Source organism: Carassius auratus, unplaced genomic scaffold, assembly GCF_003368295.1.
Source record: "Carassius auratus strain Wakin unplaced genomic scaffold, ASM336829v1 scaf_tig00217401, whole genome shotgun sequence".
In the NCBI taxonomy this organism is placed as follows: Eukaryota; Metazoa; Chordata; class Actinopteri; order Cypriniformes; family Cyprinidae; genus Carassius; species Carassius auratus.
The window spans coordinates 3,775-75,863 of NW_020529050.1; the positions used below are offsets into that span (position 1 = coordinate 3,775).

At 37.5% G+C, this 72,089-nt stretch overlaps 2 protein-coding genes, 1 long non-coding RNA gene and 1 pseudogene across 6 annotated transcripts; all 4 read right to left on the reverse strand.

Moving 5' to 3' along the window:
• Nucleotides 1-9,202: 9,202 nt before the first annotated feature.
• On the reverse strand, nt 9,203-26,093 carry LOC113100916 (parapinopsin-like; the record flags this gene model as incomplete). Its single annotated transcript, XM_026265406.1, has 3 exons — nt 25,517-26,093; nt 22,283-22,611; nt 9,203-9,436 (listed from the first exon to the last, which is right to left on the reverse strand). Coding segments are annotated over exons 1-3 (927 nt in total), but the record flags the coding sequence as incomplete, so codon positions are not given.
• A 14,007-nt stretch (nt 26,094-40,100) lies between these two features.
• Nucleotides 40,101-41,734, reverse strand: LOC113100918 (uncharacterized). Of its 3 annotated transcripts, none has more exons than XR_003289842.1 (3): nt 41,671-41,734; nt 40,470-40,558; nt 40,101-40,315 (listed from the first exon to the last, which is right to left on the reverse strand). It is a non-coding gene; the product is annotated as an uncharacterized LOC113100918 (long non-coding RNA). The 3 variants fall into 3 exon arrangements; XR_003289843.1 differs by lacking the exon at nt 41,671-41,734 and adding an exon at nt 40,782-40,816; XR_003289841.1 differs by lacking the exon at nt 41,671-41,734 and having other exon boundaries at nt 40,470-40,745.
• Nucleotides 41,735-42,350: 616 nt separating this feature from the next.
• Nucleotides 42,351-52,770, reverse strand: LOC113100917 (activated CDC42 kinase 1-like). Of its 2 annotated transcripts, none has more exons than XM_026265408.1 (16): nt 52,285-52,770; nt 51,926-52,103; nt 50,521-50,591; nt 49,882-50,088; nt 49,639-49,791; nt 48,638-48,915; nt 48,435-48,561; nt 48,205-48,351; nt 47,976-48,070; nt 47,306-47,500; nt 46,296-46,387; nt 46,127-46,171; nt 44,676-46,042; nt 44,502-44,597; nt 44,287-44,414; nt 42,351-44,073 (listed from the first exon to the last, which is right to left on the reverse strand). In XM_026265408.1, the coding sequence occupies exons 1-16, from the start codon at nt 52,330-52,332 to the stop codon at nt 44,028-44,030; spliced, it is 3,273 nt and encodes a 1,090-aa protein (XP_026121193.1). In that variant the 5' UTR covers nt 52,333-52,770; the 3' UTR covers nt 42,351-44,027. The 2 variants fall into 2 exon arrangements, with proteins under 2 accessions (XP_026121193.1, XP_026121192.1); XM_026265407.1 differs by having other exon boundaries at nt 49,882-50,109.
• Nucleotides 52,771-57,963: 5,193 nt separating this feature from the next.
• Nucleotides 57,964-69,692, reverse strand: LOC113100920 (transferrin receptor protein 1-like; annotated as a pseudogene).
• Between the last annotated feature and the right edge of the window lie 2,397 nt (nt 69,693-72,089).

Sequence of the window (72,089 nt, forward strand, 5' to 3'; positions counted from 1 at the left end):
AGGTTCAGTAAATAATGACAGAATTTTCATTTTATGGTTGAACTATTCTTTTAAGAAACTTTAATTACTTCAAGTCACACAGGCATACTTGTAGCAATAGCCAACAATACATTGCATGGGTCAAAATTATTCATTTTTTCTACCATGTCAAAAATCATAATAGCATATTAAGTAAATATCATGTTTCATGAAGATATTTTGTAAAATTCCTAATGTAAATATATCAAAACTTTATTTTTGATTATAGTAATATGCATGTCTAAGGACTTCATTTGTACAGCTTTAAAGGCAATTTTTTCAATATTTTGATTTTCTTTTTTCTTACCCTCAAATTCCAGATATTCAAATAGTTGTATCTCAAGCCAAATACCCATACAGTACATCAATGGAAAACTTATTCATACAGTTTTTTATTCGTTTTAAAAAATTTATGCTTGTGACTGATTTTGTGGTCAAGGGTAAGATTTAGTTTCAATTTGTGGCATCTTGACATTTTAAAGTTAAGTCAGTAAATCTGCGTAAAAAATAGATGAATTTAATTAAGAAATGTTGCCTTCAGTTTTTGCCTTCAGTTAATTATTTTTTCATTATGAAAGGAAACATATGAGCCGAAGGGAGGTTGAAGCTTATCAGCAGAGTACAATTCAAAACCGATTCAAAACCAGTGATAGAGAAATGCAAATCCTTGTTCAGGTCCTCTCCCCAATGAAAAACTGAAGCTGAGAACCTGATTTGAATATTACATCTCAATGAAAATTTCAAATGGTAGTTTAAATAATATGTTCTGTGGATGTCAGCCTTGTAATTTTTCATTGCATAACCCATTAAAAGGTTATAATTTAATATATAATGGCCTGAATTAATGAGTTGAGTGACCTTGATAGAATCTTACGAACCTAGTTAAGTTATTTATAAGATTTTTCCTTCTCATTTGTTTCAGCCCCGGTTTTGTTCCCCAAGTTCAACACAGTCCTTATATTTCACATTCAAAAGTGGCTTTATACATACTTGTCAACGTTGTGGAAGATTTTTATTAGTAAGATTTTAATCAATCCAGAATAATCAATGTGAATCTAGCCATTTTTGTTGCTAGTTGTTTTTCCATTATAATCCTATAGGTAATGGAGAGAAAGGAATATGGTTACGTGCAGGAATGTACAGGGCTAATGAATAACATATGGTTAGACATACATTAAGGACCTCCCCTCCCTAGGGACTTAGGTAAAGTGTAATCTAAAGGAAAAGTTTTACCATGTGGAACCGCCCTGTATAGGGTATATCATGAGATGCAACCTAGCATTCGACAGATCCCCTTGCAAGGGGGCTCGACTTTGTTTTGCTTGAAATAAAGTCTTTTCTTCTGAGAGAAAAATCCCTGACTGAGTTTGATTCTTCTGAGAACCGGCAAAAGACACCACAGATTTGGCACCCCAGATGGGACTGGAAAGGAGCAGAGTGGACGACTGCTCTTGAGCTGACTGATGAGCAACACACACACCGTGGTGGCCACCATAGAATAAGGTAAGCATTTTTGCTTATATAATTAGTGTGTGTTGTTGACTGGTCAGCTCTGAGTGGTAAGGACACTTAAAATCTGCTCTTCCAAATTTAGAAAAATAATATGATATCTAAATTGAAAAAGGGGTTTTACTCCAGAAGAAATAACTGCATGCACATATTTGGGTTATTAATGGGAAGGCCTTGAAAGGCAACCTCGATTTAAGACAAATATGGTGTAGGCAGAAAGACATGGCATGCTGTGGTCTGTGTTTATTGGATAGCTGTGCCAGGTAGGACAGTGATAAACGGATAAGCAGATTAGTTAAGGAATCGCGAGGAAAAGTCCCATGGATACCGCTTTGAGAATGTATAAGTGAAATTCTCGAAGGACTGAATAGATGGGCCCTTAAGGACGCTCTAGGTAGAGCGAGCTCTAGGAAGAGCTGTGTTTTGTTGTGTGAATGTATCTGTGTCCGGACTGAATGAATGTGTGAACAAAGAAATTCCGTGTTGGGTGGGTAAAAGTTGCGCACCATTCTTGGACCATCACTTCAGGGTGGCTGGGTGGAGTTGGACGCAGCTAGTATCCACTTGAGAGGGATGAATGTATGATGAGCCTTGATAATAAAAGGACAATTAATGACTGATTATCCCTTAGATAAAGGGAAAAAGTATGCAAGAATAAGCACTCTGGCTCAATAAAGAGTGTAGCAAGTGTGAATGGGTTTAGGAAAATAGCATCAATAAAGTTTGAACCAAGATCTATAATAGATTTTTGCATTTAGGATGTCTGTGTGAAAGGGGAGAAAATTTTCTGAGCCCAGTGTAGTGGGAGTGAGAACAAAGGAGGACGTTTCCACAGTAAAGTTGTATTACATGGGGGGAGCAAGAGGTGCTCTCCCCTCCTGGACCATCACTTGGGAGTGATCAGGTTACAGAGACTGGTGTTGAGAAAGGAATGCAGGAGCCCTAAAACAATAAAGTCAACTGTATGAAGGTTGTTTTAGAGAAAAATAAATACAAATGTTTCAAGAAATGGACTAATATAGGGATTGCAGAAATGGTGGAATATAGAAATAATAATAAATTAATTAATAAGATATGTATTTATTATTTAATAACTTGTCTGAATAGATTAATTTAAAAGATGCACGTGCTTAAAACTTTTTTAATACGTGAAGACATCTAAAATTTGTTTCTTGTTATCCCTGGGACAGTATGAAGTTAATCCATTACAGAGTTTCAGAGATTGGGCTTGTGTAAATGTCAAAATAAAAGAAATAACTTGTGCAATGTGGAATGAAAGCAAGATTGGGTGACCAAGTTAATAGACATTTTGATTCAAAAGCTATAGGCATTTTACAATAGGAAGGAAACTAGTTGCTTAAAGAATTAAATTTAATTATTTTATTTACAATAATAGGAATTATTTTATGTTGGTTAGGAAACATTAATTCACAAATACCGGATTATTCTGAATCATGTATGCAAATATAGAAGAAAAATTATGATTGAAGTCTTTATTTTACCATATGCATGTCATGCTGTTATAAAAAAAGGTTTATTTTATTTTATTGCAGTATATTTAGATAATAAAGGTAGCTGGTTTCTGCAATTTGCAAAGAAGAAAAAATGCTTGCTATTTTCCTGCAATGAAGAACTTGCTTAACTAACAAAGAATAAGAGAACTGCTGTTTTCAACCAGATGATTTAGTTTTTATTAAGGGACCACTGAAAGAAGAGGTTGAAAAGTGAAAATTAGAAAAGAGCTGATTGCTCTGAAACAATTTGGTCAGAAGTTACATAGGTACATTTGATTAATGCAGTCTCTGAGTGTTAAACTTTCAGATGATTTCTGGAACAGTGCCTTGACAAAGGAAAGCAATGAACTGGAGTCTGTCGAGGAATGGCAAAGCAGCAAACACAGCTGCAGAAAGAGAAGAAGAGGGAGGGGCTGACGGATGTTCCCCTCCCCTCCTGAAAGAGAAGAACACACTTCAGCAAGGAGAAGACTGAATCAAAGCAGGAAAAGGTGAATCTTTCACTTGAGACTTTTCCTGAGGGTGAAAAGAACATTATGAAATGCAAAACTCTGGCAGAAAGCAACCAGAAGCCAGACTGAGAAGAAGCAGAAAAACAACGGAGACCGTACACCACAACATCAGGTCTTTGAGTGCCATCACAGACTGACGACCCAGTACAACAGCCCAGGCTGATGATGTCACCAGAAGGACTTCCATCCCTTCAGTGCACAGGTCCTGCATATTCAATGAACACACAGAGACTGCTTCAAATGTTAATTATTTTATTTCATTATTTTATTTATTATGTTTTAATCTTGATTAGTCACTGGTCTCACAGCATTTCTTTAAATTCTGTGTTTTAACTAACTCTCTCAATCTGCTTTTCAATAGGTTCCAGTCCAGCCTCATGTCTTAAAGAAAAAATAATTTTGACAGACAGAAGTGAGTACTTGACTCACCAATCAGATAAACATGGAGCTGGATTTGGCATAGTAAGACAGTTTCATTAAACAACTAGGGGAAAGTGCATAACTAAATACTTGACAACAATGCTGAGCGCTTTAGGAAAGAAGAGAATAAATAAATAAATAAAAAAGGGTATCCTGATGAACAATAGGAAAAATGTATATGGTTGAAAAAATAGAAATATTGGTCACTCCATTTTGTTTTAAGGTAATTTTCTAAGGTAAAACTGAATAAAATAATAATGAATAAAAGATTATTCCAAAGATCCAAAATCATAAAATCACATATACTGTCATCACTGGGGATAACCAGATGGAAATGTTGATGGCCATGGATCCAAGATATGCAGAGATCTCCAATCCTCTTCTCAGAGTCGCTCATGAGCAATAACAAAAAAGTATTTGACTAAACTTTAAATTAGACAAACACATGACATTTGAGAAATGATAATTGGCTCTCTCAAATGCCCAATGCCTAGGCCTAATATTCTAAACAAATTCATCTATGAGATCTTGAAAAAAGGAAAGAAAGAAAGAAAATAAAAGTTTTTGGCAAAAAAAAAAAAAAAAAAAAAAAAAAAGGGGGAGTGATGTGTGAAAAAACTATGAATGATGGGTGAAAAAGTATGAATGATGGTGTTGTATGGCATGAAAGAGAGTGTCTGATGAGACACTGAGGCAATTCAATCAATTTGCCCAAAACAGCTGTATACAAATTTGAATGTGGGCCCACAGGGCAAATTTATGCCCAGTAAAATAATGACCATGGATGTATTTGGTTAAGTTTCCTGGTCAGTACCAAGGTCTTTGTTGTGGCAGAAAGAAAAACAGTGCCACACATGCGCAGCGTATAACATGGGAAGGCAGAGCAAAGCACGCTTGCTCTGTCCACCCCACATCTAACTTCCTTTTCAGCATATCATGAAGGAGCTGATTGTGTCAAAAGGATGAAATATTATCTTTCTGACTGTTAAAATAAATACAGTGGGTTGAGTGTTTTCCAGGGCAAAAGGCCTGTGCTACTGAGCAACATAGGCCTAGATAAATTATCCAGTGATATAGTGGAACTCAGTTTACAAAACAAAGAGATAACAAAATAAGCAAATTGCTCAGATTAAAATTGAAAGGAATTAAAAAATAGTAAAGACAGCACAGGGATTGTGAAAACTCAAAAAGGGGCCAAGACAGCCCTCAACCCACATTACATTTCCACAGGTCACACCAAGAAAGACGACTGGCAAGATGAACAAATTAGCATGCTTGATAACACTAACAAAAATTCTTAAGTTTTCCATTTACAGATGACAGCAGTTCCAGTAAGACCAAGGAATGCTTCGCTCCATCAAAGAGAACCAGTGAGGGTGCAGTTATGATCTCAAGAGAGCCTTGCATTAATCAGCAAAACAGTTACAGAGTGACACCTGAGTTCACATCTCTAACCTTAAAATACCCCAACCAGCTTCAACCACTACACACAGCATGAAGTGAGGGATGAAGGGCGTGCTAGTAACGACCCACCCTTGCCAACGAGGGAAAGACCATTGCAACGACTCGCAAAGAGTCTCCCTGGTGAAGATGGAATGAGAGAGTGATGGGACTGCTACTGAGATCAAAATACTTGGGTGCAGATATGAGCCAACAAATAGAAAAGAAAAGGTGGAAAGAGAATTTTAAGTAATGGTAGATGAAGAATTTGAAGGTTATGAGAAGGGAAATATGGATGTAGGAAGATTTGAAGGGAAAATAGAGCAATTTGATGCAACAAATAGAATGAAAGGAGCAAAATAGAAAAGCTCAAGATTTGTGAATTGAAGAAGGAAAAGTATGTGTTATGTTTGGGGAAAATGCTGTATTTATAGAAGGGAGCATTTAATGAAGAACTGATCAAATTGAAAAGGCTAAGAATGATAGATAAAGAAAATGTTGGAAAAGATAATAAAATGTAAGACTGGTTTGATTTACAGTTAGGAGCATGTGGAGCATAGTTTATAATTAAATAGGGAGAGTTTTTAGGAATGGCATTAATGACAGGATATTTACTATTTTACTGTATACTTCCTATATTGAGGTCACTAGTCAAAGCCACAGTTAAGCAAATTAAATTCAAAGATATCAAAATAATGGGAAATTGATACATAAGGTATCTAAACTGAAGATTAACTCTTATAATCTTGTGATATTCAATGTGTGATGTGATTTGTATTTGTATGTGTATGTATTTTTACGCCTTTTATACAAAACTGTGATAACCAGGCAAATGCTGAACCAATTGCACATTCATGTTTTTAACAATGTCTACTATTAAAGAGGGGTTAGGGAGACTGGATCTTTTACTCACTCCTTGTCAAAGTAGGAGAGAGATGTTTGGTCCAGTAGTCCCTCAGAGTGGAATTTCATAATCTAGTCACTGGGGATAATACAATGTGACTTATTTAGTCACTAGGTAGTGTAAATAATATGACTGGATTATGGAGTAGCACTCTGGATAAGAATAATCAAATGTGAGACTTATTAAGTCTCAAAGGGGAGAATAATAATCTGTGGTGTCTTTTGCCGGTTCTCAGAAGAATCAAACTCAGTCAGGGATTTTTCTCTCAGAAGAAAAGACTTTATTTCAAGCAAAACAAAGTCGAGCCCCCTTGCAAGGGGATCTGTCGAATGCTAGGTTGCATCTCATGATATACCCTATACAGGGCGGTTCCACATGGTAAAACTTTTCCTTTAGATTACACTTTACCTAAGTCCCTAGGGAGGGGAGGTCCTTAATGTATGTCTAACCATATGTTATTGATTAGCCCTGTACATTCCTGCACGTAACCATATTCCTTTCTCTCCATTACCTATAGGATTATAATGGAAAAACAACTAGCAACAAAAATGGCTAGATTCACATTGATTATTCTGGATTGATTAAAATCTTACTAATAAAAATCTTCCACAACGTCAGAGAAAAAAACGACTTTAACTAATTAGTTTGTGTGATCTGTGCTGTTAAATACATTTTAAAATAAGGTGTTGATAATGTACTTTTGGGAACGACACCCCAACTGAAAACCTTGCTAAATATGAGAGAACTCAAGCAATACTGCAGTCAGTGTGTCCACTTCTTATTAAAAAAACATTAGATTATTTTTGTTAAAGACTAAATATAGCAATGAACTGAATGAGCTCATTATAAAAATACAGTAGCAACAAAAGTATATTTACAGCATCTAAGCAGGATTAAACTATGTTTAACCTTTCTCAAAACTGACATTTTCTGTCTTTTCCGCAACCACTTGTGACTCTGAATGTAATTTTTAGCAAAAAAAAGTAGGCATTTTCTTCCAATTAAATTCATTTTTAAGTGACTTAACCATGTTCAAATGCAGGGGCGATTCTAAGATTTTAATTTTAGGGGGGCTCAGCCCCCAATAAGGGTATGATTAAAAAATTATATTTGACTATTAGGGTAGGGTTGTATACTACTAACCTTATTGCAATCCACTATTCCATTGTATTCCCTGTATTTCATATATGGGAGTAGGAGTACTGACTGAGCCATATACAACACTGTAAAAAAAAACTAATACAGTTTTTTAGATGTGACCAGTCACTGGAAAATTTTGAATTGGGAATGTAGATTTTTACAATAAAGACTTCCTGATTCAGTATTAGGACATTCATGTTTATCCTTTGATGATACCACTGCTTTTTCTTATGAAATGTATGTGGAAATTAGCAGAAAATTAAAACAACATAAGGGTTCAATGACTGCAATGAATCTTGGGAACACAGTGGTATTGTGTGTGTGTGTGTGTGAGGCTGTCTGTTCTATTCTCACCTGACTGTTGCTCATTTGCAGACCTACTCCCGCACGACAAAAAAATTTTGTATACCCATCTACAATGAAAAATAAATTATTATATTTTATTATTATTATTATTATTATTAATTTTTAGCTTTTTAGCCTTTATAATCAACAATACGGTTGGTTATACATCAAGTCAGCCCCTGAACATTTATTTCATTTCAAATCATTTAACTAACCAGCTAATATTCATTAAGAATATAGACAAAACATGTATTAATGTAATTGTCTATTGGCAATATGTTTAATCTGTTCTATATTTATTTCTATTTATTAAAAATAACACCATTATCAATTTGCCACTTCTATAAATCAATTACTTTAAAAAAAAAAAAAAAAAAATCACAGATCCCTTTACTCTTACTCTAATATATGTATCATGATACACTAATGATTCATTATTACTTAATACAAAATCATATTTAATAATACAAAACAAAATAACTCCACATGATGTTTCTCTCTCTGTGACATTTAGTGCTTTCAGACAATGATGTGTGTCTTTAATCATTTCTGTGAATGGCTGCATAATGTAATGCCGAAATACACAATAATATGTTTTGAATTTTGAAAAGTAAATTAAAATAAATCATGATCGTTTTCTAAAGTATGTTTTCATGGGTGTTAATCGCTTCATTTTTGTTGGAAGAAAAAACAACTGTCACACCGTGATAAAGGCTGAAGGTGAACGCAGCGAAGACGTTTTGGATGCGAGAACACACACGCACACACACGCACACACACACACCTTGTACTTTCTGATGTTCGCTCTGCTCGGCGCCCCTGTGGATTGAAAAACGCGCTGAATCCATGCAGACTCAGATAAGGGGAGGAGCCGGAACTTGATGCAGCTTGCCACCGTTTCAAATGAGTTTTTAAAGGGGACTGAAGCGATCACTAATTAATTAATCAAATAATTTTTTAGGGGGGCTGGGCATAAGTTTAGGGGGGCTGAAGCCCCCCTAAAAAAGGCCTAGCGACGCCCCTGTTCAAATGTATAAAAAAGCATGTGCTACATTTGATGCAAATAAACACAAAAATCACATGTAATATAATATTCATATCATAGCCATCCACTACAGGTTGATCATATGTCATCTTTTTCCCAGACACATCAAAGCTGGAATAGAAAAATGGGATTAAATGGCCAGGTTTGGCTGATTTACCTGAAGTTTTCATGGTTGCTGAAGATACTGACTGAAATGTAGTTTGACCAATTTCGTGCAGGCTATTGTCCAAACTACTAGGACATATTCAGGAAAAAGAAGACGTATAGTCACCCTATGTTCACTGAAGGACAAACAAGCATCTTTACACACTGATTGAATAGCAGTTAAAACTGATTTTTTTCCGTTGGCACCCACCTGTTTGTTCATGAAGATGTAGATGATGGGGTTTATGACAGTGCTGCTCTTGGCTAACAGAGAAGGAACGATGCTGGCCGCTGCCGTGACCAGGCCGGGACGCCCGAATGTCGCCAGCAGGGCCATAACCCCATAGGGCAGCCAGCACAGCAGGTAACACACCACCATGGTGACCACCATGAAGAGAACACGCTGCTCCCGTTTTCGACTCACCGCTGTATTGATCCTGCTCATCTTTGTGATTTTGATGGGGGAAAAGAAGAGGAAAGAAAAACAAATAAGATCTGAGAAACATGGCATCATACTGGACAGCTACGTCACTTTATCCAAAGTAATAAAACTGTACATGCAGACATTCACAGATTAAATGCCTCATTGAGCGTTTAGCATATAGCTTCAAGCCAGTCTGGCAGAAATGGATACAGCCATGAAATCGATCGCTCTGGTCTGTAATAGACCCTTAAACACAACAATGGGTGAACAGAAGAGCCATTAGACGATGTAGAATTGCTTACTGAGCATGATGCACCATTTTCTCAGTATTGTAACACTTTGTCTGACAGCCGCTAAGTGCTCTTTTGCAGGCACCCAAGAGCTGAGAGTTGCTACTTTGGTTGAACTTTAGTCCCTGAAGTTTGGTGCAGTGGTCTTCTGCAGTGTAATCTCCTCTGAGACTTCAATGTGTATGTGGAATAAACTCACCTCAAAAAGTCATTTTCTTTATCATCTCTTTCAGAATTTCTATGGAATAACAAACGTATATACCACGGTGCAAAAGTTTGGGGATTTAAAAAAAAATGTATTTAAAAAATGATTTTCAAAAAGTTTTTTTAGTCTACGAATGACATTTAACACACCATTTGGTCCCACATCAGAAATTACCTAACAAATATTTTTTTTTGCTTTAGGAGTAAATGGTGTAAATTCACTATATTTTGTTAGAAAATGCACATTTCATTCTAAATATGTAATAATATCTTGAACGTATGAGCTTTAAACAAGTACATTTATCTAGGCAAAATACTCAAATCACATTCTTCCTGCATTCAATAACTTTTCAACACAACATCATTAATGTCAAAACACCACTAGTTCTCACATGTATGTGACTACCATTCTGAAGACACTCACAGCAAGAGCCAGTGACCGTTCCGTGTTGTCACACCTAAATAAGTGTCTATACAAGTGAAATTAATGAAGATGGATGGAAAGGAGAGAAAAAAAAGTAGCCCCATTAAATTGGGAATAATTCACCTCTACTTTAAGATACATTTTCTCTCATATAACTTAATGATCAGAGTCATACAGTGCTTTGAATTATATCCTATACTTCAAATTAGAACATGAACATGTCTTCCTCATGGGTCTGTACTTCAAGTGTGTAATGGCTGAAGCCCTGCACCCAGAGGATCAAAACTGTGCTTTGACTAAAAGCTAATTAAGAGCAATGGAGTGGAACAAGTGTGGCACTTTACTCACAGGTGGTCCTCGCAAGACACCCTCGTTTCCACCGTCCACCTTGAGGAGAAGCCACAACTTGACAAATTATTACTTAGCAGAATGTCAGATCAATGTCAAGTTGCTAATAGGCTCCCCATTGAGTTGCGCCACAGTATTCTGGGTCTTTTTTTAGTGGCCACATTAAAAATAAGTCCTATATGCAGAGAAGGGCAACACTCAGGGGTGCAGGCTGTGAATAACATGGCCTGCAAGGTGTGAAGGCCTGTGGGGGAGTAAAGTCGTGGCGGCAGACATCACCAGAGGCCACGGCCAGCGGCACATCTGTGGACACACTTCCAATTAAAAGTGAGAAGATGTGACGGCTGTTTGAGATGCAACGCTGAGGTGGGTGGACAAAAAAGGGCAGTTTATAACCCCGCAAGACATCCACAACTTCCACACAATTTAAGTTTGACTGACAGGTGGAAACTTCACGGTCACATTAAAAACAGGATACCGTGTAGAGATGACTGAAGATGGACAACCTCAGATGTGAATCACAATAGGAGAGAGTGTGTGTAGGTGTGTTTCCGCTTTCCATAATCCTCAAATGAATTCCAGTAATTACAGCACAACTCCTGATGAACCATTATTGCTAGGGAATAGCAATTACAAGCAGCTATTTAAAAGTGCAGAGATGCTAAATGGATTAAACAAATAAACTGTGAAATAGGACAGAAAATAAGCTTTGGGAACATTATAATAATCGCACAGAGTGTGAAAGCATATGCTCAATCAGCGTTCAAAACATTATTAGCATAAATAAACAATTTTTTCCCCCTCCGAGAAACCAGATTGAATAGATTAACAACTAAAATGCACCGAAATCTGATGACATCCAGAACTGTCAAACTTCTAAAATGCGCCTGGAGAGTCACAAACTGCAAGAGTCCACATAGGTTGCATCATTAGAGCAGGCGAGTGCATGTAAATCCATGCGTTTTCTGCTGGTGTTGTGGTAATGAGATTCTCCCCTCTGGGTGTATGTGAGCCCTGCAGTCATAAGGTGGCAAACCCAGCAGGATGGAGCGCTGTGAAGGAGATGCTAATGCGCGTGGCAGCTCTTGTGGATGCCAGAGAGTGTTTGGTCAAGGAGGATCCTGTATGTGGGTAGGTGAATGTGAAACATCATGTGGCTAGAAAGATTCTGAAAGCCGTTTGGCTGCGATCACAGCTGAGACCTTTAAACTTAACTTTGTTTCTGGAGATCTCAGTCTGGTCTTCTCTGATACCGGAAAAAACAACAGTCTCCATTAGAAAAAGAAATCAGTCTGTCAGCAGTCAAGGGCGCTGTGGGTAAATCTTTCAGTTCTCTGGTGAACCTGATATTCTGCTGATATGGTGAAGGGTTCAATTCTAAATACTTAAGCGAGATGGTGACGGTCCTTAAAATTTTTTTTCTAGACTGTCGTTTCTTTAGAGTTCTTGTAAGAGAGTTGTGATCATCAGTCAGTGGTGAATGTGATGAAACGGTTCCAGAAAATGGTAAGAAATGTCTTTCCTATCAAGATGAGCTGCATGCAAAAAGTAACAAGTGCTACCTAGTAGTGTAGGGATTCACAAATAAACAAGCTAGTTTATTTTTGGTGAATCAAAAACAAGCAGTGAGACCAGTGAAGCCTGATTTCTGAAACAAATGATTCTAATGAGTGGCTTCTTTTGAAACTTAGTTTAAAAAGACAAGTTTCCAGTTTAGATGAGTCTTTAACACTGCCCTGTATAAAATTACATTATAAGCAAAGAGACTGAGATTGGAGATTCTTGATAAAAAATTTAATTGAATCAGGATATTAGGGTTGCAAAGGGGTGGAAAATTTCCATAAAATTTTCAGAATCTCTCCGAAAAGTTTCCAGAAATCCTGGAAAGTTTCCAAATCGAATCAAGAAATCTCTATCAATAGTAGGGTTGCAAAGGGGTGGAAAAATTTCTAAAAACTAATTTCTGTAAAGTTTTATTTATTTGGCCATTTTTGCCTTTATTATTACAATTGGACTGTATTCAGACAGGGATCGAATTGGGAGAGAGAGGGGTACAAAAAAGTCCACGAGGCAAGAATCGAACTCGGGATGCCCAAAGCACAACAATGCTACCCACAAGGCTATTGGAATCAACCTTTTTGCAACCTTAATCAATGTTAGCATTAGAAATGGTCATGAATCCTGTCTACGCATATACAATATTATTAATTTCATACATAAAGCCATTAATTGCTACTGTACCAGTATAAAAAACAATAGTTGAACAGTTATATAAAGATACAGTAAGTCTGTTTGCATGAAGTTCATGCACAGTTTTGTTATCATCAAATAATTTCTCTGAGCATGGTATAGTTGGCAAATTACAGTAACCTCACATCAATTATGAAAACAGATGCATCTGTTTGATGATAGAAATGTAGTCATTAATTAAAAATAGCAATAATTTGGCAACTGAAAAGCGGGCCCACACACATCTACATCCACAGGAGATTCACAGAACTGGAACACCCTTCATTCTCAAAGTTCTACATATCCCCCAACCCTTTCATGCTCGATTATTACATATTTGGGCTAACTTGATTATGTTTTCAGCTACCAATTATAGAGTAGTACACCGATTAGCACATTTTACCATGCTTAAATCCATTCTGCATATTTCCCCATAAATCAACACAGAAAATAATCCCCAGATCCCCTCCGGGCCTGTTAATCACTAAAGCCTATAATGGGAAATTTTATTTGTCAATAAAACTTTGACATTTGTGACATCGGCATTACAAAGAAGCTATTTTCCTCTACATCCCCACAGGACCCTCTTTAAGAACCTCTGCCCTACATTTTACTTAAGAATAGAGAAGTGCAAGTTCTAAAGTGTTTTTTTTTTAAAAAGACTTTTAATTTAGGAAACATTTGTTTGTACAGTGGTTGGTACAGTACAAAAGTCTGAGACTACTAGTGAAAATGCTTATATTTAGATTTTTAGATAGAAGTTCTAAATACACGTTTCAAAAAATACAATAAATAAATAAAACATTAATTCAGATTTTTCCTGATTTGAAATGTGGTCTCAGACTTTAAATAAAAGGTAAAGTAATAGGAGGAACTGTCGGTAAAAATCCTTCTCTTTTTCTCTCTCTGACACGCACATGAGAGACAAGTAAGTAAGTAGCGAAAGAGAGTTGATAGTTGAAAGCTGGATGGCTGGGGTGACAGACAGAACAGTTGAGAAGCACAGAGCAAAGTCAAAAACAGACTTAAAGAAAGTGGCAGCCAGAGAGAGAAAAAAAGGGGATGGTACAGTACATGGATGATGAGTAGGAGCAGAGTGACAGAAAAGAGAAGAGATAAAACCGACCCATTTCAGCAAAATAAGCCCTGACGATTGGCTCGTGATTGATTTGGGGCATAACCTGATCTGTCGTCAACTGCACTACACAAATACAGTGGAGTAGATCATTAAATCTCCTCTCTGACAGGTGGGCAGAACAGTTATGAGTACAGCTGCATAAAAAGTTCCCAGGAGAGAGTGTTGCTCTGTGCCTCTCGTTCTTTATTGCTCCTGGACTTCCTCTATACTTTAAGCAGCTACAGTTGCTTGTACAGCATGCATAAATCAATGGCTTTAAGTAAACAGTCTGGCAAAATGAGTTCAGCACTTTCATGTCTGCACTTTATTCTCTGCCCTCGTGTAAACCGGCGCTGAGGGTGTGTTCAGTAATACAAACACTCCTTCCACCATTAATCTCATTTTCTGTGTGTAATTATATCCCTCTATTTGTCATAGTATTGTAATCAAATTTAGACTCCACTGCTATAGACTTAATAAACCCAATCAAATGCCAATGATATAAATTACACAAGGAAACAGTCTGTGCAGGATAGATGAACAGCATTGAACGGTGCAAGCGGATTATTACATTATTTACAGGGAGTATCTTTAATCATCTGGTGCTGAATCCCAGACCACCTAGAAAAATCGTATAAACTTTTAATAGTTTAGGAAAGTCAAATAATTTTGACATGTTTGTTTTGCTTTCTCCTCTGCGCATCCGTGTTCACCACTCTCTCCCCAGATCTTAAATTTCGCCCTTCATTACGCCGGTCATGCGGCCGACCGCCTTGTTGTGAACACGCCTGCTTGAGTGACCAAAAGCAGGACATTACAGTTTATAAAGTTTTAAGAAACTATATTTTTCTTAAACTAACGCATCGTTTCACTGTAGAAGGCCTTTATTAACACCCTGAAGCCATGTGGAGTAGTTTAATGATGGATGGATACTTTTTTGGGGGATTAAGAAACAGGGGCATCATTCACTGCAATTTTACAGATTGGAACAAACAGGACAATGTGGAATATAACACTAAATGTGTTTGTCTGAAATAATAATGTCAGACACGCCGAGGATGCCCTGAGGGTGAGTAAATCTTGGACTAATTAAAATTTTGCTGTAAACTATCCCTTTAAGAACTGCTGCAACAGTCACCACAACACCACCAAAAACTGCTCTAAATAGCGCTAGATAAAATGACAATGCAGCATATTTTCAAAATTTACCTTGTAACTTTCTCTTTCATTAGTGTAGAGTAGTATTTCAGCAGTGGTTGTAATAAGGACATGTGACAACAGAGTTTTGTTGAATTTTCTGATTTCCAGAGGGCTGTCTGTTCTGTCGAAATATAACAGGGGATGAGAAAAGACCGGGAGAGAGATGGGTGTCTAATCCTAATCTGGAGATTCTATGTCCTGCAGAGTTTAGTTTCAATCTGCCCCAACACACCAGCAATCCTGAAAACATTATGGTTCAGAAGTGATTAATTAGGAATGAAGCTAAGAACTACCAGCAAGTGCTGACAGTATTAAGCTATCACTTGTCTTGAAGTTTATGTGTTCCATTTTCAGAGTATGAAAGTAGCTTTCACAACATCTGGGCACTTAACCTGGAATACCAATTCTGCAAAAAGACTTAGACATCATTGCCAATGGCATATGAAAGCCCCTAATTAAGAGGGATTACACTGCTAATTAAAGACTAATTAAGTTGTAAGTCATTAGGCTCAATTTGAAAACAAAGAAAACAGAGACAGCAGCTAGCATGATATCCATAAAACAGTTTATTGTTAAAAATGGTCCATTCATTTGCGTATTCTGGATCTTTTGAAACCTAAAAGATTTCTTCCACTAGGAAAAAACGTGAACTTTCCAATGTGATTATGTAATGGGTGGAGTTGTGGACATGCATCAAAGAGCTAGTGCAAGATGAGCATTTGTGGATAAAAATTATACTTTTCTATTTTTTTTATAAAAAAAAAAAAAACTATTATTGATGAATTATTTGGACCATCGTAGTCCATTATAGTATATGGAGAAAATCATGTTAATTTTTCCTCAAAAAGTATAGTATGGAAATGAGATGGAGCATCTCATTCTCTTGGTGAACCATGGTTACATGCATAACATCGAGACATTCCCCTTCAGGAACTCGAGCTGCATCAAAACTCTATGGTAATGAGTATGCCGATTCTGTCAAGCTTACAAATCCCTGCCTAGTGTGGAAGAGCACAGCTAAGGCAAGATAAAAAGAAGCTAGGAGTGGCGCAGAATGCAAGTAGGAACCTGACAAAGTAGTCAGTCTGGACATCCTGCAGCGTTCCGAAGGCCAACTCCTGGAGGAGTGAGGCTTGACCCCCAAAAGAAGAGGGGAGATCAGACTGCAGTGAGGATCGACTCGATCTGAGCAGGAGACAGACATGCCTGCATCATGGTCGAATTTTCTTAGCATTTAGTCTTAACCCCTTTCACATGAGCGAGAACAACATCTCGATGCCCAACCACCAACTGCTCTGATTGAGCTAGTATCAAGCAAGCATTGATAGAATTTAGTATGCGGATGCCCTGGAGTCACAGAGGATCCTAAGCAGCATCGACACACTGTGTAAAAGTGCGGGATGACAGTGCAAGGCTAAAGGGAAGAACCTGATATTGGTAAACTTTTCCCCTCAAAAGCAAAGCTCAGGAACTTCCTGTGTTGGGGAAGGATGCATCTTTTAGATCGATCGTGACAAACCAGTCTTCGTGCCCTGAGACAAGACTTTGATTTCGAGCATCCTGAACTTCTTTGAAATGATGAAGTACCAGCTGTAGAACCCGGACTCTCTGCAGAGAGGAGAGACCACCTCGATAGCCTCCTTCCTCAAGAGTGTTTATTTCTTGTTCCATTACCAGAGCCTGCCCGAAGGCCCACAAAGTGGGAATGACCCCATTTAAATGGATTCTGTAGCCTCTCTCCACAGTGAGACACATTTGGCAGAAGTTTCCACACTGCCAAGTAGTCTACAAAGGAAATCAGCTTTTTCAAGAGTGACCTCTGGTGTAATCAGAGTGGCTAGCTTGCTGCCCTGAAGTGGTGGACGTGCAGGGGATGGCCGAACTAGCTGCACTAGAGACCTCCAAGGAGGTAGCAAGCCTCTCAGTACCACTATGTTTCTGGGTGGAGAATGAGAGAAGTGCTTGCCGGACACTGCTGCACCCTGAAGCACCGTGTGTGGCATGGTTGGCAGATGAGTAGAGACATGCACCATATAATGAGGTGTACACCCTTCCTCAGAGGGGCCTGCCCTCAGAAGTCCTGAACCATGGGCATCAGGACTTTCCTTTGGCTGAAATCTTCTATTGAAAATGATGGTCCTCAGGCCTGTCATCTCCTATGAAGACTTAAACTGATAGAACCAGAGCTTGCTCAGGGCAGGACCCAATGAGACACATTTGACACGGGGCTCCCACACTGCCAGGTGACCTACTAAGGGGACCAGTCTCTCAAGACTGGCCTCTGGTGTACTTAGAGCGGCCAGCTCAGTGCCCTTAAGCGGAAGACTGGCAGAGGACAACCGAAATAGCAGTTCTAGAGACCTTCTTCGAGGTAGCGAGCCCCCCAGAACCGGTAGACATTCCGATCTCCTGAGGTCACTGAGGAGAGACAGGTACTGTATAATGAGGTGTAAACTGCTCTTCCCGAGAGTCGGCTGTCCCTCAGAAGTCCTGGGCCATAGGTGTCAGGACATTTTAGCTGAAGAGAATCCAGCGGGAATGACGGTCTGCAGATCCGCCTTCTGCTAGAAGCCTTTGTCTCGGGGGCACCACTCTGACTCCTCGGCAATGTGCGAGCCACACAGTTCTATATACATGAGACATTTTTCTCTCGAGAAGGAACATCAGAGGGAGTGGAGCTAAGCATCCATTTACAGAAAGAACACATCCGGCCCCCTCGAGAGCTGACTGTGCGTGCTCTGCTCCAAAACAGACTAAACATAAATCGCTTGCGAGGGCAGGGAGAAAGAGCAATCAAAAAGCAGTCTGCTTATATGCAAACAATATAAATCTACTCTGAGAAAGACAACTGCAGCAGCGAGCTCTAACTCAAAGGGGGAAGAGACCACAGTGGGGGCTTCCAAACCCAGAGAAAGAGAGCACTAGATCTATGAAGTGCAGGCGGAGAAAAGGCTAGCCTCTCTCCAAACCATCCGCTAGATCCATGTGCGATCCTTGCGATCTCAATCGCCGCTATGCCTCAGCAGCAGCGTGACTCGAAATGCAAGATCACAAGCACAGAGACACTCCTCGAAGCATGGCCGGCGGGAGCAGAGCATCTGCAGCGGGCAGAAGCACAATCAGCCCCCCTCGAGAGCTGACTGTGCCTGCTCTGCTCCCACACAAACAACACATAAACTGTGTGTATCCCCACCCATAATGCAATGCGGGCAGGGAGGAGCAAACAGTCTAAAATGCTGCTTGCTCTAACCCTTAAGAAGCATTTGACATAATATACTTGTGCAACTGGGACAGACAACAATAAATAAGACTGACACACACACACAGAGCATTTGCTGAATGACAGAAAGCTGCCGCTGTATCCACCGCACATGCTTTTAGGTGTCCTGGTCACTATGTCACCCCACCCATGACGTTTCGTTCCATCCATTGGACTGATTACGTGATTCAGAGTGTGGTCACACTGAACGCATTCCCATAGCGTGTTCCCAAAGTGTCTCATTCCTGAAGGAGAATCTTAATTTCTTTTGTCAGGAAATTTTAATTCTGGAGTGAACTATACCTTCAAGTTGTGTAGTGTATTCCAGCCTTTAGAAAGAAATGACAGCAGGTCATAAACCCTGACAGAAACCATCCAAGCCATTTTCCCCTAACCCTAGGGAAAACTGGATTGTATTTTCCCAATCCAAATCTATCAAATTCTAAAGTCTAAAGATTAATTTGAAAAATTTCTTCCTTGAAATGCTAAAAGGTCAACACTTTTCAAAGCTGGCAACATAACGTGCAGCAGATGTAAACTTTGTTTCTCTCTATCATTATGTCTAACCAGCCGGTCTCTGTGCAAAACACAGTTCTGTCTCAAAGGATCGTGAAAACTAGTGTGGCAAATCCACTGGGTTTTTCTCCCTACGTTTTCCCAGTGCACTCCGTTCCACCCGCAGTGTGAGTTTACAGAAAGAGACAGGCCGTGTCCGATCAAATGAGGCTGTTCTTTGGGAAGGTGGTCGACCCCCTGCTGGGTGACATTTTGGATGGGTTAGTCAACGGCTGAGTGGAGTGACAAGAGCTGGGAGGGCAACTCTATGTGCTCTATGCACTGTGGATACACAACTGTCAAATCTTCGTTCAAACTTATATAACACAGACACTTTCTGGGGGACAAAGGGAGAAAACCTGTAGGTCTGCTTACTGTAGGTGACATTCAAACTGTCACAGTAAGCACAGTTAGCATGTGCTGAATTAGAGCCCTAGAAGGAGTTTATTGATCATAAATGTGCGTGAATCATTATCTAATTGATTGTTTGTGATAGATGCAATTAAAAAGAGCCTTCAGCTTAATTGAAGAGCTGGTTACTCTGTAATATAACATCATGTGGCATTTTTATCACCACCTTTGAGATTTACCCGAGTGGATAGTGAATATATCTGGCACCTGTCCCCCCAGGAGTTCTCCGCATCGAACTGTCAGAGTTGCATCTCATATAAACACACAGGGTGCTAATTGTCTAAAAGACTCAGAGCTTATCGGCATTCCATCTCTGTGCCCATGGTTCAATACCAATGGAGAGGAGCTACAATCACTCTTAAACAGTGGACGCGATGCTGTAGTTATCTGATCTCATGCTGTGATTGGCCTATAACTGGTTTGCATTAAATTACATCAAAATAAATTGAAGGCAGCGGATTAGGAAAATGCCTTTGATCAAATGCATGATTTGATCATCTTCAGGACATTTTGCAAATGATTTTGTGTGAGGTGTCATAATCCGACTCTGTAAGCAACCATATGAATCGTATCAAGCATAACAGTGACAATAAGGTTTCTAATCATCTATTTGAGATGACTGGGAGATTTTGACTTAAAGTTTGAGAAATCTTGAACACTTAAAGGGATAGTTCACCCCAAAATAAAAATTCTGCCATTAATCACTCCTGTAAGGTCTTTGTTCATCTACAGAACACCCCATTCACTTCACTTAACTTCCGTTAAAGTTGTATATATATATATATATATATATATATATATATATATATATATATATATATATATATATATATATATATATATATATGCTTAAGTGATAAAGATTTCTGAGAAATACTAAATAAAAGGTGACTGCAAGATTATTATCCCTGTGAGGTGTCTATTGTAAAAGTTTGTTTACATTTCTCCGCCCTTGTGATAACTCTTTCATTGGAAATTATTTTTGCCCAGGTTTAAGAAGACCTCCCTTTGTTCCTGCTTCTATGAACACTAGCCCAGGCTTAAAGTTATCTGCTTGCACAAGCATGTATCTATCAGAAGCAGGGTATTTTCACCACGGAGGTTAGATCACACCATTGATGTCTAGCACTAAATATTGACCTACATACAGTACTGTGATGCATTAAAACCGCAGCTTCAAATACAGTTCACTGCGGATGACATTGTGCAGAAATCTATAGACGACCTTCAGACCAAAATGAGATTCAGCAGAGCTCTTGCACACCTTTATGAAGAAAGTGCTTATGTTAATGCTATGACACAGGCTGGGCGATGAGTATCTGCTGAATGAAGTGAAACGAAAAGGTGAATCTCTCAGTTCTGAAAGCATTAATAGCCCATTTTAGGCAGGGCTAATTTACATAAACATGAATGTTTCCGAACTCCCCCTGAACATCAGTGTCTATTAAAAGTGCTGAAACATCTATTTCATACATTGTAGTCTGTTAAGACGCAGAGAAGATGGAGCTTGCAAGCAGATTTCTCATTCATTGTTGCTACTGAAAGTAATTCGGTTGCAAATCAAAGTGTTTTGTTGTGTCAGTGCATTTATTGTAAACAGCTGATGGCCTCTGTTAGCTCACCCATACTGTGAAGGACGGGAGGAAGGAAAGGAATTGTGGGAGCTTTGAGAGCATTTTTGTTTTGTTTACTCCAGAAAAATGGGCCACTCTGGGGACATCAAATAACAACTACTTCTCAATTGAAATGTTTTCTTCCATCTCCATGCAAATTCAGACAATATTTGGTTCCTTTCAGGCATTATATAGTGCTTAATTTGCATTCAATATGTGTCGTGCGAAACATTGAGAATAATTGTAATTTGTTGCAGACAGCTGGTGTTGATCACCGGACAGTGCAGGGACAAGCGGTCGAAAAAGAATTAATCTGGCTTCCTCTGGTAAATTGGAAATGATTGAGAAACAGAATAGGATACTGCCGGGAGCGAAATATTCAAACGGTTTTTAATTTGAACCACATGCCGAGTGGTTTTGTTAATTAATGGTGAAAAAAGGTCATTCGAGAAAACTCATAATAATTGGTGAATATTACGCTAATTAAAGTTGAAGTTGAAGTCCAGGTAATTGTTTCTCTTGTGGAAGGTTGCGTAAATCATTTGCTGCATTTTCTGTCACAATAATGAGCTGCAATGTAATGTGAAGGAGTCAAGGACAGTTTTTCCTGATATTGCATTACACACATTTTAATACAACACAATGATTATACTTCATGATAAAATGTGAAAGAAGATGCCTTGATCTACCCTTTTGTTGTTTGTAGATGGGAAAATCACTAAGAAAGAAGTGATCTGGAATATTTCACAAATAAAAAAGGGCACTATTTAAAAAAATTAGGCACAATATATAATAAGCCAAATGTGTATAATAAAGAAGTGTAAAAAATAATTGCAATTATTAATTATGGTTGACAGTAACCATTGACTGTTATATGCCCAGAAAATACTGTGAAAGTTACCAACATTCTTCAGAATATTTTCTTTTGTGTTCAACGCAGGTTTGGAACACGGTGAATAAATGATGGCAGAGTTTTCTTTTTTGGGTGAACGATCCCTTTAGGTGGAACTTTTATTGAACTTGATCAAAGAAAAGCACTTATTTATTTATCATTATACTTTACAGAGACTGGACAAATGTATTGTGCAACCAGTAACTTACGAAATGAATCCCAGTCTCTACAAATCAAGCACAATGGTCTGCAATATGATGCATAAAGTTTTTCTGAAATCAATAACTCGTCAGCTGTAGTAGACAGTAATGGTTGTGACACCTACCTGTGTGATAGCCTGAAGGAGTCTGCCATAGCTGTAGACAATCACCACAAAAGGGAGAATAAGGCAGAAGATAAACAGACAGATGATGTAAGACACGTTGTTGGCTGTCCGGGCGGCCCAGTTGACGCTGCAGGTGGTGCCGGGACCCTCCGGGCCGTAGCAGCTCCATCCAAACAGTGGCGGAACAGTCCAAACCATGGAATATATCCAGGAGAAAGCAATACCCATGGCCACCTTTCTATAATTGGTAGAGTCGGCCTGCGTGGCCCCCATCATGGTGTTGTAGCGCTCGTAAGAGAGCACCGCCAGGGAGATTAGAGACACAACACCTGTACAAACAGAAAGAAAGATACACAGACAACACATAGCACTGTTATGAGTAACAGAGGTTCTGAGTTACTTACATATCATTATTACCTTTGAAGGGTTGTTTACGTTGAGTAAAAGGCTTAATCTGCAGCTTTTATTGGGTGCAATATACATCATGTTCAGTGCTGTGGGATAACCTTGCTTAACAATGAAAATAGAGAATGTTGATACATTCTGACACTGTGAATAAAGATTATTGGTTTTACAAGAAAATACTATTTGAGACTTTTCTTTCAAGATTTCATGTTTAATTAATTTTTATTTGAAAAATACCAGTAATGCAATAACCCTTGGCTTTGAGCAGTTAAATTCAGAGTATACGCAACACTGCAAACCACACTGTTTTTAAGTAGGTTCTTTCTGTTTGGCCAAGAGATAAATCAATTTTCAATTTATTATTTTTATTTTTTTTTTTTGGTATATAAATCCAAAAGATCATATTTTTGGAGAGAAAATGCAGAGAAAGTCAAAAATTCTTCCATGTCCTTGTGTTTTCAGTCTAACATTCACACTGTTTTAAAGATCAACTCAGAAAAAAAATCCTGCCATCCTAATCAGAAAAAAGCTGCTTAACAAAGACCTGACTCAAATGTTGTTCAAAGAGCCTGTAAGCTTGAGTATTTAAACTACTGTATAAGCTTGAAAAGTCTCAAGAACATTTTGAACCTTAATACGGTCATTTTTCTCTGTCTGATGTGAGTGTGTATATAAAATCTGCACTGACAATGTGTTTCCATGTCTGGGTAAAGCTGTATCTCCATGAGCCTGATGATGTATTTGCTGTACTGATGGTTTAAAGAATAAAGCCTCAAATCTTTTTTCCTTGCAAGTATCAGAATTGTCAGCACTTTATCAATATAAATATTCAAGGGAGATAATAATCTGTGATACACGTGTATAGTCCACTGCTTACAATTAGCATCATAATGGCATTACACGTTGTGAATGAGTAAAGAAGCATGTTATATCATATGCATGATGGTTCCTGATGACAGCTAATCAGGAAAGCAAGTAATGAGCCCTTTCAAAGCAATGAGAGGCAGTTGCCATCAGGCTTTCAAGTAATGGAACCAATTAAAGAGGTTTTCTCCATAAAAGCACACTTAGTTCTCCCATAGGCATAGTTTTATTGAACCAGTGATGATTCGTCCAGCTTTAATCAGCATAGGACCCTGAGCGGTCATTCAGGTTTTGACAATTACATTGCATCATTAACATTCTACATTACCAAGTAGGTCATATAGAGCTCTTAAACATTGATGTCAAAATCTATTGTCATATAATCACACAGACTTAATTGATCTTAAGGTCTGCTGGCACCAGAAAAGTGACCTGTTAATTAACTGCATAACAGCTGTTCTACTCCATGGAAACACTACACTAGGCTCTGAGAGACTGTGTTATGGGTCAAGTACAGGACAGCACACATCTTATTTCTATAAATACAGCTCTCCTTACCTCCAGGTCGAGTGTTAAACCCTAATCAGAAGAAAGAATATAATATCTCTGCCTTCCTGGTGATTTTTAACTTTTTCCCAATTATGGAGACTTATTATTCTTTTTAATTGTAAACTGTTAAAAAAAAAACAATTATGCAATAATGCAATAATTTGCAATTTCTAATTATTTAATGAATTTCCAACCCATTAAAAAGTTCACATTTTATTTTTGTCATGCATAAATACATTTCAAGTGTCTGAAAAAGCACACTGAATTTTGGTTAGTTTTTTAGAGGGTTGGACTTTTTCTGTGCACTTCTGAGCAAATTTAACACCCCTACAAAAAATTTTTTACTGTGTGATGACATTACAATACAAAGAATACCATAATTTGACGGTTACATTTCCAGAAAGACAACACTAACTAAAACTTATATAGATTATCCAGAACTAGGTGTTTAAAATGTCAACAAGACAACATTCATTTGACTGATTGCCATCTATAGGCAGGGGGAGGTAGACTATCCTGCCTTCATATTATATGTAAACATAACCTATATGTTGGATTAAGCAACTTGGATGTTTATAGCGCAAGGTGAACTACAATTTAATAATTTTTCTTTTTTTAGGTTTTAAGGTTTTTAAAAAGTTTATTAAAATACTGCAATTCCAACTTAAAAGGTAATTTGGGCAATTTATAATAACTGTCAAACGTTTACTCAAATAAACTGTAATATTCATAATAGCTTACTGCAACTTTTGGAGAGGCTAACAGACTTGATTAGTGTTAGCAGCATCTCCCTGGCGAGATTTTTATTTTTTTATTTTTCCAAAACCGACTAGAACAGCGCGCACAGGAGTATGACAGGAAGCTCCTGAATACCTTTTACCTCACAACCAATTATATCGATAATGTCTATAAACCTATAAAGATAGCACACGATAGCTGTTGTGTTAACATTTAGGCTACCCAAGAAAAAAAGATTACTAACGTTAGCCTACTAACGTCATTTCGGTTCTGAATTCAATTAAGTTAATGTCAAGTTGGTATGAGGAAATATAAAGAGACACTAGTGTCATGTTTGATATCTAGCTCTCTCTTTCGTCTTCACGCGGTTTTAAGTTACTGGTAGCTTTTTACTTTAAAAAAGGCAAAACATTTATAGACCGCGTAATAATAACGGACGTAGAGGTTCTTAAAACGCCCAAAGGGAACGTGCTGCAAGTAGGCTACATTTCTAATACATATTCATCATCTGTCTATACCCTACACACAGATGGCATCGTAGCACTTTAACGATTTAAAAATAATGTTGTACAATGTAGCTAAGCCTGCGAGGTGCGATTCAAAAGTACCAACCTGTACAGGTGCATCCGAAGACTACAGTAATTGTTCATCAACATCGCTTGTAACATACGGACTCACCCAGGAATGTATTGATGAAGCCGTACCACACGCATCCCGCGCGACCGATGAGCCACCGTCCCTGCGTACTGGCGGCGAAGCTGAACGGAGTGCCGAGGACGCACACCAGCAGATCACTCACTGAGATGCTCAGCAGAAGACAGTTCATGGGCGAGCGAAGCACCTTGTAGCGACAGAACAGGATGAGAACGAGCGTGTTGTTGAGAAACCCAAAAGTTCCGATGAATCCAAGGCACACCGCGACGACCAAGTGTCCAGTCGGACTCAGACTGTGTTCTGAGTGACTCTCATCCAAGTGCGCTCTGGTCCCATCACCTCCTCCAGCGCACCACGCGCAACTCAGACTCACGTTGGACTCAATCATTACACCATTAATTATGGCTTATGTGAAGTATTTAATCAGTTTTGTTTTGAAACGAGAGTCTGTGCTTTGTAAAGTCAGTGTAATCCATCAAGTCTGTAGAGTTTTCTAACCCATTATTTCAGTGGGACTAGAGTTCACCAAACGCTAAACGCAGAAGCACATGATTGCCTCATATAGCTTTCTCTAGATAGTTTCAAGATGTGGTCAAGCCAATTATGCCCCTCCTCGGGATGAATGGGAGTTTTTATTACCCCCCGCCTAGCTGACGTCTACGTCTCAAGCCACCGATCTTAATATTCCAACAGCACTCTTTGCTAGTTCGTTTTACACCCTTACAATGATTCCTTGCTAATTCGTCAAAATGTAGATATGCCAATTAAGGGTTAATTCTATTAGTAGGTCTATGCTGGAATCTACACAGTAAAAAGTACAAATGTGGAAATAAGTAGGTATTTGTACTTGATGTATAACCTTAAAAGTGCTCAGTGAAGTCATACTAATATTTATAGTTTGAATAAAAACAGCCACATGTGTATTTTTCTGGTTACCTGAAAGATTCTTTATACCATGGAATGGAATAAAAAAGAAAAGTAAAAAAATACTTCTAATTAGCAGGAGAGCTTCATCAGTCATCTCAAAAATAAAATGTATATTTAATTACATACAGGCAATATATTTGACTTCAAATAATCTGTTTTGTCTTTGCTGAACATTTGAGACCAAAAATCAAAAAGAGAGAGATTTGGCCAATGAGGGTTAAAGAAAATGTATTTTGTGGTCTTACTTTCCAAAAAATAAAACAAAGTTTTGTCCTCATTTAACATATAAAGAGTTCATGAAAACACACTGATGAGTGATTTCTGATTCTTCGTCTGCTTTGATCAATCATTTCCTTTGGAAGCATATTACCTCTTCACATGAATTCTTTTTGACAGGTGAGGGGTCAGGAAAGCAATTTTCTCCACTATTTATCCACAATTTTCCACAAGGGTTGTGATTGCTCCACAATCAATTCTATTGATGTGGGATTTCATTGTGTCTTGTAGTTATGAGGGCCAAATTTATCAGGGATGTTTTCAAGAAAAGTTGAAGAACTTATGGACTGTGCTTCACAAAAGGGGTATGCTCTCTGGATCCTGCTTTAATTACTGATGTCTAATGCATCATCAACCCCTTTGAAGCTCTGAACTGAATCCTAAAAGATAAAGTCAGGTTCCTTGCCAATGTAAAATTCCAGATCTCTAGCTCCACTGGTGGAAGATAAAAAAAAAATGTTTGATTAAAGGGGTCATATTACATTACTAAAAATAACATTATTTTTTGTGTAATGCAATGTGTTTATGCAGTTTAAGGTAAAAAAGAAGAAAAAAAACTGCATTATTTTCCATATAATGCACATTATTGTTGCTCCTCTATGCCCCGCCTTTCTGAAACACATACATTTTTACAAAGCTCATTGTTCTTAAAAAAGCGAGGTAAACGCTGATTGAACAGCTATCCAGTGCATTGTGATTGGCCGAATTCCTCATGCGTGTGACAGAAATTTTACGCCTGTGGTGCCATCTCCCAGCAGGATGAGACAAAACCAATAAAATATTACAAACAAGGCATTTGTTGCATCCAATCGGGACATAATTACGGATTATAATGACTTATACTGTCTTTTTACGTGTTGCGTATCAAATTCTTTAAATATAAAAAAACGTACTTCCAGACCGAGTCAGAAGCGCCAGACTGTCCTTGCAAAGTCGTAACTGCCCCACTTTATAGAAACAGCCTTTGAGCACAGAAGCATTGTAGGCTGCTGGTTCAACAGTCCTCATCTTCCATAAAATGCGCTGCACACATCTGTACATTTGGGTTGAACTGTTCTGGAACGGTGTTTTAAATACACCTTATCCACTGATTTCTAGTTGTGTCCTCTTTTGATAGGCCAAACAAAGCAGTTTCACTTTCACAAAGAAACAGCCCCTCCACAACATGGCAGTGGCAGCAACAGCGAGAATAAAAGTTATGCTTTCTTTCTTTGTGTGAACATTTGGGTGATGTTATGGTAAACTTCCCACATCGTGACATAGATGAGGGGGCATGTTAGAATAAGACTTTTTTACTTTTATAAAGAATCTCTCTTTCAATTTGAGACTTCAGTCTTTGCAACTTCTAAGCTTGTAACACTCCAAAGAGAAAGGGAAAAACTGAAAAATCGCAATATATGACCACTTTAAGAGAAATGTTCAGGGCTCAAAACAGCCCATGAAGCTGCACAGAGGGGGTGTCGCCTTTTCCCTGCTTTTCTTTTTATAGTTTCCTAAGGGACAGATTTCTTGTGGTGCGCAGCATTTCATAGTGCTGATCAGCAAAATTTTGATTTTCATTAAGTCTATGACTCCTCATATTAACTACTTCCAACTGTCTAAAATTAGCATTGGTTTAACTTTTATCCCAACCTGGAATCATATTGTACAGTTTGTTTAAAGTAGTTATGGGTCATTCAAAAGATCTTCCACAATGATTATGATTTCCACAAAAAAAAAGCAACACATCTGTTTTCAACATTGGTAAATGTTACTCGATCACCAAGTCAGGATAGTACAATGATTTCTGAAGAATCATGTGCCACTGAAGACTGGAGTGATGGTGCTAAAAAATGAATTACATTTTAAAACATATCAAAACAGAAAACATAAGAGATGCAAAAACATAAAAAAAAAAACCCAAAAAACTTAGCATACAATTTTTTGAAAGGTTGTGAAAAGGTATTAAAATTCATTTTCAAAAAACATTTCAGCATTACCACTAAATATCCAAGTCTGATCTAACATACAACTGATCATAAGCAGAAAGTGAGTTTGACTGAACCAATGACACAGTAGGCATGAAAACCAGGTGAAGTACTCATTGATTATATGCATATTTTTAATCTTTTGTTCATAACCATCATCTCTGCAAAGAAACCTCCTAGACAAAACATTTTTTTTCATAATGTTGGGACAGCAACACCATTACAAAAGAAATCCATCCCTCCAGTGTGCTTTCAGCTGGGTGGCTGCAGATTATTGAATTTGCTCGGTGTGCGGTGCGCTGCTCAAGGTGATAATTATAAAGTCTGATTAGTTCATATGGGTGGACATGAGTGAGGTGAAGAGGCCTCAGTATAGAGTGGGATTTGGTTTATGTGTTGTTCAGCTTCTTCTCTTACACATTAACCACACGCATGAACATACATTCATTCAAACACAAATCACATCCACACGAGCTTCACAGATTCCATCAGATTGTATACACCATCACACTGTAGGTGTTCTAGGTTTTCTTGCAGAAATTCAGAGCCTGAAAATGAGAGTGATACAAGTTTGAGACAACAATAAAACACTATCCAAACACCTACAGATGGGGACTGAACTAAAAAAACTGAAATTTCTCCATAAGGTCTCAGCACTGCTAGAAGTGCACAACATATTTCTACCATTGGTTATTTCACCAATATAACATACTTAATTTACTTGAAAAAACAACAACAAACATGATTCACTTCAAACATCCTATTCATCAAATCTTAAACAAGTATCATGATTTCCACAAAACTCTTCTAAGAAATATCTCAGCTAAGAAATATTTCTTGACCCCCAAATCAGTATAGTAGAATACTTTCAGAAGGATCATGTGACAGTTAAATGTAATCTAAAATGTAATCTATAACCTACAATTGAATATCTAGGTTTCATACAACAATTTAAATGTTTTCCATTGCTTTCAAAGTGGATCCCGGCTGGTACAGCTTGTCCACAACCTTGAGAAGATCAAGAATTTTGCTTCCAAAGCCTAAGTCAATGACAAGCCTAAACCCCATCTTTCTAAACTATGTTTCAGTATGCCAATCATCCCATGGGTCTTTGCAACAAACCAACAAGCCACAGCTCTCTTTTTAAAGTGTACCGTATGTGTGAATAGTGACTGTCGCAACAGATTTCCATCAACGTTGCCTTATGCCTCAAGATGGTCTCTTCAAATAGTCCCACAGTGAATCGTGACAGGGTTACAAAATACACTAAAATGTCCCTTTGCATGCACAGGCTCCGAATAACAGGGCAGAAAAAAAGCTGCATTATTCTGGAAAGCAGGATACCTTACAGCACGGCCATGAGAAAGGAGAAAAAGAGAAGACAGAAACCATCCGAAGAGATTACCCATAAGAAATCCAACAGGAGTAGATGGGATTTAGTTAGGTTAGGGTTTCAACTAGATAATTCACCAAAACCAACAATGTTGACGATGATAACACCAAAGGCTTATCCATGATTGCACCAAAGCCCAAAGCAATAAAGTTTAGTGAAGTCAGAGAACACTTGAACAATGCTTCAATGAACAGTCAATTAATCAGTTGACAGTTCAACAGTTCAATTAACATTGAAGCTTTACTCCACAAGCTATAACTGTCATGCTCAGACCAAATCTCTGTTCACAACTGAAAATCTGATGAGGACAAACAAAGACATAATTTTGGGATTTTCAACATGAAATCAAAATGGTTAGAGTGTGTGACTCCTAACCCTAGGGTTGTGGGTTCGAATCTCGGGCCGACAATACCATGACTTAGGTGCCCTTGAGCAACACATCGAACCCCCAACTGCTCCCTAGGCGCCGCAGCATAAATGGCTGCCCACTGCTCTGGGTGTATGTTCACAGTGTGTGTGTGTGTGTTCACTGCCTGTGTGGCACTTGGATGGGTTAAATGCAGAGCACGAATTCTGAGTATGGGTCACCATACTTAGCTGAATATTACGTCACATTCACATCACCAAACTCCTCCCCCCAAACCACATCATACAAATACCACTCACATGCCCATCAGTTCACAACTAATACATTTTAATAAAATTATTGATTATATTCTTTGAGCATTCATGAATGCCATGATAAAAATTTTTACAACGTTACAAAAAGTGCTGTTCTTGTAAACTATTAATCATAAAATATATCATGGTTTCCACAAAATACAAAGCACAACTATTTCCAACATTAATAATAAGACATTTAGCACCAGCATATGAGAATGATTTCTGAAGGATCATGTGACACTGAAGACTAAAGTAATGGTGAATATATGAAAATGAGTAACAACAGCACTTCAAATGTCAACAAACTAAAAGTCAACAAATGTCATATTGCTTGTCATGGTTCTGCAGTGAGATTTTTCCTCTCAGTTCTGAAATTTTCCACGGACCTCTTTGCTATTTGAGACAGAGCCCAAGAGAAATGCTGAATAAGAGAAGCGAAACTAACCGTTTATGTCAAATAAGAACAGAGGGACATGTTCCCTCCTTACACTGCATGATTTTCACCAAAACATCTCAATTTCTCATCACGCCGGGAGTGTTCTGTCTAACATGATATGAAATCCATCCAGGGTGCTATCAGCTGGGAGCCTGCTGTATATTGAGTTTCCTCAGAGTGGGGTGTGCTGGCCAAGGTCATAATAATGAGGTCTGATTAGATCATATGGGTGGACATGAGTGAGGTGAGGAGAAATTTGTCTTATATAGTCTTGATTAGCTTCTTCAAACTCTCATTACACCAAAAACATCCACGGACAACATGTAAGCATCATGCCAGCTTTGTATTCACCATCACACATAAACAAACTTCCATCGATTAAAGAAATGGAAGGTAAAGTGTTACAGCTGATGTAAAACCACTGTTCAGCCAGACATCCAATCATCTATAGACGGCGACTTGACATAAACAAGAAAATAAGCTAATTTAATTAGAAAAAACTAAAATATTTAAAACACTCATAACTGGAAACATATAGACATAGAGGAAAAAAAAAGAGGTTCAATACGTGATATTCAGGAGGCCAAGAACCTAGGCACCTCAGATAAGGTCCTAGTACACATTGATGCTAAATATGGTTGCCACTCCTATTCGAAGTCTGAGTCAATACTGCCAGAGTTCACAATATAATTCACTTCTGAAATCAGAATAAATCAGAAATGTGAGGTCATGAAAACAAATAATATAAAAAAAGTGCTGTCAAACAATTATTCACATTCAAATTACGTTTTTGTTTGCATAATGTGTGTTCTATGATAATTTGTTATGTATAAATAACACATACAGTATATTTACATCTATATATTCATATAATTTTTATTGTGAATTAAAATATTTAATATATAAACTTTTTCCAAAATATATACTGTACATGCATGTGTTATATATAAATAATAAATAAACCCAACACATATTATGTAAACAAAAATGATTATTTTGGAGGCGATTAATTGTTTGACAGCAATAAAAAAAAAACACACCTTTCCATAGTGACAGCAAATTCAGTTGACTGAACAACAGAGGACAAACTTCACTTTCCATAGGCCCCAGATCTAATGCCATGGTATAGATAACAACATACTTATCTCTTCCATCCAGACACAGGAAATCACTTTCAGGCCCAAACCTACAGCACAGCGTAGGGAGTCGTCTGCTCCCACTCTCCCTGGTTCCCCTTGGGAACGGGTGGAGATATGATTAGGGGAATAACAGTAAAGAGGAGCTTGAGAGGTCAAAAGGATGCCATTTCCACCATTAATCATGTTCTTCTGAGCTATGTTAGCTATGCTGGCGGTGCCACTCTTCTCCAAAGCCACTGGGAACCAATCACAGAACCGCACCACAGCGGATTCATTCACATTAATTTCTCTTCATAAAGTGTAGCAGGCATTTGTCCAGAAATGTACATGTAATGTATGCATGGTAATATACAGGTGCTGGTCTATAATTAGAATAATCATCAAAAAGTTGATTTATTTGACAAATTTCATTTTAAAAAGTGAACTTTTATATTATATTCATTCATTACACACAGACTGATATATTTCAAATGTTTATTTATTTTAATTTTGATGATTATAACTGACAACTAAGGAGAAAAATAGAATATTAGTTAAGACCAATGAAAGAAAGGATTTTTTGAAATCTTGGCCAACTGAAAAAGTATGAACATGAAAACTATGAGCATGTTTTCAGCACTCAATACTTAGTTGGGGCTCCATTTGCCTGAATAACTGCAGCAATGCGGCATGGTATGGAGTCGGTCAGTCCAATTAAGAACAAGGAAACTATGGTCCTTAAACAAGGTACTTTTAACTTTGGCACTGTGTGCAGGTGCCAAGTCCTGTTGGAAAATGAAATCTGCATCTCCAGCAACAGGAAGCATGAAGTGCTCTAAAACTTCCTGGTATATGGTTGCATTGACTTTGGACCTCAGAAAACACAGTGGACTAACACCAGCAGATGACATGGCACCCCAAACCATCACTGACTTTACTCTGGACCTTTACTCAAAGACTTTGGGACCCTGATTTCCAAAGGAAATGCAAAATTTAATTTCATCAGAGAACATAACTGTGGACCACTCAGCAGCAGTCCAGTCCTTTTTGAAGCGAGATGCTTCTGACGCTGTCTGTTGTTTAAGAGTGGCTTGACACAAGGAATGCAACAACTGAAAAGCATGTCTTGAATACATCTGTGCGTAGTGGTTCTTGAAGCACTGACTCCAGCTGCAGTCCACTCTTTGTGAATCTCCCCCACATTTTTGAATGGGTTTTGTTTCACTATCCTCTCCAGGGTGCGGTCATCCCTATTGCTTGTAAACTTATTTTCTACCTCATCTTTTCCTTCCCTTCACCTCTCTATCAATGTGCTCGGACCCAGAGCTCAGTGAACAGCGAGCCTCTTTTGCAGTGATCTTTTGTGTCTTGCCCTCCTTGTGCAAGGTGTCAATGGTCATCTTTTGGACAACTGTCAAATCAGCAGCCTTCCCCATGATTGTGTAGCCTACAGAACTAGACTGGGAGACCATTTAAATGCCTATGTAGGTGTTCTGAGTTAATTAGCTGATTGGAGTGTGGCACCAGATGTCTTCAATATTGAACCTTTTCGCAATATTCACATTTTCTGAGATACTGAATTTGGGATTTTCCTTAGTTGTCAGTTATAAATCATCAAAATTAAAAGAAATAAACAGCTAAAATCACATATTAGAAAAGTATGCAGTGCTGAATATATAGCACTATATATAAGGCAATGAGAAAATATATATTAAGATATATTAATGCATAAATCATGGTACTCTGGTGAATGGTGGCGGACTGACCTGGAAGACAATAAATCATTGAATAAAGTCTTTATTTCAGTTTTCTTTGACAACAAAAAGAATTATCGTAGCTTCATAAAAGTACAGTTGAACTACTGATGTCACACGGACTATTTTAACAAGGTCCGTACTACTTTTCTATGCTTTGAACCTGTCAGTTGCATTGCTGTCTATTCACGGTCAGAAATCTCAGATTTAATAAAAAATATCTTAATTTGTTTACCTGAAGAAGAACGAAGGTCTTATGGTTCTGAAATGACACGAGGGTGAGTTGGGAGTAAATGACAGAATTAAGGTTTGAGGGGGAAAAAAAGCTTCTCTATACCAGGTGCGGCTCATACAACAAACTCTCTTTAGATGTTCCGACAATCATTTCTGACAATTCACAAGCCATTGAAAAGACATGATGAAAGACAGAACTAGCCCTTGACATTAACATGTGCTGCCATGGAAACTTTAACTTGAACAACCGAGCAGTCGGCAGACATTCTGCCATACATAAACACTTCTCTGTTCTCTACAGTGTGTTCAGCATGTCTACAACAAAAATGTGTGCTCAAAAAGAAAGGCAATGGCAATTTAAAGGAAATTCCAGATTCAGTTAAATTCAAAGATTCAAAATTATTTTTCTGTGATCAACATTATGCCAAAAATGCTTGAGCTAAAGCTGGCATAACCATTATTTCTGTAAATATGGTTAAACTGGATTAAATTTTTTTTCTTCATATTTTAAGTTTAAAAAGCATTAAAGTTAGCATACCAACAAATGTCTAAAAGGTCCATTTATTGCACCTTGAAAGCCATTGAGATATCTGCATGAATTCGGTTTATTTGATATCAAGGTATTGCATAGTGGCCCATTCTGCCATTCTGATGTATGACGACATTAATATGACACTGAATATGTTATGTCTAGTGATACTGCTACATATCTGGCAAGACAGATGGTGTATGTGAGTGTGTGTGAACGTGGAAGGATATGTGCCCTGAGACTATCTCAAATACATCAGGCACGGAATCTCTGCTCACGTACACATACTTGTCATTGACATTTAGCAGACATTTTTATTCAAAGTGACTGATATATTTTTGTTCCCATCTCTGCAGACAAAATTAAACAATATACTGGAAAGACTTTCCAATAATGACAGTCCCAGCCTTGAAGGAAATTCAATAATGATCAAAAGTGATAGCGCTGAGCTATCCTTCACATATAAGGTTCAATAGACACAGAGAAGCTACATTTAAAAGCATTAAAGTCTCCTTTGGGGAAAATGGTTATACATTATTAAACTTCTTACTAATTTTCTTTGGGCCTGAACCTCCTAGGAATAATTCTGAAAATTTAGTTCATTTAAAGAAAAGTGTTAAAATGTTGCACGTCAGTTTTTCAGTAATAAAGACTAAAAGTATCTCAACAGGCTTTTTCCTTTTAATTAGGTTTCATGATTTAAGTCATCAGTTTGAGTGTGCTGTATTCCAACAGATTAATTTAACTAGATTCCTGCCTTTCAAATTTTGAACTAACTAAAGAGAAATCAGCTTCGCTGTCAGCTAATGATTGTTCATTCCACACAGCTATCTGCAAATTAATGCAACACTCACTTTTTAAAGGACATCGGAGTCTGCTTCCTAGTCAAGAAGAACAAACTACCGTTCTGCTAGAGCACCTTGCCTTCTTTTCCAAAGCCATTCATCACATTGTCAATTACTGCAGGAGAAAAGAGAAAGTGCATACATAAATCACCATTATGAGTAGGGTCGGGAAAGAGGCGGGCAAGGTGAGGTGACACAGACTCACAAAAGTATGAGTCACAAAACACATAAGTTTGATATACTTCAAATTCCTCTCTTGCGACTGATAATGTGGTGAAAATCGTTCCCAGTCTGACGAATTGAACTTAAAGGGATAGCTCACCAAAAAAACGAAAGAATTCAGTAAAAATATATAGCGATCACAGACTGTCAAGCTTCCTTTTCAAAATATCTTCATTATTTTGGTTTATACAAACAAATTTGATTTCTGAGTGTGCTACCCCTTTAAGAATCTGATATTCAGATACATTGCACATAATTTTACAGCTCAAATTTAAGTGACAAAAAATCCATAGGTAGAATGTGCCGTTCATCATTTCTACTTGATGGGGCATTAAGAGCTTTTGACAAGTTGCTCTCATGTGCAGCTGAGCAGCGTGAAACTGGAGCAGGGCGTATGGTAATACGGTAAAATCAACAACATAGCATTTAGCCTAGGCCGGGTCAATGTAAGTCACTGTACCATGAATCATTAATTCACCCTGAGCCTGGAGTCTCCCCGCAAAAAAACCCCACCCTTACCGCAAATTCCCTGTACACTTGCTTAGTCACCTACTCAAGAACTGTAATGACTAATAATGACTAAGTAGGGAGACAAAGAACAAGGTGGATGTACTGTTTTCAGTCTGTCTTCAAAGGTAATACAGAAACTGGAGGTCAGAAAGAGATGGGGGTGCTCAGCAGCCATTATTCATGTTTAAAGAAGTCCCTCTGTGCTTTTTTAATGACCATCTCAGTCGCTGATGTGCAACTTTGTTTAGTGATGCATCTGTGTCCATTTCCACAGCCCATTACAGGCATCTGTCTTCATTAAACACCGGGATGCTAAGAATACCCATAGAGAGACAACAAGAGGAGACTTTCTGTTGACTTCTATTGTTTTAGATGGAGCTGATCATATTTTTTTGTCCATTATCACTTATAGAAACCTTTCTGCATTTTATATTTTCATTAAGATATTCGTTGTGCTTATTAAACACCGCATGACCAGAAACCTCAAATTTTGGTCATTCAGAACTGAATTTTGTCATTTAGAACTAAACAAATTAAACTCAAATGGACACAGAATTACAATTCATATTTGGATGGTATGAAGAAAAATTAATGAACTAAAATTCAAAGAAAATTTTAAGACGAAGATAGATGAATATAGACAGACAGAAATAAAATGAACAGTGTTAGAAAGACAGCAAGAGAAGCAAGGAAGACAAAGACAGCAAGAAAGCAAGCAAGAAAAAAAAAGCGCATAGACAGACAAAATGGACAGAATGCTAGAAAGACAGAAAGAAAAGCAGCAAGAAAAATCAAGCAAGCAAACAAGAAATTTTATATTAAGCTAATGACATTTTCATCACCTAAATTTATAGAATTTCAACAGAACGTTAAGACATTATTTTGCATGTTCATAAATTAGTTTTTCTGGCTAGTCTGTAACAGGTAAAACACAAAGAGGTCTAAGAAAAATGTATCTTATATGGCGATGTTTTATTAATCTTAAAAAAGAACACTGAAAATACATGCATCAGGACAACATAAAGCCATTTTCACACTGGTGATGCACAGAATCACACCTCGAGAAACAGATCCTAATTATTATGACATAAATTTTGAAAAAGCCCAGTGGACGTGAATGAGCAGAGGTGAAAAAAAGTACTTAAAATTTCACATCACATAGCACAGAATGAAGAAAACAAACACGTTCAACCAAAAGTCAACGCTCTGGCCAAAGGCTTCTGCTTAATGAGAGGTGAAACAGGAGAAGACGATGACTAAGTGAGAGAGGCAGACTGAATGACAAACATGCATTACGTCACACATTTTAGAGATAATCAGAAACTTTGATGGGTGCATTTGTATCTGTTTGTCATCAAGGTGTAAATTAATTTGCTGTCGGCTTTTCATCAAGGTGGGAGGGGAGCAGAGAAGCAGTAAGAAAGAGGGGCGCGTGTTTGGTGACCCACAGTTATCTGTTGCTATGAAAATGACAGTTTGGGAATTGATAGGTGTAAAGCTGTTTGAACTACAGCCATGGTCTTATCTTAAGACGAGCCACCTGCACCCTCACATTTGTGTCCCTCCCCCCAAATGTTAATATCTGAAGTCTGACCGTCAGACATTAAAGTGCAAAGAAAATGTCACTCAATGCTCTCTGTCTACCCCTCAGGCCTTTCACAATACAAACAGAAAAAAATAGCTTTTTTCTTGCTTCACAAGAAATGTTACATCATAAATCCATAAAATGGCTAGACTGCATGACTCATGCCGTTTATTAGTACACAACATATTAGGATTCCACAACTTTTACATTTTGGTGATCTGATCTTTTAAAAAAGATAAAAATACATTCCCCTATTCCAGTTTCCAGATAAAATACTTTCCTATATTCCAGAGAAGTAAATTGTTCGACTTCACCGAAAAGTGTTGCCAGTCTCTACACTGGCACTATCAAAACTTTGTCCTGTTTGTTTAAACATTCTGACCAGCCTAAGATAGCAACAGGCTCAACCAGTGGAGTTATTTTGGGGCGGGGCTCTCTGTCTGGCTAACCAATGGCAAGAGTGTTATTAAAAAAGCAATTCTGTTAAGTAAGAATAAAGTTTCGCCTTCAGGAGGGATTCAATAAAATTAGCTATTTAGCCTGTCGAGGTACAAAGAACATAGTGATCGATGCAGTAGATAGATAGATAGATAGATAGATAGATGGATACAAATGAACAATGTTAGAAAGAGCAGCAAGAAAGAAAAAAATTATACTAAGCTAATCACATTTTAAATCCCCTAAAATCCCCCCAATTTTTGTATGTTTAGAAACCATTTTAACCATTTAGATTTATCAGCAAGTAAACGCAACTGTTCTGATGAGCTTTTGAAACTTCAAGCCTAGTGGATAAATGGTTTTTGTGGTGCCATTAGCGCAGTCTCATTCAGCTTTTGGTGCGAAAACATAACACACATATATCCAACTCTTGTTATTTTTTTTATGTAGAGGGAAATTATGTTGCAATGATTAGCATTATCGCTAAGCCCTACTTGTAGCCCTTGGGTTTAACACCTTTAAATGAACCTTTCTGGTGCTCAGGGAAGAGTGTGATGGGACTAACGCTATCTCACGACCAAATCATACGTATTTTACGAGGTGGCTAATTCATATGAATTTGTATGACCTCACTCGTACGAATTTATATGATTTGTCTAAACCCCTGTGTTGGTTAGGTTTAGGTGCGGGTTTAGGTATAGGTCATTCGTACAAAATTCATACAAATTGTGCAACTCGTAAAATACATACTATTTGGCAAAAATCGTATGAATTCGTAAGAATTAGCCCCCTCATAAAATTTGTATGAATTGCCATGGGATCAGGTTTGATGGGACCAATATACTCAAGTCTGACAGCGAGTCACAGAAATTTTAGGTCTCTGACACAGCTTTTAAAGCTCCAGTAAAGACAAGACAATAAAGCTGGGAATATGTCCTCTTCCCTTCCCTGTATGGACAAACAACCACTGCAGACAGCACTTTCAGATCTCTTGGTAATAATGAACACACACCCTTTAGTTTATCCAACTTTATCATCTTGCTCCCGAGATTTAGAGGATGATGAAATATAAAAGGTTTGAAGAATCACCAGCTGCCTTGATATACCAGGGCAACTCATCGGATATTACACGAATGCAGTGGGTATTTTTCGATAAGAGTTTAAAGAAACATCTTGGGACTCCTATAGTGTTTCAATCCTGATTTGAATTTTTTTCAGTAATATGATTCAGGGCCATTTCAATATATTCAGCCTTTATTTGCCACAGGGTTTTAATAAACAAGGGAATTATTGAAATAATTGTTATTGAAAGGTTTGCTCGAATGCCTTCTAGAATATTCTAGATCAGTGGTTCTCAATTGTTTTTGCTTCAGGGCTTTACTTTGGACGTCAAGTGTTGCCCCATCACAAAAAAATTAAATTTGTCATGCAAACGCAAATAAAAACGTCCTGAAAATCTTAATAGTTTCAACCCATGCCAATTAGAATCAATAGAAAAAAACATTTTGGGAGTACTTGGAATTCGTAATACTATTGAATATTTTGCCAAATTAGCAGTTAAGGTGTATGAATTAGCACAATCACATTTATGTTTTCACACAATTTATCCACTGACGATTGGGTTTAGGGGTGGGGTTAGGGGAGGAGCTTCCTGCTTTTTCTTACAAAAAAAGCAAACTCAGAAGGCACACAACATCATAAGACATTGATATTTTGTTAAACATCGGGTGACCTTTAATGTAAATGTTAATTTGATAATAATAGCGATGTCAGATGATGTTGATATTTGTTGTTTTTAGGTTGTGTACCCTAAATCCAACATTAAGTCAACATCAAATTGGTGTCAAATACTGACGTCAGCCGAAATTCATTCTCAATCAAAATGAACCGTCTGTCCGATGTCAACCCAACATAGATGTCCTGTGCCTGTTGGGAATCAACCAATCAAGTCATCCAAATTCATATAAAACGGTCACCTCATTAAATTAGACATTTAGCAGAGAATGATAAGATCACCAAACTATGAAGTCAGGAGTGTATTCGCATTCCAAAGTACATATGCTTTTACCAAATTGCTCACCTCAACCAAACACACGTTCACACCAACACCTCCAGGACTGCAAAGTCAGCGGCACGTTGAATTAAGAAACTCTGGTGAATTACTGGCACCTGCAAAAAAAGTCACAAGGCTAGCTGAGCCTCGTTATCACTCTCACATACTCTCTTCTCTCTTTTTCTTGGCCTTATCATGATACGCAAACTATATATCAAAAAGAAAGGAGTGGAAAGCATAAAGAGATTAAAGTTATATTAAGTTGCTTTGGTTTGCAAAGAGTACATAATAAAAGTATACTAGTTTAACCAGTCCAGTTTGAATCAAACTTGTACTCACAGCTGTATCATCTAAATATGGATTCAATTAATCAATCAGCCTCCAAAACAGCAGTCTAGGGTGTTAAGGCCCCTCCAATCAATTACTGATTAAGCTGAGAGCCAGCCCACCTTAGTATTGATTTAGAAGACCAACAAATAAGTGTAATTTAATTATTTAGGGCCTGCAGTGAAATAATCCATAAATTACATCACTAATCATGACTTTACGTTAACAAGATATAGATTTAACTGATGTAGGAACATGTCTTACCATCTTAACAATAATAATAATAATAATAATAATAATAATAATAATTTCTATATAGTCGAAATTGTATAATTTATAATAACGACACTTTACATTTTAATTTGAACTACATATACAAAACAGTTTATTTTAAAAGGAGAACATATCGATTTGAATTAGTTTACATAGGCTTTTGGGAAAACAAATCTATAGAAGACAAATTTGTAGACTTCTGGGAAAATAAATCTGTAGAAAATGATTTATTGGCTACTTTACTTCCCTAACCACACCAATTTAAACACAAGGGAGACATTTCCACTGAGTACAATAAAATTAACAACCGAATATTAACTCTGACAAGGGGTAGTCTAAACATCGTCTAAATTAAAGACATTCATAAAGTTCTGGTGGGTTAGATGGGTCGTTGCTGTTGGGATTTATTTTGTTATAACTTATAATAACTGGCTAAATTACATTATCCCACTTATTAAACAGCTTCCTGATTTAAAAAAAGATGCATATGAAAAACTATTTGACTTTAGTTTTCTAACTGTAGAGCAATACAAAGCTTTAGAAAAATAAACCTGATAGCAACCAACCTAACACAAAATGAACTGCAGAAAACATAAATTTGTGTCAAAATCTAAAACCAGTTACTTACTTCTCTGTTTAAAAATTTCTCACTTTCACCTTGTTGAACCTCTTACCTGTTCATTGTCAGTCGACCCAATTTCGACCCCCTGTAATAATTCGGCTCGGGGTCAAAATTGGGCAAAACACATGAATTATTGGGGATTATTCTGAATTAATCCGCCTTAATGCAAGATGAAAATAATATTCACAACATGGAGTTGTGGTTTTCTGTTAAACGTTTTAACATATTAAACATATATAAATAAATATCTATCTATCAAAACTATATTTGGTAAATCATATTTATTAGATAAAAAAGGCTTGACATAATTATTTATGACATAAAAAAATATTTTCTCCAATGTGTACCCGAAATGGGCTTCCACAGACAATTTAAATAGCTGCTATTAGTGTAATCGAAAACGAATTAATTAGAGTCTGGAAATACTAAATATGATAAGAGTAACTTTCAATGCAAAGCTGTCATTCTTTGGCATTACACTGACATCTAATGGTGGATTTGAGAAATAATGGTGATATCATTTTGATGCCTTATAAACTAACATCCAGGCTCAGTGGGCCATACATCCACGTTAATCGAGTCCGGTTTGATTTAATTAGGATCTTATGTTCAGCATTTGATGTTAAATAGCAGCCAAAATTGTTTAAAATCAAGTGAAAGACTGAAATAATGAAACCCCAAACACAACAGTTTTAAATATTTACTTTATACAAAAATACAGATAGATAATTATACAACAAACATGTATAAAGCTTTTACAGTAAGCCCAACATTCTGCCATTCACTTCAGAAAATGTGGGATGCAACCTACATGAGGTGAGCACTGACACAGGCTATAATCCAAAAACTGAATTGCAACAGCAATTGCGTAGACACGAATACAAAACCAGTGCAGGTAAAATATAACTACAACACTGAGCATCTGGACAAGAGGCAGATGAAAATTACAGAGCAGAGAGCAGAAGCCTCAATTTGCTTAGCCAGACGTCTGTATGTGATTGATTTAAAGTGTTTGACATACGGTTGACATGTTCTGACAGAAGAAAAATGCACAAAAAGAAATGTTATTCAGTTCCATTCATGTAACAGATAAGGTTATTTCAATAACACAAACTTCCCATCTTCACACAGAGACTAAGTGACGTTTCTGTGATTTATGAACCTGAGCAAAATCGCAAAATGCATAATGGAGAACAAAATTACTTAAAAGTAAGCTAAATCAACAACTGAGGACAAATGACATTTTGTCTTAAGTGTTCTTGTGATCAAAAAGAAAATAAAGACCAACAACTAACAAAGAAATTAATAATATATTACAGTAGGTGCATTTATAGGTGTATTGTCTGCAGTCATCATGTCACATGAAAATGGGTTTATTCTAACATATAAAACTTTGACATATCTCGTCCTCACTCCAACTTATTTTGGCCAAGAACCAGCCACATAGATGGGAAGAGATCATTCTGAGACCATCTAAAATTACTTAAAAATATAACCAACTGTGGGGGATCTGTGGCTGTGACATCCAAGGCTCTCTGGCTAATTATAACATCATTGAACAGAATAAAATGAATGAAATAGTAAAGGCTTAAATAAGCAACAAGAAGGCCTGTGATCTGCATGCAACATCATGAATGAGAGTTAACAGATGTATGAGCATTATTAATAAACAGGGGCAGAAAGGTGCAGTCACATTAGGAAAGTTCCTGTGAATTTCACGCAGAAAGTCACTTTGACACCAACCAAGCAGCTTTCTAAGGTGTTTTCTTATGGAAAATTCCTGGTCATGTGGAATGCCTTTGAAATTACAGATTTAGCCCATGAAAATCTATCGAACAACTGTAAATGTGACCACACCTTAATGGTCAATACATCCATTCAAAAGGTTATTGTGTCTCTATAGTATACCCTGCAACGTCTTTACATAAAATCAATGACATAGTGACCATTACAACTCAATAATATTCATTAGCTGTGCTTACAAGATTCACATTGTGTCTCCAATTTTCAGATTATCACCTATGCCCCTGAATAAAATATTCTGAATAAATAAACTACAAACATTGTACAGGCTGAAAGTCACATATGATGCAGTGAAAAGCAAACTTTTTAGCAAATATATAAAACACAATCTAATGTACATGGTTCAAATGTTCACATTGCACTGTTGTACTTCAAGTAAGTGAATTTTGCATTTGTTTTGCATTGATTATAAGCAGTAAAGCAATGAATATTCAAATGACCTGCAAATATCTACTGGTCCAGAGTCAATGAGCTGTAGATGAAACTCAATTCTCATTAGCTGCAGTGGAATGGAGATCAGCTCTGTTCTTCTACTTCCTGCCATTAGAATCTGACACAAATCAGAGAGATATCAGTGAGAAGATGATTCTTTCTACTTTCTTTTTTCTGCATAACACAAAAGAAGACATTTGATTTTTTACATGCATAACACTGGAATCTATTGATTTTCAATGTGTGAACAAAAAAAATTATTATAAAATTACATTTTTAAAATGTTCTTTGTTATGTTTCACAGAAGTCATACAGTTTTGGAATGATATTAGGGTAAGAACATGGTGACAATTTTAATTTTTGATCCATTTAATCATCATATACTACCTATGTCTAGATGGACCGTAGGAGTCCAGCATTTGGGTGCTGGCTTGCTCCAGATTCCAGCTACATCTCTCCAGAGCTTCCATGCATTCAGGCCGTGCCTTCAAACCCAGTCGAAACAACTGCTCCACCTACATCAGAAATCAGTATACATGTAAATGCTCTTATTATCTATGAGTACTTCCCTATTTTGAGTCTGAAAAGGAGCAAACGGATACCTTCAGATATTTCACGGCCTCCTGAGCATTCCAGCCGTGTGCTTGAAGGGCCGTTTGACACTCCTCTACAGTCACTCCATGTACTGCCTCCTGCACCTACAGAAACACTAGTCGGTCATCTCAGAATACTATAACATTGAGTAGCCAATGGTGAGAGCAAACTGAATTGCTTACTTGTTGGAGCATTACACGGTTGTAGGCACCTACTTGGGTGCTGCCTGGCCAGGCAAAACTGCTGGATGTCCCACTGGTGGGGCCTGGGGAGGCATTGGGCTTGTTAACTTGCTGTTGAACCATGGGTCTCACAGTGGCCAAATTTGTAGTTTTTTTCTCCTCGTTTCCTTCAGAGTCCTTTAAGAATCTGTTGTACTTGTCCAGGTATGCTGGTTTCTCAGGTAGCAAGTAGTAATGAGTGCTGCTGGCCTTCACACCACCGTACACTATAGGAACGATGCAAGGACTCTTGGCTGGAGTCTGGGCCACTTGAGTAGAGCCGTACTGAGAACTTGTAGTGGTGGCCGTGGATGTAGAAGACATGGTGGAGGAACTAGATGGCGCAGAAGAATAAGAAGACGGGGACAGGCAGGAACCCAGAGATCCAACACAACAGAGGCTGGACCTTTGCTGAGGGGAGCCGCCTTGCGGCGCCATAGGGCTTGGTGCCCGAGAGTTGGGTTGAGATAGAGCGTGATCCCTCGGGGGTATCTGAGGTGGACATCGGGTCCCGTCTTCATTGTCTCCAAGGGAAACTGACAATCTGCTGCCGTATATTCCTGCCCGCTTAGAGGGTCGCATGGGCGGGATTGGGATTCTTGGAGGGATTTGAGGCTTGTCCTCATAGGAGGAGGGCAAGATGATCTGGCGGTGTGGGGCGAGAGCTGAAGGAGTCGGGAGGGGTGAAGAAGGGAGGGAACGGCCGGTTGGAGGGACCCGAAGCTTCACCATCACTTCCCTTTGAAGCTCCTTGAATATGTCTGCTGATTGTGAAAAGGAGTGTACTTCCTCAACACGCTTGGTTGGTAGAAAGAGATTGTCCTCAACGTTGCGTTTACCATTGATATTAACGCCATCTTCTGATTGTGTCTGTTCAGACACTACGTCTTCCTTTGACACAGAAGCATTTATGGAGCTTACTTCCATGTCTTCTTGCTCTGCACACTCAACAGCCACCTCGTCGTATGCCGGAAGAGGAGGCAGGGGTCGCGTGTCCCAATCCACCACTGGAGTAGGGTGCATGGGGTTTGGCAGGGCTCGATTGGGGCTCTGCGGCGGTGCCATATCTAAGATTGAAGCAGCGTAGGATGCAGGTGGCTTCGCTGTGCTAGGGTTGGGTGTCTCGGTAATGGGGGAAGGTGATGTAGAGCTGAAACTGTCATCTCCAAAGTCAATAAGCGAGACTTCGCTAAGGCGGTCGCTCGTACTAGTGCTTTCCCAAGGGCGGAGGCGCAAACTCAGGTATGTGGGAGTCTTAAGAGAGAGCTTCTTCACGCCTGTCACTATCAGATCATCATCATCGTCCAGCACAGAGCTGTAAAATGGTTCTGGAAACAAGCCATCAGGCAAAACTTTAGGAAATCTGCTTTTGTAATGCAGTGATTGGAGTGAAGAAGAGAAATGGTTCTTACTCTTAAGAGCAACGGCTGGTTTAGGAGGTCTAGGAGGAGGTTGTTCTGACACAACAGTTGAAGCAGAAAAGATCAGATGGAAAAAAAGATAAGCAGAGCAAAAGAGAGAAGTGGTGAATCTGAAGAAGAACAGAACAGCCCAGCTCAACAAGATCAAGTGATTGCTTACTTTTAGTCCGGTTTGGAAGTTTAGTGGGCTTGGCAGCATTTGAATCCATCCCAAGAACATCTGGTGGATCCATGGGATTACCGAGGTACAGACTGAACACAAGGCACACTGGATAAATAACAAAATCCAACTCTATATATATTTTCACAAGTTTTCCAGTGGTTCCCAACAAAGGGGCCGGGCCCCACTAGGGGGACCCTTAATTTAAATAAAAAATCTAAAAAACACAGAAAATAAAAAGTTAACTGAAAATTATTTTTTTATATAATATAATATAATTTCCCCCTCAATAACTGTTGTTTTTAATTTAATATCATTTACTCCTTGAAACAATTTAAATCACAAAACATTATTAATTAATCTATCAAAGCTTCCAATTTCTTCTAATCCAAAAAGTGTAAAAACACAGCAGAAATTACAATAAAAATACAGACAATCTGGTTGTTAAGTGATGACGTAAGAAGCGCTGTTTCTGGGTCCAAGCCTCAAATCGCTTCACTTGAGAATACGACCTCAGCAGTCGTTTATGAGCACTGTTTATTTATGATAATCATTTAAGCTAAACGTTTTCAAACTTACGGTATATAACATTACTACAGTCTCCGTGCTCACAGCGTCCCAAACAAATATATATATATTTTTTAATATATTTATATTTTCATTGTCTGGCTATCTGGGACTTCAGTATGGAGTTAAAGGTTAGGATTATAACTTTCTCTGTAGTATTATATCACATTTTACAGCACCTTTTGTTGTTTTCTCGTGGTATCTAATAGAGCGTTTGGACACGGAAGTGGTGCTACGTGACGTCAGTTTAAACAAGCAAATAGCTTGTATCGAGAAGTAATATTGTGCCAACAGGGGACTTTGAGGCAAAAGGGTTGAGAATTGCTAGTTTAGAATAATATAAACTGAACACAAGTAAAGCAGTCTGTTCCTTGAGAGATCAATATTCCATAAGGTCTGTTAACAAAAGAAAAGATGACTCATAAATGGTCATTGTATCTTACTCATCAATCTTGTCAGGGGCACCCCAGCTACGATGTGGGTCTGTGTCTCCATGGCCTGTGTGGATGAAACTGTGCTTGAGAGGTCGGCTGATGTCGTGAGCAGACAGACCGGCCACAGAGGTCACCACGTTCCTAGGGAACTGCCCTACCTTCAGGGTCTGTCTGTTCTGACCCCTCCACCAGTAGTTCTCTGCTCTGCAGCATAAAAATAGATTTAAAACCCTGTAAAGGTGGCTGATCAGCATGAATGGTGCAGGACACCTACACAATGAAGTTTATTGCTTAAAGGAGTAATGGGTTCTTTAACATCATCACAAATAGCTAAATTTATAAAGCCAGCCAAATAATTAAATGTATTTAAATTACCATTGTTTATATTAGCATTGTACAAGCACATATAAATATATAAAATATTTAAGTTTTTGTGTTAACAACTAAAGCTGTCAATAGATTCATTTAATCATCTAGTTTGTTTTGATCAAATTCTGTAAATGTTAATATGAGTTACTAAATATACATTTTATCTTAATTTTAACTTACATTAACAAGCTTATGTCAACATCCTTATTTTATTTTTATTTTGAAGATAATTTTTTTCTGTCCTGAACTGACTTTGCTCTATCTGAGCAGAAAAAAACTAATTGACAAAACCACCAAAATATGTCCTCACCTTCCTTCAATTATGGTGATGATGTCATTAGCATGAATTTTAAGCTTGTCTGGCTCATCAAAGTCCTGCAGTGCCCTCATGTCTGTGGGCATTGTCTAAAAGCAAATTAGAAAGACTTAATTAATTAAAACAACAAATAATTATTTTGACATTCTTGGATACATGCAAGACCTTGACAAAAGGATGTTCTATCCTGTATCACCATCTGCTTTTACTATCCACACTTTACCTCCACAAGGAAGTCCCTGAGGGACACAAATGTCGGTCTGTCCTCGGGTTTGGGCGACCAGCCCTGCAGCATGACGTTATAAATGTCCTGCGGACAGTCTTCTGGTTTGATAAGCCTCTCTCCCTCCCTATCGATCTTATGGAGAATCTATACAGAAGGACACGCATACAAATGTCACACAAACTTTACTTACAGAAAAACAGATGTGAGGCTCAGGAATGAGAGTATACCTGGCTACCATTGAGTCCAATCCAAGGTTCCTGTCCATGAGTGAACATTTCCCACAATGTCACTCCAAACATCCAAGTGTCACTGGCATGGGAAAAGGTTCGGGTCTTTAGGCTTTCTGGAGCACACCTGCAACGCACAGAGCATGTTGACATGGGCTAAGGGAATTGATAGTAAGTAGAAGGTGGTATATTATTCTTCTCACCAGGCAAAGGGGACTTTGTGGTGCTCCTGCATCACATAATGATCATCGTTCTTAGGCAAGGCCCTCATAAGGCCGAAGTCACCGATTTTGATGAGGTCATTGGAGGCTAAAAGGATGTTGCGTGCAGCCAGGTCTCTGTGAATGAATCGTCGGGACTCCAGGTACGCCATGCCACAGGCGATCTGAACGGCGTAATGGCACAGCACTGATATCAAAATATGACCCTGACGCTTCCTCAAACGGTCTAATAGAGAACCCAATGGGGCAAGTTCTGTCACCTGAAACACAAAAATAATAGACAAAGTGCTTTAAAAGCATACAAAAGGAACATATTTTACACTATTGTTTAAAACGTTGGAGTCTGTTAATTTTTTGCTCACCAAGGCTGCATTTCTTTAACCAAAAATACTGTACAAACCAGAATATTTTGAAATATTATAACAATTTCAAAATAAGAGTTTTCTGTTTTAATAAAATTTAAAATGTAATTTATTTCTGTGTTGGTAAAGCTGAACTTTTAGCAGCCATTACTCCAGTCTTCAGTGTCCTATTATTCTTCAGAAATAATTGTATATATATATATATATATATATATATATATAGGTCCATCCAGGTATTGATTGCATAAATTAACATACTTGGGATTTTCTGTTTTGCTAATTTTGATTGATCTTAGGAAACATTCAAATATTTCGAGATACTGTATTTTTTACTTTCATGAGCTCAATCATCAAAATAAAAAAAATAAAAAACTTTTGTAATGTTTTACTTTACATGTAATGAAACCAGAATATATGAAAGTTTCACATTTTGAAATAAGTTTTTAAAAAATTATAAAAAGAATTTTTTTCACGATATTCAGATTTTTTTAGATGCACCTGTATAAAACGTAGTGACCTCAAACTTTTGACCTGTAGTTCGGTTGTATTTGAAAGAAACAATTTTTTTTTGCTGGTCCAAAATGCCATTTTTAGTACTTCAACTACTGTATCATTCCTCACCATCTTCATGGGGTGTGTGAGGACAACCCCATAGAGACGAATGAGATTTTCGTGGTCCAGGGAATGCATGGCGTTAACTTCCCTTATGAAATCATCTAGACCTTCATCCTGTTCCAACAGGTCTGTCTTCAGGCACTTCACAGCCACATTCAGCTACAGCACAGGAAAAAAAATCATTCATTATATTTACTATCATTACTATCTCATCTTTACTAGCGTCACTTATTTTCCTTTTTTTCCTACCACTCTTCCAGTCGGGGCCTGCCATTCTCCACGTTTCACCACTCCGAAAGAGCCGTCTCCCAGTTTCTCGTAGAGGGTGATGTCTCTGTCACTGATGAGGCAGGTGAGATTGGCTGGCTGGCCGTCTGGTTGGGTTGAGGATGGGGAGGAGCTGCGGAACACCACTGGGGTTTGGGAATCAGAGTCAGGCCGCTTCCCGGTGAACACCTGCTGGCCCAAGCACAGAGACTACAGCTGAGGGTGATTCCACCTGCCTCTCTCTTAAAGATGCAATAGCTCCTCAATCAGTAAAACATGTCATTCACATGCCTGGAAGACATCTGTGATTATTGATATGAGGCTCAGATGCTCAAAACGGCTTTGAAATCTTCCACAAATTACTTGCTGATGTTAAATGCAATTTCTTGATCTTAAAGTGTTGCCATGCCAACACATCAAATTTGAACACTCGTCTGGGATGTTTTGTGGCTCTTCACATGATTAAAATTTCATGAAATTCACACACAATGATTCACTAAGGCTTAGCCAAAAATTAATAAATGGATGTGGAGGGCAGGCTCTATTGCACCCCCTTTTGATTGAAGTGAAGTCAGTTTTACGTACAATCAGACATTTTAAATTTCTGGATGCACACCTTACCTTGCTCTTCCATGACTTCCGTTTGCACATTGCCCTTCTCTTTTTCACTGCCTCCCACAGCCGTCTCTGACCTGCAGATCCAGAGATAGAAGAAAAAATGCCAGGAGGTCTAATTATAATAGATATGTTCAGTATACAATATGATAAAATGTACTATAATATTCACCTAATCTTTTATATTATATAATATTATACAGTGCTGTCTAAATAAATCAATCAATCAAAATATAAATCCAAATAAATAATAAACATATACAGGTGCATCTCAATAAATTCGAATGTCATGTAAAAGTTAATTTCTTTGTATGTATTAAGTAAATTCAGTGCACACAGACTGAAGTGGTTTAAGTCTTTGGTTCTTTTAATTGTGATGATTTTAGCTCACATTTAACAAAAACCCATCAATTGAACAGATCTCACGCCTCTGACATTGTCTGTGGTTCAGGAGTGGCTTAACAAGAGGAATACGACAACTGTAGCCAAATTCCTTAACACGTCTGTATGCCTTGACCACAGCCTCAGTCCATTCCTTGTGATGTTCACTCAAATTCTTGCATAGATTTTGTGAATCTTTTTCTTACACACTTTTTCCTTCTACTCAACTTTCTGTTTACATGCTTGGATACAGCACTCTGTGAACAGCCAGATTCTTTGGCAATGAATGTTTGTGTCTTACCCTCCTATTAAAGGGTGTCAGTGATTGTCTTCTGGACTACTGTCAGATCAGCAGTCTTCCCCATGATTGTGTAGCCTAGTGAACATTTACATTTATTCATTTAGCTGATGCTTTTATCCAAAGCGACTTACAATTGCTATATATATATATATATATATATATATATATATATATATATATATATATATATATATATATGTATATGTCAGAGGTCGCACGCCTCTGGATCAACTAGGGGTTAAGTGTCTTGCTCAAGGACACATTGGTGTCACACAGTGGATCCGAACCCGGGTCTCTCACACCAATGGCATGTGTTTTATCCACTGCGCCAACACCACCCCCCAAACCAAACTGAGAGACCATTTTGAAGGCTCAGGAAACCTTTGCAGGTGTTTTGAGTTGATTAGCTGATTGGCATGTCACCATATTCTAAATTGTTGAGATAGTGAATTAATGGGTTTTTGTTAAATGTGAGCCAAAATCATCACAATTTAAATAACCAAAGACTTAAACCACTTTAGTCTGTTTGCACTGAATTTATTTAATACACAAGTTTCACTATTTGAGTTGAATTGAACTGAAACAAATGAACTTTTCCATGACGTTCTAGTTTATTGAGATGCACCTGTACAGAATTATTAATAATAAAATATAAAATAAATGAAGCAAAACACTTTCCAACATTCAAAACTCCTCTCACACACTTCAAACACATGCCACCCCACTCACCTGGGCGGCCCATGCCAATCTTTTCAAGGTCCTCATTTTTGACATAGTCAAAGTGTGAGAAACGTGTGACATTGAGCTCATCACGAATGCGTACGAAGTACTGCTGAAGCTGCACATCGGTGAGCAGCTCCATGAGCCACTCGGTTCCCTCTTCAGACTGCATGTCTCCACCGTCCGACTGCACACACAAAACATAAGACATATTGTTTTAAGCATAAACATCTTATTATCCTCCACATTTCTGCTTCTCAAGCAAACCTATCTTATTTGAAGCTTTTTTAGAAATTTATATTGGAAAACCAGACAAAAATACAGTTCTTCTTTGCTTTGTTGTGAAAACAGTAGACCTAATCTTTTACCTGATCTTTTACATCATAGTGCCGCTGGTATTCAGAGACCGCCGCCATTTCTACATGTAAAGCAGTGCTTTCAGGCAGTGTGTGTATGAGTGAACCGTACTCCCTCGGGGTGTGTCCTGTTTTCACAGTAAACTGTCGAGCGTCTCCTCTAATCTGCGAGATCTATTTGTTTGATTCTTCTTCTTCTTCTTCCCATCAGCAGCTACAAAAGCCCTCTCTCCTATAAGCTAAAGTCAAAAATAAAGTGAGTAATCTGATTCCTCGCCCAGACAATAGTTGCAGTCTCATGTGAAATTGTGTCTTCTGTTGCAAAACCTCTGCCCAGCCTCCGGAGTATTAGTGTGAAAGATTATTCCCACCCTTTTAGATGAATGAATCAGTGCACAAAATCCAGTTAATTTTTGTCTTCCAAACATGTCAGCATCCATCCATCCTCAGTCTCATCTCCTCAAGTCTCCAGTCTCAGTCAGAAGAATGAAAAAAATTTCACAGCTTGTTAACGGTAAGGTATTTCCATCCATTATTACTGCTTTCTCTTGCTGAGTCACTGCAGCAGCAGTACGAGTGAGCAGACACAATCCTTAAATGCACTATTGCTGTATAAACCTGAATGTGCTCTAAGTGCTTACCATCACACTGCTTAATATCACACCACGGTAGAGAAAAAAAAACATGAAAGTGTTAAACTGACACATATCAACATCAATGTCAACATTATCAGATTGACCTTTTGCTTTTATTTGTGCCTATTAGCTAGACAGATATATTTGACATAAATATAAACAGACAATTACACAATTAGCCTAACAATTAGAACCAATTCCATTCCAGAGAGCCGTATAATATAAAGAAAGGCTGTCAAAACGTCACTGATTATTTTGAGGAAATGTACATCAGGAGACGATGGCCCATTCACTGATGAATTATGCAGCCTCCCATGTGAGTAAGAGACAGCATGTCAAACACCCAGAATTAAAACTGTCCACAGATGGACATAAACATATTAATTCACACTTTCTCACCAAACACCTAAACCATCAGAAACCACCCGCTGTGATGTGTGTGATGGCGTACATCATAACTATGACAATGACGCGGTAACCCTTGGCAGCTAGAGCATGACTAAGAGGAGCAGACAGAACGCCACATGGCATCTCTTTCCCTTCCAGAGATGCCCTACACACATGTATGAGGACGTCCAATGTAGGACACAGTTGTAGGAGGCAGGGTTGTTTGGAAACGTACACCCTTTGAAACACTGTAGAAAAAGATATCTAACAGACCAACACTGGCCTCATTAAGACATACAGTATAGCACATATAGACCCCTTTTGCGCGGACGTCACAGGTACGTCACGGCGCTAGCTGGAGGCAAAACAAATGGAAAACTGGAGGCGGCTAATACAAACCAACACAGGGTCGGCTACTCAAGGACCTTAAAATGTCGTCTTGTTGTGTTGTTGGTTGCCAGAATTGACGGAGAACATTTTATATACATTGTTGTGATTAATTGTGACAGGAATTTAAGAACATGGTAAGAAAGAATAAATACAGAAAGTTTATAATTATTTTCCAGTCTTCAGAATTTTTATTTCTAGAAAATATTTACATCTTAATAATAATTTTACTGTAATGTCACTCTTTATTTAATCTAAGGATTTATACACCCTCAGTTTCTCTTTACTATACACACTCGGTTTCTCTATCAGGTAAGTGTAGATGTCAGGCCACTCAATTGGAGGTAATCCTGTCAGATCGTCCATCCAATGAGTGATTGTGTACGGGTCGACCAATCTGGTTCCGTCCGTTAAAGTTAACTTTTTCAAATAATTATCGCGGTCCCCGGACAGTGAGTTACCTTAAATATTCAGATAAAGCAGATATATTCAGATTTTCTCCAGCCATTGTTAAAAAAACAAGCTAAGAAAACTCGCTAAATACCGTTTGTTCAAGTGTTGAGGGGAATCTTTCTGCCTCCAGCTAAGCCCCGCCCACACAAATACGTCACCTTGTTTACCAACTGTAAAAGGGTCTATAGGAACAGAATCCTAAATACATTTCATAACCTATTTAAACAATTCAGTCTTTTATTCAGGACATTCTAAATTTAGAGAATAAAATACAGTCGTATTTATTCACCTTAGTCTAGGAACTTAGTCTTGCTCTTACCAAGTTTTAGGTCAGTCCTGTGGTCTTCAGATATAGTCCACTAAATACAAGCTGAGGTCAGGGAGCGTGCTCCTGCGGTCCAGTGTTTGACAGGGCCATGACAGGCACATATGAGCCAAATCAAAGCTGCTTCTGACTAGTCAACATCAAGCTGCAAAACTGCGGAGATTAATTATCATAAAAGGAGGTGAGCTGTTATAACCTGGTTACAAGGCGTCTTTACCAACATCTGACATCACTGCAGAGAGTCACACACATGCGTATACAGGAGGATGATTGTGAATCATTCAAACATCATCTGGTGAATCATCACTGAAGCGCTCTCTCTTGCATCAAGTGACTGCTTTACTGCCTTTATAATACAAACAACAAATAGCAACAAAGGCCAGGCTGTGAAAGAGCATTTCATTGGTCTGGCTGACTGAACACACACCCATCACTGAATAAGTCAGTGTTTTCAATCTGAATTTGAGCGAAGTTGAACAATTTGAACTGGGACATCTCATTTGTTCATATCTATTGTGCTTCATTGTGATTTGTGATGTTTCTGTAGTCTATTTGTAAATTAGTAGACATGCTATTTAATTATGATTGTTTTGTGATGAATATATTCAGGAAATTATTTAATGAGGCATTCATTCATAATGCAAGAAACACCACACTGGCATAAAAATAGCCTTCAAATTAAATCAAATCAGCATTTCAATTTTAATAAATATTTTTTTTGGAGAACTGATTCATTAAGTCAGTCATATCTTACAGTCAATACTATTACTGTTTCTTTATATTTTGATATAAAATTAATATTTTGATCCAGCATTTTAGTTAAAGTTTTAGTAATTTTGTTGTTTTTGTCATTTTACTAGTTATATTTTTATATGTCATTATAGTTTTTATACATTTTTTTTTCTTTCAGTTTTAGTTTTAATTAAGTACACTAATTTAAACTGGACCAAATTGAAGAAATACAGCTTTGGCAACAAGCTGATATAAAATAAGTTGAAGATTTTCAAATATTTTATTTCAGTTTTTATTTCAGTTAAGGTTTTTTTAATTATTGTTGTAAAAACACATAGAGCTTAGATTAGAGCTTCCACAAAAAAAATAAAAAAAATAAAAAATAAAAAAAATTCTGAAACGATCCAAAAATATAATATCGTAATATAGAATCGTGTTTAGTTTCCCATTAGCGTGTTTGAGTCCGCTCGGGGCATGCTGTCTAGGTAGGCAGCGCGCTAGGGTTTGCGACGCATCCACTGTGTTCTTTAATATTCAGATACAGATTCGGACATATATAACAAGCTAATTCAAACAAGCGTAAGTAACCTCTATATATATATATATATATAAACAACCAAATAGGCATCAAAGGCTGGTACTGTTTAGAGGCTCTGTAACGTTAGTGATGCAGTCATTAGGATGGCTATAGCAGCGCAGAGGTGCAAAGATTCCCGGACATTCAGTACCGCGGTCCGAGCTCATTTTGATATTTCAGATACAGTCAAATGAGTTACTTACCTCTTAAACAATCATTTTAAAGAAGGTGAATTAGCTGCTCGGCGATGGTAATCCTTCTTCCACCTCGGACAAATAATATGTTCCTGCAAAACCGTAGGCTGCAGTTTCAGGACCGCAGTGCTAGGACCCTATTCTTTTCTAACAGCGCCACCTACCGAATTGGATCACTTAAATTGAACGATTTTCAATGACTTTTCGTTGTTTTATAACATTAAAACGATGCCATGTTTAATTACCTCGTGGCCATGATTTAATTAGGCTAAACCTTGTTGACATGATGACTATAATAAGTAAATCTAGCCAGAATTCTGAGTATGGGTCACTGTACTTGGCTGTGTGTCACATTTTGAGGGTCTTAACTAGGAATAAAATTAATAACAATATCTTTTAACCATGATGCAAATTATTGTATTTTTATCTTAAATATATCAGTTTCCTTAAAATAACTGTTTAGGCACCATGGTTCATCTTATAAATAATCATAAGGAGTAAGGACAGTTAATACTTATTTGTGGTTAAGTGTATGATGATTTATAACACAAACACGTTGCATCCACTTAAGTTATAATGTATTATAGGTGTCATATCTTACCATTGTTTAAGATCTGCAAAATAACGTAGTACATCTTATTAGTGTTTTTAATGTAAAATAACATGAAAACATTCCAAAATGAAAGAAGGGAGAACATTCAGTTGGTGGGGTTGGCTCTTATATAAATTTGGCATTTAGAGTTTGGAGTTAGATGTTCAAGAGTGGCTTAACACAAGGAATGTGACAGCTGAAACTCATGTCTTGCATACTTCTGTGCATATTGGTTCTTGAAGCACTGACTCCAGCTGCAGTCCACTCTTTGTGAATCTCCCCCACATTTTTGAATGGGTTTTGTTTCACAATCCTCTCCAGGGTGCGGTTATCCCTATTGCTTGTACACTTTTTTTCTACCTCATCTTTTCCTTCCCTTCACCTCTCTATCAATGTGCTTGGACACAGAGCTCTGTGAACAGCCAGCCTCTTTTGCAGTGATCTTTTGTGTCTTGCCCTCCTTGTGCAAAGTGTCAATGGTCGTCTTTTGGACAGCTGTCAAGTCAGCAGCCTTCCCCATGATTATGTGTAGCCTACAGAACTAGACTGAGAGACCATTTAAATGCCGGGGTTTGAGTTAATAAGCTGATTAGAGTGTGGCACCAGGTGCCTTCAATATTGAACCTTTTCACAATATTCTTATTTTTTGAGATACTGAATTTGGGATTTTCCTTAGTTTTCAGTTATAATCATCAAAATTAAAAGAAATAAACATTTGAAATATATCAGTCTGTGTGTAATGAATTAATATAATATACAGGTTTCACCTTTTGAATGGAATTAGTGAAATGAATCAACTTTTTGATGATATTCTAATTATATGACCAGCACCTGTGTATCATCCAATTAGGTAGGTGGCACTGTTACAAACAAATAGGGTCCTAGAAATGTGGTCCTGAAACTACAGCGTCCAGTTGTGCAGTAACACCCTTACTGCAGTACACAGATTGATCTCTTTCTTAAAGGGACAAAATATTTTACACAGATAAGCGCGCGGGGAGATAGTTATTCATGGGAACTGAATCTAAATATGTGAACTAGACCATTGTATTGCCCATTGAAGCTGTTCTTCATGGTAACTGGCACATTGTAAGATGATTTACTACAATATCACCCACTGATATCCATGGGTATGTTTTGTTACAGGCTTCAGAAGACTTAAAGCAGTTAACACATTCAGCAACTGACACTCACTGGTTTTCATGGTGCAATGTTGATATTTCTCACAACATTAAGGTCCACAAACTGCATTACACTAAATTAGTCCTAAAACTATTCCAAATGCAAATACACCCGTTTAGATTGAAGATTTTAGATGATTACAGATCTGTTCCTCTAGTCTTGTAAGTCACATAAACAAGTTGTCCTATGAGGTGAGAAAATATTCAAAGACTTACACAACAATAAACATACTTTCAATGCTAAATTTATTACAGAGCAAAGGTTGACAGATATTGGATTCAAACACCAATTCTAACAATCAACAGCAATCCAATGGTTTAACTTGAAACCCCACCACCACCCAACAAATCTAGACATATCTCAGTTATCAATTTTACTGTCTATTAATTTTAATAAAGACAATTTGGTAAATCAAACCCTGCTTATCTAGAAGTAACCGTTGATTCACATAAATGGAAATGTCTAGTAAATGTATTTCATCATCACAATCAGCTTGAAACACTTTGTTTTTAACAACCTGTGATGTTTAGATTTCATGCACATCTACATGCTATGAAAGACCAAACAAATTCTGTAACTTTCTGCTAAGTGCCACGAGGAGAGAAGAAAAAAAAAAGACAAGTAGACTAGTATGCAAGACACATTAGCAAAACCTGTGCCTTTAAACATGAAACCATTATGTAAAATCAGCAGTAAGCTAATCAGTCATACATCATATCCTAATCATTATGTTTTACGACCACATCCTCTTTATAAAGAAAAAAAAGAAAAAGAAAAAAAAAAAGAGCAGGTTCAGAAATAAGCAACCAAAAAAAAAAAAAAAAAAAAAAAAAAAAAAAAAAAAAAAAAAAACAAACACCTGAAAGAGCATCTCTATAAATAACACAACGAATATCCATTTTTGGAAACAGGCCAGAAAAGGGAAAACCCAGTGAAACATTGAAAAGAAACTGAACTTAAACAAAACAGGCATGACTAAATGTAAAAAGCATCTTCAAGTTGTTCAGATTACAGTGATTACAAAGCAGGGGAAAAAAAAGCCACACAAAACACAATGAAAAATAAATATTTACAAAACTATGGGAAACACTGTTCCCGATAATTTGATCCACCCTACAGTGAAATATGAGGATCACTGTCCTCGATATATACACGTCGGTAGGCAAAAACTACCTTCAAACACTCCACATTATGGAAGACACTGCTCCCGATAATGGATTTAGAATTGAAATATAAATGTTACAGAGAAATGCTGTTGTCACAAAAATGCTCGAGCCCACAAGTTCAGCCAAAATAGGAACTAGCCTTGCCAATTTATCAAATTATTTCAGACAAATGAGAACATCATCATCAAAAGAGATACTTTAATACAAGAAAATGTATAAAACCATCCTTTAACCAGGCCTTGTTGTTAAATGGCTTTATGATGATTTCAATTTGACAAATTTGGGTCTTTTCTTCAAAAAAACAAAAACTTTTTTTTTTTTTTAAAGAAGAGGAACTGCTCCGTAATATTAAAACAGGTGCTTTTGAGCTTATTTCCTCAAGCACCTGTAACAAGAGACATTTCTAATGCCAGCTGTTGTAACATGTATTTCTGTTAGCAGATGCTGCTTTTAAGAACTGACAGTATAACCGCCACAATTATGGAAGGCACTGCTTCCGATAATTAAAAAAGAAAAGAAAAAAAAAAGACACTTTTATAGTGAACACTGTCACTGATAAATAAATAAGAAATAAATACAGTATTGTCCTCAGTTGATCAGAGAGGCTGAGTTGGGGGTTTTATATGAAGTGCAAAAGGGACCAAAATTCCCAAGTAGCAGCCGAGGACAAGATTTACTCAATACACACAATGTGCAACTTAATAACAAGGCATGGATGAGTAAAAATTTTTCAATGTAATCCAGAAATGACATGCACCTAAGAACAATTCGCAGAGGAGCAAAGTTAATGACCTTGTGCTCTGATTTCTTTAACGATTAAATATTGTATTATTTATCTCTAGTCCTGCAAGAATAATATAATGCAATAACATTCAATATCTCACTATAGTTCTTAATATGATTAAAGTTCTTCCAAAGATTAATATAAAGCTGTCATATTAAATTTGAAGATATGCTTGGTGAAAATTCATTGTTCCAAATCAAATCAGATCTACTTCATAGTGACAGGATTATATTTGTGCATCTAGAAATATTTTTAAGCAAAGCCGATGACAAGTTGGTTGATGCAACAGTGAAAAACGTTATATCTCGTTGTCCAAAGACCAGATATCGCCAGCCAGGTCATTAGCACAGCCCTGGATGGTCCAGGTGAGTAGAGCGAACTTGTTTAGGACCTCGTCTATGTTCCAGCTCATCTTATTTTCATGTACATCACCCAAGTAGTTTTCCAGGTCTGTGCTGGTTTTGCCAGCCATTACCAAAGAAAATATGGCGGAATGGGACGTCTCTCAAAGACACGTAAGGAGAGAGAAAATTATGCTCCACCTTAAAAGGAAAAAGCAAAAAAAGACATGAGAAATTGCCAGTTAGTATCAAGCAACAATACAAGAGGAGCCTAGAAAGACCAAGAGAATAACTTCACCTTCATTATGCGGTTATTGATTATACGACACATCTCAAAGTCATTCAGGTCGGTATTGCTTATGTCAATATTTAGAGAGGCTGCAGCACGACTGTAGGAATTCTTTGCCGCATTCAGCCACTTAGTTGACAAAAGCTCAATTTTATTGGCCTGTTAAAAGAACATTGACAATCAAGTTTTTATTTTTTTATTGTTTCTCATTGCAAAAAACAATGCATATGACAAAAAGCATTACCCTGTCATTTTTGAGAGTGTCAACGCGCTGGATGATGCGGCTCACGTGGTCGCTGATCACATCAGAATACTTGGTAACATCTAGTTTGATGATGTGGTCATGAATGAGCCGAAGGGCCATCTGTCCAGCAACCTGAGCAGCAATCACAGACAACTCAACCACTTTCTGCTGAGTGATGCGGTTCAGATGCTCTTCTTCATCCATGCTTGTGTCTAAGAACTGTTCATTCTGGTGGAAAAAACATAATGAGTATGCAACATTTGGATGACTCTTTGTTTATGACACTTATGAATAGAGCAACATTTTGGGCTGGCCGTCTCAAAACAAAACATTGATGTCCTTGAATGGTAAGAAAATGGGTTGGGACGCATTATTAAAAGCATTATTATTATTATTTTTTATTACATTAGGCAGATAAAACACTTACCGAAGGAGAGCTGAAACTGAAAGAAACAGATGGGATTCCAGAGAGGGCCAGGAAAGGATATGCACCATCATCCATCTGCATGGGCGTCAGACTGAGCACAAAAATAGATTCATGTATCTAGTCATCATAACCACAGAAACAGTTATATTGATATTTCCATTAAAAAAAACAACAACACACAAATCATAGCAGATTTACTCACAGTGATGGAAAACCAGGACCATAATGCTGGAGAAGGCTTGAATTTGACTTTAGGCTTTTGACCTTTCCCAGGGTTTTTTGCAGAAGTGTGTGCAACAAAGGACTGGCGGGACACTTTAAAAGAATTGGCACCTGTAGTTTAAAGAGAAACACATCAAAAAATTTCAACGAATAGGGAGAAAAATAGGAAATGGGACTGTGATTTAAAAAAGGAATAAGGATAGAATTACATTAGGCTATTAATTCAAATAATAATGATTACTTAAAGCTGCAAGCAGCATTGAAAGGGCCCTTACACCCAGAACCACCTCTACCTTAGGCCTCTGGAAACGGTGGGCAATATGTCCAGTAACCAATGTCCCATGTGAAAGATTAAATGATAATAGTGCAATTTATCTCTGCCTACAGCAAACTCAACAATCTTGGAATTTCCATTTGATAGGAGAGGTTTAATAAACATAGAAATAAATGCTTTTCTGGAATAGGACAACAGAGAGAATTTATATACACATGCATTTATCTTTTAGTCATAGTGGTCCAAACCTAAGTAATATACTGGAATGTTTTCACAAAATTGGTTACACATTTGTTTTCACACAATAAAAGAATATGTGGATTTTTATAATGGTTGGAAATTCAGATTTGAAGTTCTTAACCAGTGGAATCTGACTGTCTACTCGCAGATATGTTTAATGTAGCCAGTTCAGCCTTATCCGTTAAGTGCCAAAGTTTCAACTTTGGAGATCATATGGTTATGCCATTTTTAAGGATTTTCAGTTGTAGCATCCCATATCAAGTAAGTGCAATTTCCATAGAACTTGGTGTGCATCAGAATTTGCATGAGTTGATTTGCATATTTGGGACAATCCTGCCAATCTTGGGGACCCATCAATTTTTGGTCTCAATTTCCTATATAACTAAAAGCCAAATAAAAAAATAAAAAAATTAAGAATAAAAGAAAAAAAGTCTCAACTTGAAATATAACTGATACTACTTGGTACATTAACACACTATTAATCTATTGTGAAAACCCTATATACAACTCTAATTTTGTCATTTAAAAAAAACAAACTGTAATTGGGCAAACAAAAGACAATAAAAAATGTCTGACACTTCAACATAAACTTACCAGTAACAACACCATCCAAACTAATGTAAGTAAAGGCTTTTTTGTCCAGTGACGACCAGTATCCCTGGAAAACAAAGACGGCACGTTACAAAACCTGCATTTCAAACTATGTGCCAATATTCAGACCAATCACAGATGACATCAGCACACAAACCTCAAGCCATTCAGTAACTCCGACATTTCCAAAATCTCCTGCAGTCCAGCTGGCAAACACAATACTCCTTTTAGGTCTGTAACCTTCTGTGGTAAAGAAGTTGAGGAGTGAGCCCATGCCACAACAATTAGACTTAGACTTCAAAAGATTAGTTCACCAAAAAATTAAAATTAGTCCATGAATAAGTCAGCCTCAAGGCATCCTAGGTGTATATGCCTTTCTTCTTTCAGACGAATCCAATCAGAGTTAAATCAAAAATTGTCTTTGATTTTCCAAACTGTTTAATGGCAGTCAGCGGGAGGAACCGTTATCAGTCCAAAAGAAGTGAAATAAAGCACGAAGAGTGAACAAAGACCTCCTGTAGTGAATCAATGCATTTTTGTAGGAAAAATATCCAGTCAAAGAGTATAGTTTGTGCCAACAGTTGTACACAGAAGCAGCTCCGGGTTGATGACATATGAGGTCGGTGTTGTGCACGTGCAGATTAGAAGTGATGAATGCGGAAACGTAGTGGAGAGATCAAAACAAAACGAATTAGAAGTACAAAACGTGATTTGTAAAGAAGTTTTTCGAGATTCCTTTGCTAAATTAAGGAAAATTAGCTTCCTTTGCTCCTGTTAAAGAGTGTTGGTTTTCATGAGACTCATGCATCATCAGTCTGGAGCTGCTTCCGTGTACAACTACTGGTGCAAGCTACATTAAACTGATTAAGTTTTGATTAGACATTTTTCTTACAAAAACTCAATCAATTTGCTACAAGAGGCCTTTGTTCACCGGGGCTTGTGAGGCACTTTTTATCATGGATGGATGTGCTTTATTTAACTTCTTTTGGACTGAAGCACTGCAACACCCACTAAGTGCCCTTAAACAGCTTGAAAGATCAAAGTACATTTTTTATAGAACTCTGATTGGATTTGTCTGAAAGAATGAAGTCATATATGCCTAGAATGACTTGATGGTAAGTAAATAATGCGTTAATTTTCTTTTTTGGGTGAACTAACCCTTTAACACTGTTGGTCATTTAAATTTTTAATCATGAACCTATAGAAATGCATATACGCTTATCCATCAATTATGAAGAGAACAAATGAACAGAGACTGTGTCACATTTCAAGTTCAACACCATACCCCGCAGTGTCAGCGGAGACCAGTAAAAAAAACAACAAAAGCTAGGGCAAAAAAAAAAAATCTTGATTTTTAATAGATTAAAAAAAAACAAAAAACAAATTCTTAAATTCCAAACTATGTTTTAGTCTATGCTGTTTTCAGTTGTTGAATAAACAGTACATAGTGCATCATCCATCCAATAAAATCACAATAGGTTAAACTTGGTTACTTTTGTGGTTTGTTTCTTATAAAACAAATTCTGTCAATTTCATTAGGAAATACAAGTATTAAATACCATTTTGGCGTTCTTTAATGTAGCGAGATAGAACGCTGTAGCGTAAACTGGGTACTCGCCTGTGCGTAATCAAAAATGTTTTGTTAATTTGCACCACTAAATGGACAGGGGTGGGAATTACAGTTACAAATTACAATAGATCACCCTAAGTGTAATCGGTCAAAGTGAAGGACAGCCTTCAGATTTTCCTGTCGCTGCTACAAAAAAAAAAAAAAATTCTGTAAATGACGTGGTTAACACATCCTCTGGTGAGGTCATACCTTTTTTTAACTCTGTGAAAACTCTCGCAAGCTCCAGCAGAAGACTAGTGCCAACTGCAGACTTGGCATATCCCACAGCCATGGAGTCTCTCTGCGCTCCAATCACGACATAACGATCTGCCGGATCAACACCACCACAGTTAGATCACAGATATTTAATTCCATAGAAACGTTTAAGAAAAATGCACAAACTCACCAGGGTCCACATAACCTTTGATGACTCCAAACACATTATGGATCTTGGTGTCTGCAAGATTATTATTGACTACTACCGTTACTTTGTCACTCTCACTTCCCAACTTGTAACTTGAGAGGGCACCTGTAAATCTAGCAGGAGCTTCTTCTCCTTTCATTTTTCTGTGAGAAATTTGAGAATATCAAATCAAGCTTTGTTTCTCAAAATGTTTAAAAATAAGATTAAGGTAAACCTATAACATACTCAAAGATTGATTGTGCCATGTTAGCAGTGATTGTCTGGGCAAGTATTCCTGGAAGACCAGAGGACTTGGCAGGTGGAAACTGTGTGTGATTAAAGGACGGGAATCCTGGTGTGTAAGGATCACCTGATCCAAGGTGGACCTATAATTAAATACCGGAATATGTGAATCAATTTACATTCAGTTTTCCACACTTAGAAATTGCCTTTATCTTAATGTGTGTGTGTATGTGTATATATATATGTGTGTGTGTGTGTATATATATATATATATATATATGTGTGTGTGTGTGTGTGTGTGTGTGTGTGTGTGTGTGTGTGTGTGTGTGTGTGTGTGTGTGTATATATATATATATATATATATATGTGTGTGTATATATATATATATAATTTACATTAGAAAATATTATAAAGTAAATAAATAGCATTTTGATCTACCAATGAAACAAATAATTAAAAAAGGTAATTATAACAGCTCAACTCAAAATCAATATAAACAACCTAAACTCAAACATATGAATATCATTATTTGGCGTAACTTACATGTCCATAAAGTTCAGCATCCAAAGACATAGTTTTATAGTCAGCTGGGTCTGGGTAGATCAGAGCTGCTACGGCACCCATTTTAGCTGCATTCATAACCTACAACGGTAACAAACATAATTTGATAAGCACTATTAAAAAGTACCAGATTATTACTATATTTGGCCTCAAGTCTCTAGGAAAACACTACAAGATCAGATGAACCATTACTCATGAATCACCTTCTGAGCCACGCTGATTTTTCCAGCTCTCATCAGTACAACAGATCCATTTAGATTCAGTTTGTATTCTTTATTCTGCAGGTCAGAAAGCTCACCATAGTTGGCGTACACCACTTTACCCTGTGAACATAATTGCAATTATGGAACAACCATTGCACTAAGTTGACTAACAAAAATTTTTTTTTTAAAGAAAGGCAAGCTTTTCTTGCAGAGGAAGAGGAAGGCTCACCTCTCTACGTCCTGTTTCACTGTAAGCCAGGAACCCTTTTGGAATTCCGATCTCCACTTCACCAAAGTACACTTTGTTTGGATTGTTGCTGTTAGGGTAACATTCAGTCCAAATTACAAATAACATATCGAAAGATATAATAGAAAGATTTAAAAATATACATTTATACATGTGTTACACTTTTATTGTGTTTAGAGCAATTTTTAGTTGTTTTGTGCACTTGTTAGCATGCTGAATTAGGTTTTTACTGTGTTCAGGTGTTTTTAACAAGTTACGTGCAAATTCATGTGTTTTTTATTGTATTCAGTGTGGTTTTAGCATGTTATATGATTGTTAGCATGCTGCTATACAGTTTTTAATAGGTGTTCTGACAGTTGTTAGCATGATTTGAATTTGTAAGCGAGTTGCTATTAGGTTTTTTACGGTTTGGAGTTTCTATAATTAGTTATATGCATGTTAGCTTGTTGCCATGTGTATTGTGTTGTTCTCAGCATGTTGCTATGTGGCTTTTATTGTGTTCAAAATGTCTTTTAGTGTTATGCATTTGTAAGCATGTCATGATATGTTTGTACTAGAGATTTCTAGAGAGTTACACACTTATTTGCATGCTGCTATGCAGCTTTTGCTGTATTCAGAGATAGAGTGTTTAGTGTATGTTAGCATCTGACTGTGCAGTGCAGTGTGTAGAGTGTTCTAGTGGTGTTCTGAGAGGTTTGATTTTGCTGTAATGTAGCTGATACTGACCTGTTAGGAAACTGTAGTTTCACAAAGTGCTCATCCACCCAGGGGTCCATATTCTGTTTCATGAAAATGTCATGGATATTATCAGCTATCTTATTATCTGCAGCTGATCCTGCTGTACGTCTGACCTGGGAATAATCTCTTAAGGGAACACATGTTAGGAGAAAATTGTTAGCTTGAATGCAATGTAAGTCACTTTGGATAAAAGCATCTGCTAAATGCAGAAATTGAATTTAATGGGAGAGGAACAGAAAGTCAGCGAAGTTCAATAACAGGTGTGTATATTTAAAGTTATGCCATCACAACTGTTTTTATGTTAAAATCAACAATGCTCACAAGAGCAATAATTATATTCAATGACTTACAGTTACCTTAATTTATCTTTAATGGCTGTAGATGACAGTTTATCATTCAGAAGTTTAACAAGGTCACTCCAATCCAAAACAGGTGGATAAAATGGTGGAATTTCTTGATAAGGTGAATCTTCAGGGTCCTGCTTGATCTCACTATCTCCTGGAGAGCAGGTAGCAGGCTCAGACTTGCGGTGGGTAGAGTATCCAATGAGCAAACCTGGGACAGGGTAAAAGATGAAGTAAAACTATGTGTGGTTTCTCACATAAGCACTTGAAACTGGTTACATCTCCTTAAACCAACTTATTACATGGCTCATTGAAACACTTGATTTATTTGATAATTCACAGGGGTTTCAAACTGACCACTGTCCCTAGCATCCAATGAAATCTCACTTCAAACAGAAGATCATTTCTAGTCATATATATAGATTTCAATTTGAGTTTCTTAATAGTTACATACAAAATTTGAATACATTTAATCAAACGGTGACATAGAAAAGGAGAAAGGACTGCCATTTAAACGTGAAAGCAGAATTTGGGACTAACTAAAATGGATGTCAAAGGGGCCATTAATACATAATAATGATTGCATGATATTCATTCGGATAAACTGCAAAAACACTCACCTACACAGAAGATGAACAGCACTACACCCACCCCAACCAGAATCCTCCACTTGTTCCATGGCTCAGAACGACTGGGTCTTGTGTACGTGTCACGTTGCATCTGTTCTGGTTCTATTCCATCCATTTCCTCCTCACCATCCACAGCAAGCTTCACCTCCACATGGCTGCTCTCTCCATCAGGATTCTGAGATTGATTGAACCGGGTGTACGAGCGACTGTTTACCTATTAACAGAGGGGGAGAAAAAGAGGCTCCAAATTCCAGAGAAATTTATACAGTACAGCAGTTTTAAAGTACTAAAAATATAATATTTTAAAGACAACACGTTAGTTAAAAAAAGCACTTACTATTCTCGAAAACTTCATTTTGGCCTGATCAATTGCTCCTTCCATGGAATCTGAAACGAAAGAGATAAAATATCTTTAGCAACACAGGCTCCTAGTCAGTCGAAGTGCTCTTTTTGAAGTCTCTGAATTCATAAACACAGTCATCCTTGTTCAAAGTCCAAAAATGTTTTTATCCACTGAAAAAAAGACAGTCTTTTGATTCGCTGAACACCATCCAAAAGCCAGAGCCACCCTCTACCGAGGCTCCAGAGCTAGTTAAAGCAGTGATAAGAATCAATACGGAGATTATACAATGTTGATAATGCAACATGTGCACCACAAATATTTACTAATTGTGAAATACGGTGTACTTTAAATCTAGTGTCCTACTGAACGATTTTAAAGGGAGGGAAAAACAAAGCGTACATTTTGCGGCAATCTTTGTAAAAATAAAACTAGTGAAACCTTTCCACAAAACAGTTGGGTTTCAAGACATATTTCCTCATAATGCCACTTTGAGGGTTTATTATGTACCTTTTTTTCTCAATTCTTGCGTTACAGGAAGTGTTGGTATGCATGTTTAGACTAGCTACTTCCTACAACCTGATTTTACAATTGGCAGCATTTTCAGTCTTGCAACACTACAATGGTATGCGGATCCACTGGACAGTTTTACAGTTAAGACTTCCTTAAACAATAACAGGACAATTCTGAATAAATAAATACGATTTGAGACGAATGGACACCTAAAACACCGTCGTCGTTTTTTATATTGTGCCATTGACGACACTTGATATGTCTGTGATTATACTTAAAGGTTGTTGAACAAACCAGGATTCATCACGTTTCAACAAAAAACAACCTTTAAGAGGAAAAAATAATTATACATAAGTTTGAAATCAAATAATAAACTTTAATGCGAAGTCAGCCCTGATTCATTTCTTCTGCAAGCAAAGGGATCCGATAACAGGGGGATGCTGAAATACTTTGAGTACTTTGTTGGATATGTGATATCGATATGGCCCACTGGGGGGGGGGGGGGGGGTCTTATTGTTGTGTCCGCAAGCATTAATGCAGTTCAAGCTCAATAAAACAGATGAATGAAGATCTTTTCCCTAAGCACATGGTCAAATCCCCTGAGTGCATCACACTAAAGAGGAGGGTGTGCTGTGACTGATGAAGACCATGTGAGAGTCACAACCAACATCAGACACGGATTTGGAAGCTGGTTCATAATGATTTCCATTGTAAATCAGGTTATAAACCACTTCTTGCAGAGCACTGAAAACTTAAACTAAATATTTCAATGTTCTTATTTCCAGAACACAAGGCTACTTACAAGGAAGTTACATTTTGTAAATCAGCAAAGACAAATTACAATTTAAATATTTGTAACTTATCTTTAAAGTAGCTGGCATATCAATAAAAAGCAAAAAACATTTTTTATTTCGAACCATTTAGAGAACACCTGAAGGTCAAAGATCTTTAGCACTTCCTGTTCACACGCACGTGGCGAAATCCGAACCTTTTTTTTTCTTATAGAGAAATCATTTATATAAACTCTAGCACAAATAACAATCAATTCAGATTATGTCATGCTAAGATAGACATTCATTTAACATAAAACTGAACTTCAGTTTTGGACAAAGTATATTCATTTACGCCTACATAATTATCTGCAAGGTGACGGTCAATGGATATTTTTAGATTTAACCACATAAGTAATGTGCATGTTGCTCGTATTACCATTATAGCAAAATATCCTTAAACAGCAATGAAATTATTTATTAATTGAATTGAATTATTTATTAACCCACAGCATGGCGTTAAGTTTATTGACAGCGTGACATTATCACGGAGCTGTCACACAGTGCAGGCCATCCTGCTCATTCATAAAAGCTAAAACGTAATGGTTTACAAAAACGCAAAGTACTTACTTTTAGATGAGAAAACTGCTCCTTTTAATACAATTTCCCCCCCCGTGTACGTTTCGCTGTCGGTACTTGTAAATGCGAATTTGTGTTTCTTTATGTGCACCTCGCGCTCGTTCGCCACAGTACCGGTGAAAGTCTGCACGCACACACTTCTTCTTCTTTAGTTTTTTGGCGCTTAACCGTTTGTTGTATAGCGCCACCTACAGTACATTGCTGTTGTGGAGTCAATGAATTCCAATCTGCTTTTCTCATACCTTATTTTCCATTGTAATAACCACTCCCTATTACTACCATTACTATTTACATGTCATTTACAAAAAAAAAAAAAAACGGAAAATGATCGTTTCCAATATTACTCTCACTAAATACTTTCCATTCACAATTTTATTCCATTCCATTTGAAATTAAAGTTAGATCTATACATGATAACATTTTACTAAGTTAAACCTTATACCTTCTCTTGTGTTTAAGCATACTAATGACCTATTATCCATAAATTGTTATATTATTTCCCCATTGTGATCAACGTTTTTACTCCCCCATAACCAACTGTGTGCGTTAAAATCACCACACCATAATTTCCTTATTTATTTTTTTCTATTCTTTTAAGCAAATTTAAAGAAATCTTTTTACATGGATTATAATACAAACTATGGTGTGAAAAGGGAAAAACATCCAGTACGCGGCAGTCCTGTGGGCGAAAAAGCCTTGTTGATGCTACGGGTCGGAGGCGAATGGGCCGACTGATTCAAGCTGATTGAAGAGCAACTTTGACTGAAATAACCACTCGTTACAACCGAGGTATGCAGCAAAGCATTTGTGAAGCCACAACACGCACAACCTTGAGGTGAATGGGCTACAACAGCAGAAGACCCCACCTGGTACCACTCATCTCCACTATAAATAGGAAAAAGAGGCTACAATTTGCATGAGCTCACCGAAATTGGACAGTTGAAGACTGGAAAAATGTTGCCTGGTCTAATGAGTCTCGATTTCTGTTGAGACATTCAGATGGTAGTCAGAACTTGGCGTAAACAGAATGAGAACATGGATCCATCTTGCCTTGTTACCACTGTGCAGGCTGCTGGTGGTGGTGTAATGGTGTGGGGGATGTTTTCTTGGCACACTTTAGGCCCCTTAGTGCCAGTTGGGCATCGTTTAAATGCCATGGCCTACCTGAGCATTGTTTCGGACCATGTCCATCCCTTTATGTCCACCATGTACCCATCCTCTGATGGTTACTTCCAGCAGGATAATGCACCATGTCACAAAGCTCGAATCATTTCAGAATGGTTTCTTGAACATGACAATGAGTTCACTGTACTAAAATGGCCCCCACAGTCACCAGATCTCAACCCAATAGAGCATCTTTGGGATGTGGTGGAACGGGAGCTTCGTGCCCTGGATGTGCATCCCACAAATCTCTGTCAACTGCAAGATGCTATCCTATCAATATGGGCCAACATTTCTAAAGAATGCTTTCAGCAACTTGTTGAATCAATGCCATGTAGAATTAAGGCAGTTTTGAAGGCGAAAGGGGTCAAACACAGTATTAGTATGGTATTCCTAATAATCCTTCAGGTGAGTGTGTGTATATAACAATTGATTCTTCTTGATAAAACAATTCCACCACCACACATTATCCATTGCCTCTTTTATTTCCCTATATACAGTTCGTTCTTTTAAAAAAGTAACTACTCCACATCCCTGGTGACCTCTCTCTATCTTTCCGGACAGAACTACTGTATATCCTGGTAATACAAATTGAAGATTTAGCTTGAGCCATGATTCTTGAACACAAATAACATTTGGTTTATATTCTAAATCTAAAACAAACTTGTCAAAATTCTTGTCCATTTGCCACAAGGCTCCTTGCATTGCACTGCATAAACCTTATCCCCATATATCTATTCAGATACTGTACCTGGGAAGTTTCTACAGAAGCTGCTCGAGTGAGGATACCATGTAACGTGTTTGCTGAAATTCCATAGATACCAGAGAAACTCAGATGCAGCTTCTAAGATTGTCTTGATCTTAGCTGATCTACTTGGTAACACAGCTGTTATTAATCACCTTGACAATAAAGGCTAAAAAGTTCTCTTTTGTCATTATTAGAGAACTCTCTTTTAGGATGTTTACATTGGCACTCTTTTGTTGCTTCTTTTTGTATGTTCCTTGAATCTTGTTCAGTTTTTCCACTAATCTCTTTCCTCCTGTCCTTGTCACAAACCTTCACTGCTTCAGCCTACAGTAGATAACGCACAGCCTTGTATTTCTGGATTTCTCTTGCTTTAACTTGTAGGCTACCTCACATCCTCCAATAGGCTGCGCTTTGTGGACCACCACAATAACAGCATTTTATATAATTTGTCTCTGTACCTTTGTCATAATCATGTTCTCATAATCATGAAATGGGCTACGGTGTTGCCTCGGGTTGTTTTTCATGTTTGCAGGTTGAAGCGACCCCAATCACGCTATATATAGCCCATGAGAGGAGAAATTTACCGGGGAATCCCAGCAAAAAACTTTATTTTACCCCAACCACCCC

Coding starts and splice junctions, on each gene's coding strand:
- LOC113100917 (XM_026265407.1), bottom strand. CDS start 52,332: ATGGCGGCGGTCTCTGAATACCAGCGGCACTATGATGTAAAAGATCAG. Junction 48,916..49,638: donor TCACACACCCCATGAAGATG/GTGAGGAATGAT, acceptor TTTGTGTTTCAG/GTGACAGAACTTGCCCCATT. Junction 46,043..46,126: donor ACCAGCCGTTGCTCTTAAGA/GTAAGAACCATT, acceptor GCTTGTTTCCAG/AACCATTTTACAGCTCTGTG.